Raw genomic sequence first — 63,486 nt, 5'->3', positions numbered from 1 at the left:
TGTTTTGCCTCCCCATGATCATTTTCTTCACCAAGTTTTCTTGTGTGCCACACAATCAGTCCTGGGTATAAATAACCCAGTTTAACTGAGGTTTGGTCTCTCTCTCTCTCTCACACACACCACCTCTGCCATAAACTCCATCTTTAAACTAATCCTTCTTCCGTTTCCTCTTGTGTGTATCTTCTCATTAAGGAAAAGGACAAGTGTGTGTGTGTGTGTGTGTGTGTGTGTGTGTGTGTGTGTGTGTGTGTATGTGAGTGTGACAGTAAGAGAGAGAAAATGAAAGACAGATAGAGAAAAAGTGTGTGTGTGTGTTTTCATGTTACAATGTAAAAAAATCATCCAGTATGCCTGCTTCCCAGACAACAGAACAGCTGTGTGTAATTGTGTTTAACTGGTGTGGTTTCATCCTGATTACACAATACCATTTCAACACTTTGCCTATTGTGCTAAGCGTTGTCTTTTTAAAGGAGGCATTATTATATAAATATACATGTTATAAAAAGTCTATTATTCAGGCTGAAATTATGGCTTGTGAACCCTTGTATTGTTTGTCTAGGTTAACTTTTTCCTGCAGCCTTCCAAATTTCGACAAAGCCCCACCAGTGTTTAGTAGCTTTTATTTTGTGAAGCTTGCCATTATTCTTATCTGTTTATTTTACTACCTGTACAAACATAAATTTGATTACCACCCATTACACCGTCTGGTTTAGCTGCAGGGTAACAAAGTAAATCTTTTCAAAATCAAGATCAAGAACAAAAGCATGCCTCATACATTTGGCATGACTGTGCACCAAAAAGCAATAAATAAACACCGCCATTTTAAGCCTTGAAACAAAGCCAGTCTCTCATAAACATTAACAGGCTCTATCGTGAACGCATACGCAAATAACTACTCGCGGAGCTGTTAAAAGCTGATCTCTCTCACTCCCTTTCAGTGTTCGTATTTATTAATTTGGCTGGGGCTTTCATCCGAGGTTTATGAGTGGTCTCCAACCCACACACGCGGACGAAGCGCGATGTTAAACAGGGTTAGAGCTCCACAGTAAACAATTCCAGCCACACACGCGCACGCCACAGGGAGGAACATCAAAATAGCGGTAATAGGAAAAAGATGAGCGGACTGTGCGCCCGCCCTGGCTCTTGGGCTGGGCGCTGGACATCAGGGAGAACAGTCACCCGCGCAGTCCTTTGCTGGCGGGATTGTAATTTTTGACCTCAGGTTTTCATCTTCGTCTGGTGAGGATACCACTAGCCCAACAGATTTTAGAGCAAGATGAATGTTGTTGTTGATCTTTTTCTGTCCTTTTTAAAACAGCCTTGGCCTAGCCAAAACATTTTTTGAGAACACTGAGACACTAAAATCATAAAATGAATAATTAGAATAATCAACTTCATATTCGTCATTTTTATGTTGAGCTGCGAGTCTCAAGCCAATTGTAAGCATATGCTGACATTTCTTGTTGATTAAAAATAGGCCTATGTGGATATATTGAGTGGTTTAGATTAATCTAAAATTATTAAATCACATTTGTATTTGTAACTCGTTGTGGCATCCACTAACTCCGTTGTCAGTTCCTAACAGCTGACAAGGACGAAAAGAGGGTGACTGCAGTCTAATCAGTGACGCCAAGGAGATGGGTCAGCTGTGATTAATTGATGTGGTTTTGGTCTTGTGTGCTTTACGAACACACACCAAAATGTACGTGTTTTGTCAACCCGACTAGACAAGTTCGTTGTGAACTCTTCGAGAAACTCTCTATTAGAGGGATGTGATGCTGGATAAGGATTTCACCCTCGTAGAGATTAGTAAAAGTTCCAAGCATGTTTTCTTTCTTACTGTTTTTTCCCTTCTTATTTTCCATCCACTTTTCATCCCTCTCCTCTCTGTCTTTTAGGTTCACTCCCTCGCTCAGTCATTCCTCACTCTCTCTTCTCCCCAAAGCATGTCCAATAGGACAGACTAATATTTGGACAGGTGTTCCCTTTTTATACACACTATCTTCAGAGAGAGCGCGCTGCGGAGAATACTACATCTTTTCTTCCGTATGTTAACAGAGGGCATTTAAAAGGTTACAACCAGACCCACAGATAGCCTGCACCCATGCATAATCCATTTTGTATATTAGTAATCCCCAACAATAAAAAAACTGTTTAGCGCCAATTTTCTTTTTTGCACTTTTTAGACTTTCGTTTTTTCCTCGTTTCAAATAACGGAGGAGGCCACATCTGGAGGACAGATGTGGGTCCCTGCGCGTATTCCCTCTTTCCTTCTTTCTTTCACTCTCGGTGCAGTTCTTCTCTCTTTCATACACACACATACGCACAAGCACACACACAGCTATCTCTTCTATTCTTTTTCTGCTCTATAGAAACACGAGAGCAAGGCTGATCCTCTTGGTCTCGCTCTCTCTCGTTGGAGGACCACCCAGACAGGGAAACGCTTCGCTGTACAGTACTGACGGCTAGAAATACAGAGGTGGGATTTTTTTCCCTTGTTTGACTGATGGTTTTAGCAGACTATCATTCACTTCAATGTCAAAACCATAACCTGCCCTTTTGCACAAGAGTGACAGGGAGAAGGAGCGCCGATCTATTTAGATGACGGCGGAGCCTTACGCCTTATATATCTTTATCTGTCTGTCTGGTCACCGCATAGGTTCTATCTCTCAGCCTCCCACACAGGGATTCCCCGGCTAGGCCATGTGAGCAATCCCGGAGTGGGGGTGATGTTCCATCGTAAGTCTTTCCCTGTCAGTCATAGATCACGGCCATTATGAGGTTATTTACCAACTCACCACCAGATAGATTTAACAAAACTTCATGAGACAAAACTTCATGTTTTATAATAATCGTATTGGTTATTAAGTTTAATACATTTACATTCAAGGGTTAAGCAAATACATAAACCAGATATTAAGATCAGTGTTTTTACCTCAGTAATCAGTTAGCTCAGAGAACCATCTATTGTCCAGAGTGCAACTGAATTATAGCCTTATATTATAGGTAGTGTGCACTAAATTGAAGCCTTGAAATCAGTAGTCAGAGGCCCTGGAGAACCACAGTGAGAGCTGAGCTGACTCATTAAAGTAATTACATGTTTTTTAAAATTGCAAATCATACTACTCATATCCAGATGGAAAGTGGTTCATTGATTTGTGACTCTTTAATTTATTGTCAGGCCTACATTACAAAGCTGATCATGCCAGATCATGTTTATGTCTACATGATGTTCATGTGACATATCTTGTTAGATGTTATTTCTGATCTTATTTAAAAGATGCTAAAATAAGCGAGGGTAATCTATAATACAGATCTGTAGCTTATCAGACTTGTTCCCTAAACCTGGTGATATTACAGGTTTCTAATACAATGTAATTTTTTTTTTTAAATATGTTGGTGCATTGCTTAATGAGTGCACCTTCAGTTGGGCACGGATGCTTATCTGCCTTATCGCATATACCTAGAACACCAGGTGGAGGAAAACTTGTAGATTAATGCTTGGATTTGCCATGTTAAAGTAAAAATTGAGTTGGCAGTAACACAAATATTTATATTGGTATAGACTTATTATATGGATATTTGTTGATATTCTATCCCATTGATTACATTTTTATTTCTGGTTCCTCATCTAAACACTACACAGCCAATTGAATGCCTCAGTTGCAGATAATGTTTTAATTAGATATCTAGCATTCTGTACATGGATCTTATTTTATTTTTATTTCCAGTTTTATTTCGCAGTAATTTTAAACACAGTTTAATGGGGGTTGTTGTCATATGAATTAGCCTTTTTTGTAAACCTGTGTACAGGTTTAGTTCTTTTTTAATAATGTGGCACAGCAGTGATAAAATGTGCCAGTGTGTGTTTTCTCAAGTGTAAATAAAAGTTGACTGATTGATGCAATTGCAATTAAAACAGTAGGAGCCTTAAATGTGATAGAATCAGCCTGTAGGATCAGCCTCACTGTGGCTCCCCAGAAAAAAAGGGCTCTCTCCCAGCCAAACGCCTTTATGTTTCCTTGCTTTGTAGCTGCATACTCTACTGCAAACATTAATGTAAAGCTTCCATGCATTATACAGTGTAAACGCTTGTCTCTGCTTTGTGTGCAATTTCACTGGGTCTTCTTAACACGCCTCCTCCTGCCCACCTCGGAGCCCACCGAGCCCACTGTGACCCCCAGCATCCTCCCTGCTGGCCCCCCCACAAAGAACCCCACCAGGGCCCCCAGCAGGGCCCAGCCCCTCACCAGCCCCGGCACACTGCTCAACCACCCCGTCATTGTATCCCACAATCCCCAGAGGAATGAGGGAGGGGGCACGTCGGGAGCGAGCGAGGGGTCATCACCTTCTGTGAAGTCGTCATCGTCTTCCGTGTCTGTTTCCGTTGCCTGTGCGGGCCCCTCAGCATCTTCCTCCTGCTCTGGATGTGACGGCGAGGAGGGCAAGACAGAGACGGGCTGTCTCTCTGCCCCCTGCCCCTCTTCCCTGTCTCTCCTCAGCTTCTTAGGCTCCTGGGGGGCAGGCCAGGTGTGGAAGTCCGCCCCGCTCTCCCTCACTACATGCTCCACCTTCTCCAGCAGCTCCTCCACACTCCTTCTCTCCTTCTCCTCCTGTTCTCCTTCTCCTCCTTCTCCTCTTCCTCTCTCAAGGGCATGGTAGTGGTTCCCACACCTCTCCACCAGCTTTAGCAAGTCCTGGCGCTCCCTGCTGGTCACATACTCCTCCAGGGTGACTCCCTCGGGCAGGCGGTCCATGTGGGTGAAGAGGACTAGGGTGTGCCTGCTGACGGCCCCAGGGCCAAACACCTTCTCAAGGGCCTCCAGCCCCAGGAGCTCCATGGAGGCTGGCTGGTCCACGGGGACACACAGCAGGAAGGCATGGGGCCCGGGGGCCACGAGGGCCAGGCAGGAGCGGATCTGACGATGCACCTCCTCTGGGGAGAGCTCTGAGCTGAACCAGTCTGGAGTGTCCACCACTGTCAGCTGAGGAGACGTCAGGTAGATAAGAGGAAGGCAAGTTTAACGGAACATAATAAAATCAGTTTGAAGTATTTCGGTATGTGGATAGTCTGTTGAAAATTAAGTCCTTGATTTGTTAAAGGTCACTGCTGAGAATTAATTTAGAACTGCATAAAAGGGTGCACATGTAGTAGTGGGAAGATATTTGTGGTATTAGGACAAATCATAATACCAATCTATGTTACTTTCTACCTGCCTGTATAAGTAAGGATTTCAGCAGTGGCAATTATGTCCGAACACAGGACACTAAAGGCAGCCGTTAAGAGTGAGGTGCCTGTAAGGAATTTTCAAGGTCAAGGTAGTTAATCAGCTCAGGAAACATCCTACCTGTCTCCCAGCAACTGCTGCAGCTCTACTCTCACATTCACTCGTCCCAGCGGCTCCCTCTGAAGCCTTCGTCTCAAACGCCCCACGTCCCAAGATGCAGTTCCCAGCAGCGCTCTTGCCTGCGCCCGTCTGCCCAAGCAGAACCAGCCTCAGCGCCGGGGCAGCAGCCAGGGATGGGGGCAGAGTGTCGGGATCCAAGGAGGAGGACGACACAGAGGCTGCACAGAACGGCAGAGGACAAAGCTCACTGCCTCAAATAACATTTCAGAAAACTTAAAGTAGTGTAGTCAGTACCAGGTATGCCGTGTTTGTGTAGAGTTTGTATGGAATTGATGACATAACAATAGGACTGTTTTAGGAAGAGTACACACAGTGAAAGGGCATGCTTAAATGGTTATATTTCATTTTCTAGGGGGGGGGGGGGGGGGATACAAAAAGGTTCCTTGTATTTAGGTCCACTACTTTTTCGACATGTACATAAACATGTACATAAAAATAGTTTCAGTGTGATGTTTCGCATATGCCATTCTTTAAAGAATCTTAAATTACCTTAATAGGAGAGGCTATGTGATTATAATTACCGCACACAAATAATTTCTACTTTAAAGCTGACTTAAAAAAGAAAAAATTATGTTTGCTGAAAACATTACATTTCTGAACATCTACATTACTCATACTAATGCAAAAAGATCATGCAAATAGAAAATCTCTCTTCTAAGTAGATGTCAAATAGAAGTCATATTTTAGAAATGATTAAACTACATGCTGTGATTACATGTGTTCGATTACTAACACTTCTTATTAGGTCTGTGTGTTGTGTGTGCCATATTTTCATAACAGAACTGTAGTAAAAAAACATAACAGAACTGTAGTAAAAAAAGTTCTGGGACTAAACTACTTATGTCGATTTACTGTATACCCTGTTCAATCATGAAACAACGGCGCCATCTACTGGGCAGCCAAAGACATTCTGTAACCCCATTAGAAGGGAAGCAGACTGTCTGCAGAGTGGGACATCAAATATTGATGCAGAAACCAATAATTGTGAAGGATTGAAAGGAAGAATGTGCTTGTCTTCATCCTCAGAGGTGGATAAAAATGGCTTGAAATCTCAAGGGGAAATATGTAAAAAAAAAACAATGGGCTACCTCCCATTTTCATTGACTTTTCAGAACTTTTCCACGACCTTTCAAAGACCCTTTATTAAATTGACCTTTCACAACCTACAAGGTACCCAAAATCGCATATTTTTTCCACAGGATTGGAACTAATTCTGGACTAAAAAGAACATTAACCAACAACCTTTTTCATTAATTTTCTAAGAGGCTAGGCTATGTCAATTGAAGTGGAAACTGTATCATGTTGCAGAAATTTGCACAACAAAACATTATCCATGGAAGAGTACAATTAAATAATTCATTTGAATAGACCTAAATATGACAAAAAATAAAAGAAACCAAATTCATGAATTTACTGAAGTTAGTGACCTCTCCAGGCCTGGAAAATGTTTTTTTTTTTTTTTTTGTAAATTGATGCATATTCTACAAATGACCAACCATGGGACTTACTGACAGGCCAACACAACCCTAAGCTCTGTAGCTTCTTCATTATCGGAGGATAGATGTTCTGAATTTCAACATTCCTTGCAGATTGATGATCTCCTTACCTCCATACTGGATTTCCTGCTCCTCTTCCTTTTCTCCTCCTCTCTGCAATACTGCATCCATGACCTCATCATTCGCTCCTTCATCCTGATGCCCTCTTTGCGTTCTCCACCCCTCTGTGTCTGGAGTTACTCCATCCTCTAGATGTTCATCACTCTGTAGCTCTTTCTCGGGTTCCATTGTTGAATGTTTCAGCTAAATTAGAGGTCAATGCATCGCTATTACGCACAAGTATACATTTTGACCATCACCTAAAAGGCTCATTTATCCATTCATTAGTATATTGGTCAATGGGGCACTGGCTAAAATTCAGCACTGTTTCACTGATTACCTGAACTGAGAACTTTAGTTTCATTGACTATCCAGTTTGACTAGAACATTTACAAAAATTCCAACAGATACAGACTATGGTCAGTGTTTGAACTGAAGAATCAGTAAACAAACCGGTCTTCCTCACCTCGTCCAATAAGGGGGCAGCTTTTGAGAGCCTTCTGTTGAAGTCTTTAATGCCTGTGTCTACAGTTCACACCTCCAGGCTATGAGCAAGACAGCAAGAGCAACAGAGCCCATTCTACAGGAGTCATCACTCAGGAATGTTTTCTTTTGAGGCAGAATTTAACTCTCATTTTATATTTAACTTTCATATTTATTATGGCTTTTCACCCAAGCACACAGATTATTGTTACTCTGTTACCATAGTTAACAGTGACACACCCATCAACTATGTACAGCATAATTATGCCAAACATCAGTCATTTTTGACAGTTATAACTAGTTGAAAGGCACACAAGGCAGAAACATGTGGAAAGGCAAAGACTGTGAACAGGCAGTTTCCAAAGTATCTTTAAATGTCATTTTACCTTTTCAAAGGCCTGCTATCAAACGGCCTCTTGTTTCAGAGTGTGCTGTTCACTTCCTCAGCTCTCAGTCCGCTACCATTACAAAGGGCATGAGCTGGGGTTCCTCCCTTCCTCACATGACTGTATACGGGCACGCTGTCTTTTGCGGTGCTCAGAGGAGTGTCTCAAAAACCTCTCAGGGCTGAAAACAGTGAGCTCCAACGGCAGCCTGGTTCCAATGACTCACACAGGAAGCTACTGTATATACACGTTTTCTCTCATCTTCCTCTTTGAAGACACTCCCTAAGACACACTGTGTACCCAAACACTAGATTAACCCATTACCTTCCTGTTTTGTACTGCATCTATTATTTTTCTTTCTTTAACAAAAAATAAAGAGAGGAAACCTCTACTGGGTCTTTTGGCAGTTTCAAGATTATGTTAGGCTAGGCTAGGCTAGGCTATGCTGTGGTAACAGAACTAAAGGAGAGGGAATGTGTCAAGCATCGGCATTCTGCTGCAGGCTGACAGTGCTGACACGCTGGCTATGCAGCAGGATCCTGAGGGATACACTCTGTCTGTCTGTGAATTCATGCTGACTGCATCTGAGGCACATGGATGGGCTGCCAGACATCTTACTCACTTACCTTTTCATTACAACAATTACAAGATGATACAAAAAAATGCATGCATGAAAAAAAGCAGAGTGATGTCCTTAACACTTTCTGTTTTTACTGCAAAACTAGAAATCACCACAATGTGCTTGATTGCACTTTCAGGACTTTTTTTTTAACCCAAGCTTTTTTCTCCTTTTACATTTTTTTTGCATGATTTTTAAGATTATATACATACAAAATACGATGAGAAACTACAGTTGAAAAAGTGCTATATATTATCTTCATGGTACATTAATGAAAACATAAAACTAGGTTGGGCCTAGGTTGTAGTCCACATTTGAGTAAAAAAAGAAGTTTGGACCAGACGGATGCTTAAAAATGACACAGTAACAAATACACCCACACACACACACTCAAACACATTCAAATGTACACACACACTCAAACACATTCAAATGTACATACACACTCAAACATACAAATGAAAATACCCACACAAACACTCAAATAATGCATTTCACACTCAGAGACTTAAGTGCTCGCCCACTCACAACCACACACTAACACCTTATGACACAAAACAGACTTAAAACAGAATTAAAAGCGCTCTCTAAAATAGAATTTCTGTTTTCCTTACAAAATAACAATAGAAAATAACTAAGAATTTTAAAAATGCAATAAAAACATGTCCATTTTTGGTGGCACACTACGAGTCCACCACTTAAAAAATTCCCGGGATGCTTTTGATGTCTTTTGAAAGAGTCCTTTGACTGACTTCCTGTTACGTAGCAAAAGGAGAGACGATCCTCATAGTCCAGGCATGATATAAGCAATGTTGTCCAGCGTCTTCGACTGTAACATTAGAGCACAGAAAAACTCACATATCATCAATCGCTCAAACACACCGCTTCAGAAACAAACACTTAAGGCAGATTTATGGTCTGTCTTTTACACAGCCACGTAAGACACGCAAGACACGCAAGACACGCAAGAGCCCCTTGCATAGTTACGTACCCCTCTTGCGTGCGTCTCCCAAATTGTGTTAGTATCCGACAAGGCTACTACTTTTAAATCGCTGTTTACCTTGTGGGTTGTAGCATGCTAACATTAGATAGTTGGCTCAGAAAACCTCGCAAATCCCCTCAGACGTATTTTTCAGTTACAATAACGGGGTTTTTACATTGCACGGTGTCTATTTCTCAGTAACTTATACAAAATCTAAGCAAAAAAAAAAGTCAAACAAACAACTTTTCTTTGCTGTTTACCTTTTGGCTAGTAGCATGCTAACATTAGATAGCTGGCTCAGACACCTTGCAAACCCTCAGACGTATTTTATACAGACTATAAATGTTCACGAGTCCGTCAATGCAACTGTATTTCAACCTTTAGAGACACCTACCTCCTCACACTCTCCAAAAGTATCTCAGGGTTACAAAAGTAGGAGAACCTTACCAGGACATTGCGCGGACAACCATTGAGCTGCGGGATCTGAGCCGTTAGACAGGTGAGTGGACCGAGAGCACACAAGATGGAGTCCAGCAGCACAGAGAGGCTTCCAGAAACTGCCACCATACCCTGGGCACAAACAAAACAAACAAACACAAATAAATCAAATAAATCCCTGAAACAGAATTGAAATGTTGACAGTGTTTTAAAAGGACAACAACCCAGGTGAGAGTTGAGTTTAAGGCCTCAGGTCCCACCCACCTTTCTGTTCCTAACTAACATCTAGGTGTTGAGTTTAAGGTCCCAGCCACCCTTCTGTTCCTAACTAACAGCTAGGTGTTGAGTTTAAGGTCCCAGCCACCCTTCTCTTCCTAACTAACATCTAGATGTTGCTGACTACAACACGACACAATGCACAGCAAGATATGTTCATCGTGATTTCATCAGGTGACTGAAGACTATGGTGCATTCAACTAAAAAAGCAATGCAAGGACAAAAATTAGATCTTTGAGGACCCTGCAAATGAATGGACTTGTTAACATTGCTGCCACACCAGTGTCTCTACCACTATCTAATTAAAGGTAAAGATGACAATATTGGCAGACATCTGCTGGCCTGAAACTCAACAACCAAACCCACACACACTTTTTATGAATTGCTCCCCTTAAAGCCCCTTCCCCCAAGCATATACAAATATGCAGCCTTAAAGAGGACACGACTGACAGGCGGGTCCATGTCCTGGTTGGTTGCACGCCCTAATTATCTGATTGATTGGAAGTGGAGTGTCATTTATTTTCACCGATCAGTCCAGCCACATCGACAAAATGTTCACTCAGAACATGCAATGTACTCATAGCTGACAAAAGTCTACTGAACTTGTCTTCAATTACAGCTCATCCAAAACCATTGCACGAGGCATCGTTATTATCAGAGCAAAATGTTTACAGCAATATTAAACACTATCATCACCCTGGTCTACAAGCTGTGTATAATATGCTCTCTAATGCCATTACTCACGCCTGGCTGAAACCCTGAACAATAGTGTGTGCGAGTGCAGTGTCCCGAGTCTCACCTCAGTCTCCTGGAGCCGGTGGCCTATGAGGGACAATGACTCTCCCAGAAGTTGCAGGTGTGCTGCTGCGTCGATAGGATCCACCTCAGGCACACGTGCTGGGGACAGTGACGTTCCCATGGAGGCTCTCCCAGGAGACAACCCCCCAGCCAGTCCCTTACTGGAACCTATCAAAGTCATATCAGAAATGTTGCAGAAAAGCACTTGATACATTAAACACATTTGTAGACAGAAGATGGCTGCTCCACTATACAGCTATACACTGCTTATTAGCACTTCTGTCTTATTTGTATTACATTTGTATTATAGTCGTACACACAGTACTGTCTACTTCTATCTGTGGACATGTTGCTACAGTGTTTGTATACGCAAAATACCACATAATGCGTTGTTATCAACTGGCATTGCCGACATCTGGTTACAATTGCTAACAACAAACGATTGCTAATAAGTGATATTCCATCTAAGTTTTCCAATTTCTTGGACTGGGAAACGGTCAACTCTGGTGTGACGTCATTCTCAGCTAAAACTTCTGAGGTAAACGCAATGCAACATGAGGTTAGTACTACACAACACAATGTTTCCAACAACACCGATTGGGAATACAGTGCCACTTGAAAACACAGCTCTACATGGAATAACATCGCAAGTTAGTCATGCAGTTGTTCGTCATGTTGTTGTATAGATGAAGCCAGGTTACCTTTACTCTTGCTGCCATCGGTGGCTGAACTCTTCCGTTTAACAGTGGTGGCCTCCGCTTTGTTCTGCTTATGCTGCAAGTATTGAGCTTTCTGCTTCCACACCTGCAGAGGGACACGGGTATTTATGTACACAGGCACACAAATAGAGAGAATTTATACAGATGTGTGCAAACTCAGAAAATTATATTTCTTTCCTGTACACATAAGATGCTATATCGATCACAAATGTCAGGAATCAAAATTGCACTATGAAACATACAGTATTTCACAAATTTCATATAGTTCCGAGATTTACAATTTTCCTCTGAGATACAACACTATGAAGTAAAGACAAGAGACTCAGGAAACAGATTTCTGTGAACATGCAGTCATGTCACTCCCACAGAGGCAGTGGCCACTGCATTTCATGCAAGGGATCAAGAGGAAAAAGGGTTAGAGAAAGAAGTAGAACAGGGGGAGGAAAAGAGAAGTGGAACAGGAGGGTCCTGTAGAGTGAGACTCACCAATTTATCCTTCTCTGGAAGTTGTTTCCACACCTCTGCAAGCTTTTTGCTCAGCTCACCGAACACTATTGAGGCAAGAACAGTAACGAGACTTTTATTTTGCCATCCCCTCACTGAGCCTCAGAGGTAGCAATTAATCATTCACATATCAAAGATGTAGTCCAACATTTTCCGTCAATCGTATGGATTTACTATGTCATTTTCCAAAAAGATCTAGCATGTATGATGATCATATTCAAACAGATATAAAAAGAATAAAGTGCTTACCCAGTCCAGGCTGCTCAGCGTTGATGTTTACCCTGTATTCCTTACAAAAAACCTGATATGCAGTCGTGTTTTTCTTCTTGGGCTGGCAGATAGAGAGATATAAGGAAAGACAGAGATGGGTGCATGTCGTTCTCTCCAGATCCATGAGCACATGCATAAGGGGAAATGCCTTACCTTATCTTTGTCGTGCTTGTCCCGGTCTTTCTCTTCTTTTTTCTTCTTCTTCTCACTCGTTGTCTCACTGCTGGTGTGGTGATGTGAGGAGACCGGGGTGGCTATGGGATACATCCCACCTGAAGTGCTGTGATTGGCTGAACTGTGAGAATGGGAGTAGCCTCGGGAGGGATCTGAGACCAGTAATTGATCATAGTTAGATACAAATAAGCATAGCGAAGCATTTTTAACTTGTCTTCAACAAATATACTCATCTACTGTCAATGTTCTAGATATTCTCTCCTTCATAGTTTCTACTCAACGTGTCACTGTGTCTTTCCAACAGAGACCCAACAACCCTGACAAAGTAAAACATACCCTACAATGATGTCAGATTCATCACATCAATCATATAGTTCAAATAGTTTTTCAGCTCACCCGAGAACCCCTTCTTCCCACTGCTGCTTCCTTTAGTATGCTTCTTCTCCTTTGAGCTTTTGTCCTTCTCCCTCTCTCTGTCTTTCTCCTTCTCCTTCTTTTTCTTGCTCTTTTTGCTCTTCTTCTTTTTCTTGGAGAGGTGGGTGTATGTGTCGTCGATGACCAGCTCTCCCGCCTCCAGTTCTCCCCCTGAAGAGGAGCTGTCTCCTCCCAACGAGCCAAGAGAGCTCCCATAATGCCCTGCTGAGACGATTGTGCAGAGAACATGGCAGAGGTGTAACATACATAAGATTGCATACCAATCATGGAATATGAAAAAATACTACACATTTCATGGAATAAATAGATGTAAAAAGACAAACAAAATAAAACTAAAATAGTACACACAGAAAGGATTACTAACGGTACTCATAGTTATCATCTTTAAAAAGAAATGATACACAGGGAACGGGAAAAAAACGGGAACAAGCAGAAGTAAAGCGAAAACTATTACTCGCCGAAAACTAAACTGAATCTAGAAACTTAAAGACAAATCAAGCCTGTTCATGTCTTATATTTTCAGAAAGATTTATAAACTCTACACCAGAGCTCCAAAGAACATCCTAAAAGGCTCACCCTCCACCTCCACCTCCTTGCCCACAACAGGTAGGGGCTCTGGGTTGTGCTGTTTTTTCTTTATGGATTTGGGCTGCAACCCCCTGTCCCGCTCCTTCTCCTTCTTTCCACTACTTTTCTTCGCGGTGGATGAGGAGAGCAAGGGTGATGTGAGGCTTGAGGAGGTGGGGGTCGTGGAGGACGAGTGCGAGCCAGGGAAGGAGGGGAAGCTTTCATCCCCACCACCCCCAGCCTTTTCTTTGGGTGAGAGGATGAGCTTCATCTTAAGACCCTCTGCCTCCCGGAGCGTGAGGGGCTCCCCTCTCCCCGCGCCGCTGTGGAACAGCGACGACCGCGAGGAAGAGGAAGACGAGGAGTGTGAGTGCTTCTTGGAGGATGACCCGGAGGATGCCGGTGTGCCGCCGCTGGAGCGCTGTTGAGAGGGGAAGGAGTGTCCTCCTGCCTTGGAGGAGCCAGAGCTCCCTCCGCCACCGCCGCCCCCGTCACGCTTGCGCTCCTTGGACGAATGGGAGGACGACGAGTGGGAGGAGGACAAGATGGGGTAGGAGGGCTTCTTATGCAGGTGGGGGCTGGGGTCAGACCCGGTGGCCAAAGGGGAGGTGATGGCCTGGAGGAGGCCCATGGCCGTGTCCGTAGGGAGGGAGGAGTGATGCTGCGAGGAGGAAAGGGACGGTGAGCGATCCGATGACTTGCGCTTCTTCTTATGGGCAGGTGGGCCTAAGCCATGGTGATCTGGAAAGCAAGAATGGGCAGGATGACTGAACAGTACTTTTGGGGTTAGATTAGGCAGATGTTTATTTAGAAAGAGACATTGATTCAGTTACATTCAGTTACAATGAGAGTCAGAGGATTAGTACAAACTACCTCTGTAATAGAACTCTTCACTTTTATGTTTTTTCTTCTTCTTGTGTAAGTCTCCACCCAACAGGAACAGCTCAGAGTCCTACAGGAGAAACGATTTTAGTGAATGAAAACGTTTAATATGCAAAACAGAAGTAGGCCTATCGGTGGAAAAAATCATGCAGAAACACAAGTAAGTCTCTAACTACACTACGCAGAGAACCGGTATACCACACTAGTGTAACAGGGTTGGGGGATGGTATTGTGGAGATGTGCTTAGTTTACCCCATGTCTTTAACACACCAACTGCAAAATGTTACCTTAGGCCGTTTCTTTGAGGATTTGCGCACCTGCGCAGCGATTTCCTCTTCCTCCCGTAGAAGGTCCTTATAGGAGCGCCTCTTCTCCCGCTGGCTACGTCCCGCCACCAAGCCAATATCTCCTTCCATCACTGACATGTCTACACAGGAGCAAACATCTCGGTCAGAAGCCTCTTCGTTAACACTTTGTCTGTCGTATGCTGGTATGAAATGTTTTATATTCTTATTCATAGATAAAGTCATCAATAGCCTACTTGCCCATAACTCCTTTCTTCTTGACTTCCTCGAAAGCCATGGCTGCCCCACTCTTGCCGCAGACTACGAGACCAGTCAGACTAGGGGAATCGTGTTTCCCTTATGTCACATGAAGGGACCGGTATAGTTAATCAGAATATGCCATAGTCAATAATTCAATGATCTTATACCTAGTTATAATTGTTATTTAACTAGCATGTAAACATGGGTGAATATACCCTGGGTGAATATACCTTGGGCTGACCTGGGGAGTGAGGTGTGATATTAGACTCTCACCTTCCCCCCAGGTCGACACAGGGAGCCCTGCACCCATGGCCCATTTGAATAGACGGGAACACCCCTTAAATATCAGTGTATTTAACAGACTGTCCCTGAAGGGATAATCAGACGAGTCTGAGGTGAAGCTATGAGTGGACGTTCAGGCTTTGTCTCCCTTGGTGGCCACCACGGTATAAGATTAAAACCTGGATCATAACTGACTAAAATCCAAGACTGGTCTCCAATATATGGTATAAATTATATCCCATCACACACAGATGTTAAAAACGGTACGTTTTAGTTTATGATGCTCTATAGAATACAGATACGACCTATTGTATATTTCCCCCTGTCAATAGTGACATTTCTCAAAAAAGATGACAGCTGACACTTTGCGAGTACTTAAAGTGCACCACAGCTAAATAAAACTTTTGTCACATCTGTACTGACATCTGCGGCACTCAAAATGAAATCCTCCAACGCACTGTTTACTGGCCCACTTCTTGTTGCACTTAAGTAATTTGAACCTTCCTTAATTGTCATGTAGAATATCGATAAGGTGACGTTATCCTAATGTCTGTGGCTGGTTAGTTACATTCAACATTGGGCTACAGTTGGCAAGACTCTTAATTGCCGGCGCCAACGAGCTCCGAAACCTTAAATCAATAACCTTTGTTTGTTACAATAATAAGATAAGGTCTGTGATGTTACTGTCAAAATTAGGGCTTCAATTTGATAGGGTATTTCCCGCCTACTTTCGAAAAGATACACAAACACACCCCCTTCACTTCAGCAGTATCCCATTCTCCCATCCTTCACCAAAGCAACTCTTCTGGCTGGCTCTGAGCGATAATAGCACGGGCAATTCTGCCAAGACAGCCCCTGGCTCCTGCGTATGCAGGCCCGATTCAGGATAATTTTAATGTTTAGTTATGGTATGGACGTAATTTTATCTCTGTACTTTCCTTTCTACAAGAGACGGAAAAAATGCATTCACTTTGTAGGCGGCCCAAACAGAAAAACAACGAAAATAGCCTCCATAGTTACCTCCACTGGTCCCCGAAAATCAAGCGGCGCCAGTCGCCATCTTTGAATTCTGTCAACAACAATGCAACAACCAGAAGAGGGGAGGGACCACGGGGCTCCTGAGCTTTACGAGCACAATGAGAACGGTCTTTTTGAGTGTATAATTAATATCGGCAGTTAGACAAAACGGGTAAATATGACATTACACACATCCTGTTAAACAGGATGCATGCAATGCAAAGCGAAGCAATGCAAAAGACACTGAAGAAGAGAATTGCAACATCATAGCTTCAGTCAAAGGACAACACAAAACCCTTTTCTCTCAGTATTTTATTCATTGTTCACTTGATACACATCCATGTACAAAACACACATTTTAAAAATGTTTTACTATAAACAACTTGAATACATAAAAGGCAACAGAAAAAAGGCAACACAGATGTTGAGACAGCAAATCAGGGTGTTGAGCTAACAGGGAAGATGGTACTATGCCAAAACGAAATGGACAGAATGTGAATCCATCCTGTAAAAACGGTTTCACTTTAAAGTGGTCAACAATGTCAAAGTCACATATGCGCGCGCACGCGCGCACACACACACACACACACACACACACACACACACACACACACACATCACATCACATCGTACCAATGTCTTCCACAGGTGACCTGTTCTACCTATCACCTAAGTTCTGTAGGCTGAGAGATGTGAAGTTTGCCAACAGGTCTGTCACCTCATCCACCTTAGAGAGAAAAAAACATTTGTATGAATACTTAATGAGTAATTCACTGATTTTGTGTTCCAATAAGAAATGACTGGCAATGACATATGACAGTAACACGTATATATACATAAATGTTTGTGTGTGTGTATATATTTATATATTCTTATATTATAAACACACACACACAAAATAGCCAGGGACCACTAACACAAAAATAGCAAATTATTATCCTGTTGTGAAGTCACAAAGAAACTGGGATATTTAAGCGACGTTTTTTTGTTAATCTTTTCTGCGAATGTCATGAGAGTGGGAAGAGGGGTGCACAAGAATGGATTTAATTTCATTTGATGAGCATGTCTGTCTGTGCAAGACAGCAAGACAGACACAACAGCCAGCTAGCGGGGAGAGAGATACCTGTTGCTTAGTGCGAGTATGCTGCAGCTGTGTGGAGATGTGTTCCAGTCTCTCACTGTCCTCACTTTGCCCCATCACGTTCAAGTACTCCCGCAGCATCTGAATGATCTGCACAGAGGTGGAACGTTATGTTGATATTAATGGTGGTTACAATCAAGCTGGAAGCTCCATCCTGGGTCAGGGAAGAGGCTGAACAGGAGGGTTTTGTCAACAACTGATATTTGTCCTGTCTTTTTTTAATGCAAAATCCAGTTTGCTTGAAAACTTAAATAAGAAAGACAATTTTATAGATTGATGCCTTTATATGCAATGATTTAGCTGACACTTTCGTGCAAAGGGACTTACAGGTAAAGACACACACTTTTTAATCAGCTCCCTAGGAAAGAAACCAGTGAGCCTGGTATAGTAACTGACTCTACCAGTTGGGGAACAAGAACATTTATTATATTATTATAATAAACTCATATAATAGACCTCAGAAGAGATGGCTCCAGACCAGTGGATGGTTCAAAGTCTGCAAATTCAATTCAATTGTATTTATATAGCGCCAGAACAATAAAATTGTCTCAAGGCGCTTTAAATGTAATTCACCTGGGTCACCTCCCCTCGTAGTGTCTCCAAACTTCTTGAGTCTCCATCCTGTAAGATGTTGAGTTTAGAGCGAGCTAAATGCAGAGGGGTCCTTCCAGCACGGTCCAGGGCATCCACGCGAGCACCTGAAAAACGCAACTTTTTACATTTACTTGATTAAGTATCCCCCTAGATGATAACTGCCTGCCATCCAACATATCACAATACAATTATTGATGAGGTGGTCTTAACTCTGATCTCAAACAGTACCCCTTCATTTCTAACAACGCTGCTTCACTCTGCACTTCACTGTCCCTCACCAAAACTCAGACATTAAACTTATTTCTGATATAAGATTGTTCACCTAGCAAGAAATAGGAATGAATGATAAAAGTGACTATTTTAATGCTCTTGTTAACTCACCTCCTCTCAACAGAGTTGTGATAACAGGCACATGATTGGTACAGGCGGCTGTGAAGACAGTTACATTCAAGTAAGTTCTGATCAGTATTTGAGTACAACCTCACCCCCCTCTAAATTACACCAGTGTCTTAGTGTCTTACTAACAAATATTATTGCAGCATACATCATGTGAGTGAGTAAACATTTACCACGAAGGCTCTAAAATCTCTGCAAGCATTATATTACAACACACACATGCTTGCGACTTTTCAAATGTCTGTTTAACTTACCCAGGTGTAGTGGGGTGTTTCCAAGGCTATCCCTCTGGTTTGGGTCAGCTCCCCAGCTCAACAGCAGCGCGACTGAACAGACAGGCAAATAAAGAGAAAAGTGTATGGATTAATGGTCTTTGATATATTGGCTGTTGTCATCCAAGTGTACAGTAAATTCACAGCGTTTTGACACAACAAACCAGATCCTTAAAATGTTTGTGTAAATAACAAGACATCTTAAGTTTTTTGGAATACCACTCTTTTCCCTCTCTCCATAGTTCCTGGCAAATACATTGAAAACACGTTAACAGTGTTGCTTTAAGCCAATTATAGTGGAACAGACCATTCTGACATGACAGTCAAAAACACAATACTCCAATAAGTAATGTATACTGTGAAACTCACCAATGGTCTCATTTCCATTGCAGGAAGAGAAATGTAAGGCTGTTCTACCCTTGTCATCCGCTGCACAGGGGTCAATGTCTTCCTCCAGAAGCCGACGCACTGTTGGGCATATGGAAACAAACAAGTGGGTGTTACAGAATATATTACTGGTATTTTATACGCACATATTTATTGTTAATAACGTTACTCATACATCAACAATGTTGGTGTCTCACCTGTGTCTATGTCATTTCCATTTGCAGCTTCTCGTAGTCTCCTCACAGCTGAGGAAAGAAATAGTAGAGACTGGATTAGACAGGTGCAGTTGCCAAACCGCTCTGCGGACTACGATTATGACGGGACATGCTTTGCATAAACCACTGCCTGTTCTTTATTTGGTGCTCATAGGTGTTACTTGTCCTCTGGTTGCTCGGAAGCCATGAAAAGTGTTTAGCATTAACCCTGTTAATAAACGCCCGAATTGAAGAGTTTTAAAAGGCTTGATCACGAGTCTGTGTGCACACGTCAAATATGATTGTGTCTTCCTCCCTCCACTTTATGACATATATGTAAAAATGCAGCTTCCATCAGCTGTGAGTCCTTACTTACCGTATAAATCTTTCCCTGTCGGCCCCACATTCCGCCGGACTCTGATATGGCGTCTGGCTCGGCTCCCTGACACTTTCCCCGGTTTGCTTCCGACTCCCGCCCCGGCGCCAGCTCGACCTGGTTCCCAGAGCAACTGCAAATATCGGAGTTCCTGCTCGGCTGTCTGTCCAGTCCGATTCAGCCTCAGTGCTGTGTCCCCAAAACCAGTCATCTCAAATCCGGCTGTAGACCCCCCGTCCAGCCCCTTTTCATCCTGTCCTTTCTCAGTGTCTTTAGATTGTCCATTTCCGATTGTATACTCGCCTTCGGAGCTTGACCGCTCATCATCGGAAAAGGTTGCAACAATTGGGCTCCACCCGTCCATCTTTAGGGCATTTGCTGAACCTAAGGTCCTTTCTCTACAATAACAAACGCCAATTGTAGATGATCTCACGTTAAATGCATCTAGTGACAGCTATTTTCAACACGCTCTGACAAGTATCTCTCGTTTGGCTGCACACATTAGCATATGCCAACAGTTGCGAATGAGGAAACCACTACAGTTGTTTTGCCATTTCGGCTCACTGATTTCAATGCAATCAAATGGGTCGCTCTTCGCATTACGATCCAACATGTCGCCTGTTTCACACCAACGTTTCCGCCCAATCCGAAACTTCACTGTAACTCAGGCCGAAAGACATTGCACGGGAGGGACCAATGAAATTTAACGATACTCATATGCCGCCTTCCAATGACATGGTAGATCGACACATGCGACTCGGTAGGCTGCTTGAAACCGAAACATTTGTTGTTGTTATTAGGCACTACAAGCCACATTCTGTCTATTAGACTAAGGCAGTCAAACGGAAAAACAACACGAAGCATAATGTTACACCTGAGAATAACATAGACTTCTTTATCTTTAATCTGTTTAATTAGGTATGATGGAAGGCTTCGGCGATTTTGATAAGGCGATCTGATCATTGATATTGATATTGATACTGATATTAGGCCTATGGGCTAAAATGATAGTACAATTTCTTTCGTGAGTTGTACAATCCAGAAAGCTCACAGCAGATTTATGCCTATGCAAGCAAACTGGTTTCCCCATATTAAATTACATGAAATCATTCTGCACCAATTCTCTGAATGATAAATGCTTATTCAGACTTCAGACTATATTGTCCCGTTGTTTATGCTGCTAGGTGGACTGTAACTTCTGTCATCTTAACTAGACTTTTAATGACACTTCGTAATTACTTAAAGTTAAAGGCTTCTGTTGAGCCACAAATAAAATTTCACATGCGACTGATGCTAAAGGAGCTTTGCATTATGATGAAAATATTGGACATGACCAAAAGCATCATTTTAAATACAAAAAGTACTTCCACTTAAACACACATTTTAGGCACATACAACAGCCATAACAGTCATCATATAATATAGTGTAACATACACACCCTTGCCACCATAGGAAAATGCATCTTACAATGTAAACATTCGACCTCTTTGGAAAAAAAGGGAAAGAGAGGAGGTAGAGGAGGTCCAGACTTGCCCCAGATCTTTGGTTCTATTTGGACATAAATCAAAGTCCATCAAAGTTCATGGCCGATGTGACTGCAGCTCCAGTGTGGGGTAAGTACTGAGGAAGCTGGGTGTTCTTTCTGAGAACCTGAGGGTCCTGGAGGTCAGGCATGAGTCCAGCATCACGTGCATGTTTCCATAATTTCTGATTGCCCACAATCCCCTGCCTTTTGAGGTAACCCTGACGACAGAACACAGGTGGCTTCTGACTGGTCAGAGATAATCGGAAACAGGATTCTGTGGAGGAGAAAATATAGTGTGATATGCGCAACAGAATCACATGGTGAACAACACAACTTCACTTAAGAACATAGATGGTGAGCACAATGTATATTACGCTTAATGAAACTGAGTTTAACTTCCATAGTGTTAAGAATGGCATTAGGTTGCTATCACGGTCAGACCTGCATAGAATGTCCTTAGGTCCCTTTCGAAACAGTGTTCCAGGAAGCGCCGCAGTGGCTGGCTGTGAGAGATGGGCTGGTCCCACTCTGTCAGGAAGTCTTCGATCATGTGGTGTATTGCCTTGGGGCGTGGTAGTGGCCAGCCGACAGGGCGCAGACGCATGTCCTTTTCTGTGAATGGTGTAAAGGAATGGAAATAGTTCAGTTTATTCATTCATAGTCTGAACAAAATGGATTATTCAGTAATTTCTAAATGGTACAATGTTTCTAAAAATGCCTACAGTTGCCTACAGTGTGGGTTCTGTTAGTCTTCCCAATGTAAGTGTCTGCCTACAGATCTCCAACATGGAAAAACAGTTAATTTGGCAAGGAACTATGACTAAGCATGGGCATACCTCAAGGTAATGGATGCATAAGCCTTAAACATGCAGTCCGCAATTTGGTTTCGGCTTCATGAAAGCCGCCAACATAATCAATAGCCAACCAAATGAAACCCCTCCCTTCCGTGGTCCTAAAGGACCGTGTTGATTGGCTGGGATTGTTTATGGCTCAGTCTGAGTCACTGTGTTTGTTTCCCATTTACAATTGCCAGGATTGTGTACGGACACCTGATGTTTTCTGAGCGGAAACACCGAATGGCCTTTATTTCAATTTTTTTCTACATTGCAGATTAATATTGAAGACATCACAACTATGAAGGAACACATATGGAGTTATGTGGTAAACAAAAAAAGTGTTAAATAAACTAGAATATGGTTTATATTTTAGATTATTCAAAGTAGCCACCTTTTGCTGTGATGACAATTTTGCACATTTGGCATTCTTTCAAGCAGCTTCACGAGGTAGTCACCTGGAATGGTTTTCAATTAACAGGTGTGCCTTGTCAACAGTTAATTTGTGGAATTTTTTGCCTTCTTAATGTGTTTGAGGCCATCAGTTGTGTTGTGCAGAGGCAGGGTTGGTGCACAGTTCTATAAAGTGAATAGGCCTATTCGACTACAGTTCTAATCCATATTATGGCAAGAACCACTCAACTAAGTAAAGAGAAACAACAGTCCATCATTACTTTAAGACAGGAAGGTCAGTCAAGCCGGAAGATTTCAAGAACTTTGAATGTATCCAGTGCAGTAGCAAAAACCATCAAACGCTATGATGAAACTGGCTCTCATGAGGACCGCCCCAGGACAGGAAGACCAAGAGTTACCTCTGCTGCAGAAGATACGTTCATTAGAGTTACCAGCCTCAGAAACCGCCAATTAACTGCACCTCAGATTAGAGCCCACATAAATGCTCAACATCAACTGTTCGGAGGAGACTGCGTGACTCAGGCCTTCATGGTGGAATTGCTGCAAAGAAACCACTACTGAGGAAGAACAACAAGAAGAAGAGACTTGCTTGGGCCAAGAAACACAAGGAATGGACATTAAACCAGTGGAAATCTACTTTGGTCTGATGAGTCCAAATTTGAGATTTTTGGTTCCACCTGCCGTGTCTTTGTAAGACGCAGAAGAGGTGAGCGGATGGTTTCTACATGTGTGGTTCCCACCGTGAAGCATTGAGGAGGAGGTGTGATGGTGTGGGGCTGCTTTGCTGGTGACACTGTTTTGTGATTTATTCAAAATTCAAGGCATACTAAACCAGCATGGCTACCAAAGCATTCTGCAGCGACATGCCATCCCATCTGGTTTGCGCTTAGTGGGACCATCATTTGTATTTCAACAGGGCAATGACTCCAAACACACCTCCAGGCTATGTAAGGGCTATATGACCAAGAAGGAGAGTGATGGAGTGCTGGGTCAGATGACCTGGCCTCCACAATCACCCAACCTAAACCCAGTTGAGATGGTCTGGGATGAGTTGGACCACAGAGTGAAGGCAAAGCAGCCACAAGTGCTCAGCACCTCTGGGAACTCCTTCAAGACTGTTGGAAAACCATTCCAGGTGACTACCTCATGAAGCTGATTGAAAGAATGCCAAGAGTGTGCAAAGCTGTCATCAAAGCAAAAGGTGGCTACTTCTAAAAAGATCTAAGAATCTAAAATCTAAAATATATTCTGGTTTGTTTTTTAGTTTACCACATAATTCCATATGTGTTCCTTCATAGTTTGGATGTCTTCAATATTAATCTACAATGTAGAACAAATTAAAAATAAAGAAAAACCATTGAATGAGAAGGTGTGTCCAAACTTTTGACTGGTACTGTATGTTTAAGAAACAATAGTAAATTGACCAATTTAAGCCTGAATCCCTGTGATACTAGCCTAAAACAGGTTTGATAAATATCTTTTCCTCCTTCGCTTCAGCTCACCAGTAGGTAGAGTGTCATAGTAATACAGAACTGGGTGAAGGAAGCTGGACTTCCAGGCCTGGGTCCACTCAGACTCTGCCCGGCCTGGCCCCAGACTGTCTGTGCGGTTCAGACCATACTGCAGGACCAGGACCAACAGGCCCTTCTCTGGAACCCGATGACCAGAGAGAACAGGCAGCTGGGGCAGTGCCTGAACAGGGAACTCCTCCAGATACTCACAGTAGGATCTTAGCAGAGAGAAAGAAACCAAAGACATATCACTATTACGTGAATATTGAATGAAAGCAGCATGTCCATGACAAATCATTTAATTGAAGACTGAAAGACTTGTTGCTTCCATCTGAATATAAGATCGGTGATCCTATGTTACTGAAAGACAGGAAGTCTAAAAGAAAATGCCTTTATAGCCTCTTCTTACCCATGCAGTAAAACTACATCCCCCAGCACCCCGAACATTTGGTATGGTCCAGATGCTTCGTTAACCCTTTTCAGCAGCCAGGAGAGCAGCTGACTGGTTTGGAGCTTGGTGGCAGGCCAAGCATTGCCATGGTAACGTTGCTCTAGAACTCTGTGGACTGCACGCACTGAAACACAATAAGACCAAGAGGGATGTATAGTACAGTTAACCATCTCTATATAAAGAGGCTGTGATGTAGTTCCACTCCAGTTAGAACAGTGAAAGCTCTACACCATGCCCTGATCTTATTGGAGTAATGCCTCAGTTAACCAAGCAACAGCATTAAGAGACCTATTATCTTAAGCAGCTGTTTTTTAATAATGGAAAAAAAAGTTGAGCAACTTAGTGAGAATTCTTTTGTTTGAAAAGTACCTGTGTAACGGAAGCCATGCACAAATCCTCCAGCAGACATGCGGTAGTCACGGGAGTGAGCAGCTGTCCCCAGCACAAACATGTTCAGGGTTCCCCGACCCTCGTACCAAGCCGTGAGTTCCGGTAACCGCCCTCTGGCACTTCTACTGTGGACAGGGCAAGCAGAGCTAAAAATGAAATAAAGAGGTCAGAGGTTATTCAGAAGTATGTGTTTTGTTATTAAAGCATGTGATGAATTATTTATGTTTTGCTACATTTAAATGATGTAGCCAGTGATACCTTTGCGTTTTTTATATTTGAAAAAGAAACCTCACCCATCAAAGACGGAGAAATTGAAGCGGAACCCAAGGCAGCGGATCACCCGATCATAAGGCTGGCGAAGGGAGAAGTTGTCGTTGTGGTAACCCGGCAGGTTTTCTGCTTTGACCTTGGCGCTGTGGTTCCTGGAGCTGTCATCCAGAAGTTCGGCCAGCGTCAGGAACAGCTGACCCCTCCCCTGGCCCTCCTTAGCCCTGCTCTTCTTCCTCTTACCTCCCCCTCTTCTTCCTCTACTCCCTCTTTCTCTCGTCACGATTGCAATATCCTCCAGGCTTCCCTCCACAAGGCCATCCAGGGACTTGAGCTGATACGTGTCCAGTAGCTCATTGTTCACGGCCCTAAAGAGAATATGGGTCACATGACACACACAAAGCTTCAGTGCTCAGCAAAACAGCTACAGGCCTGACAGGAAGATATAAATATACCAAAAAACAAAAGAATGAAAGGAAGATGTGAGCATTTAAAACACAAAAGAAAGTGCTTCAAATATGAAAAATGTGACTTGTGAATCAAATCCAGCTCAGGAAGGTAATTTGTTGTATTATTCTTTTCAATGCTGCATAATGTAACTACATATGTACCGATGTACAGTATATGTCCTGTATGTTAATAAATGCTCTGTAATAATGTGCTAATAGCACAATAGCTAAGGGCTAAGCAATGCAGCGTGTTCAATATAACAAAATAGAGAGCAGAACACAATACAAATAAATCTGCCAGTTCACACCTCAGGTCTCCAACATAATGCGTCTGCCAGGCTAGTCTCACAGGGTTTGGGCTGTACAGGTGCACGCGACTTGCTCTACCCATGATGCTCTGGGCCGTCTCAAAGGCAGCGTTTCCCTTGCCCAGAATCAGGACAGCTTGGTCCCTATACTCCTCAGGATCCACAGGAATGGACTCATAACCCTCCACTAGATCTGACCCCACAAAATCCACCTGCTGAGGTACCCACAAACCAGTGGACACCAACAGAACACTGCGGGTAAGAGAGAGAAGAAGACATGGAACAAAAACATCTCTCATTGCATCTCTCAAATGGGAGGTAAATAGGATGCTACATCCCCACTGATAAAGCATGGTTTAACTGGGGAAAAAACTATTTAATAATTCCTTTAATAATTCATAATGTAATATATAAAATGTGCTTTTTGCACATTGCACAACAACTCTGAGTAGATGATGCACAACTATCAAACATGTCATCTTTTAAGAACATGGCACCTACTCAGTAACCTGTCAGGATCTATGTGATGAACTCCATTTCCATCCGTTGGTCATGGTCTTGGGTTCACTATATATGCAGCTCAATTACTGAGAACATTTATGTTTTCCCTGTGTCAAACACCATTTGTGTTCAAAAGCCTCAGTTAAATAACTACATACAAGTATAAGTAAGGAAAGTCTCATAAACCAAAGCACCGCCGCACACACACACACCTGCATTTGTAGATAGATCCATACTGATCAGTCAGGATGTACCCTCTTTTACTGCTCAGGTCAGTGGCCCGGATCTTCCCAATGTCCACTCCATACCGCACCTTAAGTCCTAATTCTTTCACATACATGGAGAGATAGCGGGGAAAGTCATCTGCTTCTGGGTACAGTTGACGACTGATTCGCTGAAACAGCAAGTCTGGCCTGTCACTCAACAGAGAGTTCCAATCATGGCGCAGATTGAACTCCCCGTTCTTCCTCCCAGTGTAGATCTTGTTGATGCTGATGAGTTTTCGGTGTCGTGGATAGCTACAGAGATAATGAAATTGGAAGTGTTGACAGCGCAGTGCACAACAAAGTAAAAAGCTAATATAAATCTTGTGACAGACCACAAATCCCCCAATCAGGTTCTTTCAAACCTTAAATGAACTAGAACTAACAAATTAAGTATTTGCAAGAGCATTTCCCCCAAATTGAAGGGAATACACTCACACATTGAAAAAGCTCCCAGGGCCAGTGTTCCTCTCCAAAATGATATAGTCCCTCCCACTTTTCTCCAGGAAGTGGCCCATCTGAAGGCCTGCAGGTCCAGCCCCCAGAACACAGTAGTCATGGTGATGGGTGCTGTTGGGACCCAGCTGCTCCTCAGGGTGACAGCTGATGAGTGTGTAGAGAAGAGGCAGGAGAGGAAAGAAGTCCATTTGATCTAAGGAGATACGTAGGAGACAGGAGACAGAAATGCTCATGCAAGTAATGGTTATGCAGACTGTTCCCTGCCACAGTCACCACACCTAGTTCAATAGTGTTTTCAACATAGCAGACATCAGATATTCCCACTCTTTCACAAATTAGACATTAGACTACACGACTTCTATTATTTTACAAAATAAACGTCTGCGCTGCAGTGGCGAATTAACTGGTGATGTTACAGAGGCATTATGGTCTCTCTATAAACAGACGAAAGTATAGCCTACTGAACAAACAGCCGCTAACAGTTTACTTTTTAACCAAGAGATGCTTGGGAAAGGGCCCTGAGGATATGGATCCACGCGGTGTGCTTCAAGCAGCACCCAACTCCGATGCTGGACTCCGGGGAGCCGTCTCATCACTACTACCGCGAATTTTCCGCAGCACAGCGACATCCCCAGAGAAAATACAGTTCTTATGTTGTTTACCTTTCGATGGAACCGATCCCAATCCAGTGCAAAAGCAAAAACGAATATGATAAAGCTCCACAAGCCCTACATTTTTGCGTTGCTATTCTGGTTTTGTAACACTGCATGAAACAGCTGGAAGAACCTCTCAAATCACAGAACTCCGCTTGCCGTCAGCCCTGTTGTCCAATAGAGGGTCTCATACACAATATGGGGCGTGGTTAAATCCGATTACTTTTTCCCACAGCAGGGCAAATCTTTTGATACAAAATGAAACGTGTTTGATGTGTCATGGTGATATTCGCACAGTCGTGTGGATATTCTTTCAATTGTACAATTATTTGTGTTGTTCTGCTGTCACCTGCAGGATCTTTATAAGAGACAGTGCTGTGTTGCGCAACACAAACTTGACCAATTGAGAATGATGACCTTTATGTTTGTAGGCTGTATGTCGTTAAAAGTTAAATGAATGCAATACAATACAGTGTAGCGAAGGGAAAGAGCAGTTCACCCTGATTCTTTGGCTTTGTGGTCAGGGTGCAGGTTTGGTACCCCATATACCTGGGTTCAAAGCCAGGTGGGCTGACTGCTTTGCTACACACGGTAGCTATAATAAGAATTGTGTGAGGAGTAGGTCCCCTGTATCAGAAGTCAGATTCTATAACAATTGTGGCTGAACACTGAGGAGTTGTAGGATACTGGCAAAGCACAAATAATGTGCTGACATAGTAATGTGGAATTAATGTATCTCTGAGTCACGATCCAGTACACTTTTGCACTAGTCACCAAAACCAAAAACATGCCTGGTCATGGTAAGCTGCGGCAAATGGGAAATGAGTCAACAATCTCAGTTCCTCTTGCTTCCCAACAGTGGGGCAGGATATAAAAAGAGCACTGAAAGCCAAACAGTTTATAACTCTAAACTCAAAGAAGACAGAGAAGAGGCTGTTGGCTACTTTATTTTACAGATACACCGAAGGACTCAAGGTACAGAAGAAAATACTGGTATTCATGAATTTGAATACAAACAGCTGCCTTTTGGTGAGGCCTACTTTTAATTATAAAATTTGAATCTGTTGCAGACATGGAAGTTACTAAGAGCAGTCGCAGAGATGACACCAAAATCACTGACAGGTATTGGAGCTTTAAAATTTTGCTATTGTTCTTTCATCCACATACTGGGTGTCTCAGCCCTGCTAAAGTATTATTTTTCCCCTGGGAAAGATAAAGGACACTGTCTATGTAAATATTTTCAAAGAATTGTAACGTCGATTTGTTTGTGTAAACACCTATTTCCTCCACTTCTTTTTTGATTTTCTTATTACTGTGTTTATTTCTTGTCATAGGGTCTTAATTCATCTTTCTTCTAAATTTCTGATTTTCTAATTGATCAAAATGCGTTTTCTACTCTACTCCTTCGTGTTGTCCTCACCATCTCAATGTAATGCTGACCCTTGACTGGTGGTGATGTTGATGCAAATGCGTTTTTATTCCTCTGTAGTGACCTGTCAGAGCAGATCAAGGCAGTGACCAAAGACAGCCATGTTAGGGCGGAGAACACACAGCTGATGTTGAACTACCAGAAAGGAGAGATCACACTCAGCCAGTATAAGGTGACTGCTGCTGTGCGACTCTTACATGACAATTTCCTTCATTTCCCATATGCTCTTTGCTCAAAATAGGGCAGCACGCTCACAACAATTCAACAAGTTGGGTTAATGCCCAGTCATGACATCAGCTATTAAAGCATTTATCTGGTCATTAAAACTTTAAATGTGACTTTAAATGTGATCTAATATGATTTTGGATTATCGCAAGACCAGAGGATCAAAGACAATGATTTACATTTCATCTATAATTAAAACATTTTTTTTTGTCTGCAGCTCCTACTCTGCTCCTTGTATGAGGTCTATCGTGCACTGGAGGATGAGCTGGACAGGAGTGCTTCACATCCGAGTGTGGTCCCCATATACTTTCCCCAGGAGCTGGCCCGAGTGGAGACCCTGGAGGAAGACCTGGAGCACTTCCTTGGTCCTCACTGGCGCAAAAGAATCACTGTGCCTGCTGCAACACAAAGATATGTCCAGAGGCTCAGAGAGGTATGCAGACAGTATAAGAATTTAAAAATACTATTGGATACAAATATTATTTACCCACCTATTACTATTACCGGAAACAAGTATCAGCAAAACTCTGTCTCTTAAATATTGTTTTGCCAAAACAGATTGGAAAACAGAATCCAAGACTCCTGGTGGCTCATGCATACACCCGTTACCTGGGCGACCTGTCTGGGGGTCAGGTCCTGGGTCGCATCACCCAGAAGTCTCTGGGGCTAAGCAGTAAGGAAGGGCTGTCCTTCTTCTCCTTCCCGGGCGTACCGAGCCCTAACCGCTTCAAGCAGCTCTACCGCAGCCGCATGAACAGCATCGACCTGACCAAAGAGGAGCGCAAGGAGCTGCTGGATGAAGCCGTCGCGGCCTTTGAGGCCAACATCGAGGTAAGCGGAACAGATGCCAGTTGCTGTTTCGGTTCCCCCCTGTTGAGTTCTCACCATAGGGCCCCAGTTCTCTGGAGGTGATGCTTATGGGAGTGGGAAGAGCCTGTGTTAGTAACTCTAGACTAGAGGAAGGCATGCTGCATACACTTTCTCCATAGCAGCTCAACCCAGGGGGCATGTGAACAGGACAGCTGACAACAACAGCATAACAATTTCAGTAAAGATGTAAGGGCTGACAGGCAGAAACTTCTGATATATAATAATGTCACATGGGAAGGGAAAAGAGGAATCGTGAAAGTCTATGTAAGCACTTTCCAGAATAGTTGACCCAAAGGGGCATTCATTGGGGAGGAATCTGAGTTTGCTGATCTAATAAATCTGTTTTCCCCTCATCAGATGTTTGATGACCTTCAGAAAATATTGAGTCTCACTGAGGACACAGGTAGGATTCCTATTTTTCTCCATATTGCTCCCTATAAAAATAATATTCCAAAAGCATTATGGAATTTAACAACATTAAAGTTGGTGCCCTTTTTAAATCACCCACATCTCAGAAAGTATCTAATATCAAGATAGTATTTCTTAATGGAGAATTTCACACGGACTGATCCCTTGGTAACTCTTGCTTGTGCAGATGTGTTGAAAAAGGATGAGACTACAGCCACCAATCAGAAGACCATCCTATATCAGTACCATCCTATATTTCAGTTCACCGTGGGTGTATGTGTCGCCTTGGCAACAGTTGGCATGGGGATATATGCCTTTTAATTTTTTGTGTATCCGCAAGTTTCTGTACTGGCCGTACTTTAGTTATTTCTTGCACGTTTTCAAGATGAGATAAAATACTTTTACTTTGGCATTAACTAAATTGCACATATTGACCGCTGCTAACCTCTATTGCTGGTGTCTGAAGTGTGCATACATTACCTGTAAAAATGGAACTGTAAATAAACTTGTAAATTCTAAATATTGTCAATACATTACCACATGATTAAATCAATAAAATTGAGAAAGCATTCTGATGCATCTCTATCATAATTTATATAGCCAAATGATAAAGCACAAAGAATTAACAATAATTTTCTTTATTTAGATAACACAAAATACAACATACAAAATACAAAGCACAAAGTCCTCCTTATTAATTCATACAGTTTAATATCTAGTGCTGTGCTTTCTCCATCATCATTTTACATGACTAGAACTGTCACCACAACATCACAAAGCGTAGTTGTCATGGAGAAACATGAGTTCGCATTCAAACGCCACAATTTGCATGTTTGAGCTTGGCAAGTTTTTTTCCCATCCACCATGAGGGTCAAATATTTGTTTCAGAAGCTTATTCCATTCAGGATATCAAGTATCTAAACAAAAACAACACCCCTTCTGTCTATTAACAAATACATGTGAAGTAATACATGATGCCTTTACATGTACTCCCTCACAACCTATGGTCCAACATAAGCCACAACTGGGAAACACAAGACTGCTATTTCGATCTGCCTCAAAGAAACCTCAGAATAGCAGACCTATATAGACCAGAGACATACAGCAGCTCTACTTGACTCTGTAGAGAACCTTCCTCTGCATACGGTGCTGAAGCTCTCCCCTCCTCAGCATGAGGTGAAGCACCTTTAAGATGGCATGATCCGGGTACTTCTGCAGAGGCGAAACCGAAGAGGAAGAGACAAAGGGTTCTGTTAAAAGAAGCTGGGCAAGGGCACCTTGTGTTTTCTGAAATACCAATACTACATATTGCCCAAAGATCACTTTGCTGTCTGGGACAAGCCATTCATTCCTGACGATGTGCGTGCTGGTGTGTATAATATACAATGCCACCTGTCCCACACCTGTTTGGAGAAGTCCTGGATGATGCTGTGCTCAGACACCTGGGAGCCAATGGCGAAGCGCCTCTTCATCTGCTTCTCGATGCGGGAGAGCATCTCCTGGTCCTCCTGAGAGGTGAAGCCCTCCACGCCTGCCAACCCAGCAGCAAACACACTTAACACCACAGACCAATGATGTACATTTATGTGAAAACATTAACTAGCATTTCTAAATTTGTGTAATCCAATATGACAAAAGAAGTGTTTAAAAAACACACACACACACACACACACACACACCTGATAGGCTGCCAGAGTTGGCAGCGTCAAGTGTGGACACCTGGAACAGGCGGAGGGCCTCGTCCACCTCCTCCTCTCCAGCCACAGGCTGCAGTTTCATTTTGGCCAGAGACTCAGCGATGCGCACCACGGCCTCCAACTGCCTGCAGGGAGGAGACAGAACACCACGCTCATTACAGTGTCAACCCCCAACCGCACTTGGGCCAACACCGGTTTACAGTGACATGGATCGAGACAGTAACATTTGCATTTGAGATGACGTTTAACTACACTACACAACAGTATAAAATATGGGGCAGCCTCTTTTGCTAGTTTGTAAAAGTGGCAATGACCTTAACTGTGTAAGACTGGCTGAGAGGCCAGGTGTGGCTTACCTGACAGTGATGGGGATGGACGCCCTCTTGTCGCTCTCTCGCTCGTGCTCCCTGGCTCCACTCCTCATCACCACGTAGCGGTTCTTCAGTTTCTCTGCCGCTGCTGCAGACAGACGTGGACCGCACTTCCTGTTTGGGAGAGAAGACGAAAGAATACAAAATAAAATAATGACGCCTTCCCCCTTCCTGTGCGATGACAGATCACTGAATCAACACAATCAGAAACGAGATACTAAACCTTTACTTTTAGCTTAATGCTGCATGGTTTGGGAACGCAACGAAGAGATCAAGTAACTGGTGATGTTTCAGTGACTTAAGGATGAAGCTGATGAAAAGGGGCTGTTACTCACGCTCTGGCGTAGCCAATGAACTTCTTCAGCATGGCCAGCGGGATCTCCCCCTCCACACCATCCGCCTGGGTCTGGGCACTCAGGTGGACATTCATCACGTGGCGGGCCAGAGTCTGAGCACAGAGCAGCAAACACACTTAGCGTTCTGAACACAAACACACTTAGCGTACTGAACACAAACACACTTAGCGTACTGAACACAATGTACGGTCACCTACACTGACAATTAATATGATCGCCGTTTGACACAAACCTTTGGGTTTTAAAGCAAAAGGTGTAGATTTCAAAGTTTTAGGGGGGAAAAAGATATCAAGGACCGCTTGAGATCCCTTCCATCTAAAGATCAGGGAAATGGCAATCAAGCTCACTGACCATGTCCCTTTCCTGGTCGTGATGGTCTTTGACGATGAAGATCATGTCGAAACGGGACAGAATGGTGGGCATGAAGTCAATGTTGTCTTCGCCCTTGGTGTCGTCCCAGCGGCCAAACACGGAGTTGGCAGCCGCCAGCACAGAGCAGCGAGAGTTCAGAGTGGTGGTGATGCCAGCCTAGAATGGGCAGAGTAGACAAATGTTACACAATGACAATCATCGGTTGTACTATATTCCCAGGGTAATGGTGTTGCACATAGTAGCATAACATACCTTTGCAATGGAGATGGTCTGCTGTTCCATAGCCTCATGGATTGCAACTCTATCGTCTTCCCTCATCTAGAAGAAAGGATGCATTGCATTGCTTAGAAATCATGAACCGAATCATTCAAAGGAGAGAGCCCTCACAATATCTTTCAGCATTCTTTACTAAACAAATGTAACACATTTTATAGCCTTCAGGAAAGGGCATCAACTTCAACATTGACTGTTCCTGATCCTCTGTGCAACAGACCACACGAAGGCACACAAGGGAAAGCCAGGGTACGGGCAGCACCATCCTCACCTTGTCAAACTCATCAATGCACACCACACCGCCATCTGCCAGCACCATGGCTCCTCCCTCCATGATGAACCCACGTGTGTGGGGGTCACGCAGGACTGAAGCAGTCAGACCAGCAGCACTGCTGCCCTTCCCTGAGGTGTACACCTGAGAAGAGCAGAGAGAGGGACATTACAAACACAACACCTGCAGAACACATAACAAGACCACAACCATAGAACTAATAGGTAGTTAAAACGGCAGCCATTAACTATCGGCTGCCATTCAAAATATTGAAATAGCTACACACATAAAAACAGTTTGTTCACTATGCAACTTCGCTGCTACCATTCAGCACAATCCAGACTAGAGCTGCAATCGCTGTAGGAATCACTGGTATTAGTAACAATACTCTGGACACAAATAATGCCAAACATACCAGTATTCTGTGTGGCCCTCTTTAGAGTCACTAAACTATTTGCCAGTCTTAGTTCAGATTTTAAATATGTCAGAACATCCAGTTTAAGCTTACCTGAGAGAGAGAAAAAAAAAAAACCTCTCATCTCATTCATAGACCGCTCCCCTACATCCGGGGTTCTACTGAACTGCCAATTCTTTTTAAATCCCCTGACCCAAAGTCTCCCGATATTTACTTAAAATTCTCAGTACAAAACATTGTGTGTTCTTCTTTGAATTGTTCATATCAAATAAGACAAAAGACTGTTTGCAGTGGTATATTTTCACTGGCCTGTGTATATTTTTTAATTATTATTTGATTAAAGTTCAAATGTAAACTGAATACTGTTCACTTCCTATAGTTCCTAAAACAAATGTTGCCTCACCGCAATAGGAGAGCACCTCTCCACAAACTTCAGCAGCTGAGACTTGGCTGTTCCTGGATCTCCCAGCATCAACATGTTGATGTCACCTCTGCGAGTGAGTCCATCTGGAAGCCTACGTTAAAAAACATTCAAAGATACAACTTTGAAATTACAATTACACTAGGACATCGTAAGTGAACTGGACAATTACAATTTGATTGTGACCAGATTAGGGTTATGTGCATCCATGTCCCCATCTCCCCACTCACCTCTTCCTGGACCCTCCGAACAGCAGGCAGGCGATGGCTCTCTTCATGTCATCACTCCCATAGATAGAGGGAGCTATGGAGCGGGAGAAGGAGGAATAGATGTCGGGGGAGGCAGCCAGGGAGCGAAGCTCCTCTTCCTCCTGAGGGCTGACTGAGCTAGTGGCTCCACGACCTATTAGGAATGAGTTCAGAGAGTGATTTCAGTGCCTTTGGTCCCACGTACAGGTGATTGCAATATTAATGATTGCTATGCAGAACCAGTGCAGGAGTAGTTCTCAACCAGCAGTGCCACTCACCACCTGCTCCATCCATGTCCACGTGGATGCCCACCACACGCAGGTAGGCAGCGCGGATGCCCACCCCCGCTCCCTTGTCACGCCCCCTGGCCTTTGTGGCTGCACCCTTCTTGATGGAGTAGATGCCCATGATGGTCACCCTGTTCCCTGGCACCACACGGTCACAGAGATACCTGGGGACAGAAAGGGCAACATTGGGTCAAATTTATATTCGTAATTCATAACTTTTCATAAAACTTCATAACTGAAGTACTTCTTTCATTCCGCTCTTCCATTTCAGCTACAGAGTCCAAAGAACTTCTCACACTGTTCCTTCTCCATCTTCAGTAACAAAGCAGAGTGTGGAACTTCAGAGTGGCCTTCAGTGTTCATAAATCATTTATTTCTATGCTGTGTGACACTGAGGCCCTACCTGTCACAGTACAGCTGCATGTGTCGGGGCATCTCTCCGTGAGGGACGGCGTCCGGTGACTCCTGCAGCCGCTGCGTCTGGAAGTCCACGCATACGCATCGGTCTGGAATGATGAAGTACGGATCCATTGGACACTTTGCACGGCCTGCTTGGTCCCTGTGGGACAGAGGAAGAGGTTTAAAATGTGTTACATTCAGATAAAGCTAGATTATCTTGATTCTCTAAAAAAAAATGAAATGCAGACACTTATTTTGGGTGCCTTTTCTATAACTCTACACACACAGGGATACTAACGTGGGGGGCACTGTGGCGCAAGCAGTAGCCACGACCATATACGGGGATCAACGCCCACGGGGACACAGGTTCGAATCTGACCCGCTGTCATTTCCCGACCCCACTCCCCACCTCTTCTCGCCATCTCATTTCCTGTCCAAACATTCACTGTCCTATCTCATTAAAGGCAAAAAGCCCCAAAACAAATCTTAAAAAAATAAAAGCGATACTAACGTGTTGCATTTGCGGGGGAGTGCGTAACCCTGCAGGCCGGGGGGGATGGCGATGTTGCTGAGGACCGAGCGGCAGCCACGGCACTGCAGACACACACGGGTGGCCTTGGCCCGCACCGGCGTGGAGGAGATGATGATGCCAGGGATCTTCACCAGACGGGACACCTGCTCCGACTGAAGAGAACATGACATTCAACTAAAGTGGTAACTTTTGCCAGTCACGCCTATACTTTCTGAGTAGTTATCATCTATTTTCCTACTAAGCATCAATTGCAGGCATGCATCACAGTCAACAATATGTAACAATCTGAAACATTGGAATAATACACTGAAAAAGTGGAGGCAGCAGTGGACTCCACACTGATGCGCATTGTTGAAGTTTGAATTTTACCTTCAGACTGCGAATGTTGATAGGGTGGGCATCACTCTTCAGCATGACCTGGATGTCCTGCACAGCCTCATCTTCTACAGGACGAGGACGAGTCACCTCATCAGCGACTTCTTTGGCAGCTTCCTCCAGCTGTGACATAAAGCAAACATTTACACATACAGACAAACAAAAGACAGAATATGTATAATCAATTGCACAATATTGTCCAAAACACTGAATCCAAAATTGTGAACTCATTAATTGGATTATTTCACATTACCAGTGGCAGATTATCTGTGGGCAGTTTGTACAGGCAGTCAGCGAGATCTTCATCAAAGCTGGCCAGATCCTCCATTTCAACATCTACCCAGTACTCCCCTAGAGTGTAGTGTCTCTTCAACTCATCTCTAAGGAACAGAGAAAGACGGATTAAAAAAAGTCATCTAACAGCCACACATACAACAGAAATATATGTGTGAGGCAAGTTGTGCGACTACCGTTATGTTACTGGTTTAATTTCGAATATGGATTCTGGCTAACTAGCTGGCATAGCATACCTAACTTTAACCGTAGTCAGCTAATGTTAGCAATGAGTTCGGTGAGGCCATCTAAATATTGGAGGCAAGTTATGCTAGTACGAATGTATATAGCCTTACCTGTATTTGTATGTGAATCCAGTGCGATCGGTACCAACTCGAAACTGCCTAAGAAATTCGCGAAATCTTTTCTTTATGTGACTCCTTTTCAAGGATCCCTCATCTCCAATTGATTCTCCACCGCCGAAACTATCGCTGAAGTAGATTCCTGGGTTATCAAAACCGGACATTCTGTTCAGATTGCTTTAGGATGTATCCTACAGTCAAACACTGTTGATAATCGTAATGGTAACAAAACACTTAAACGTGTTCTTGCGAAAAAAAAGCTGTTTATTCCCACTTCGTCACACGTTTGCGTACCCCTCTGCAAACAATACACACCACACCACACTCTGTAACTTTCGCGGCAAAACTTTGCGTCACTTTTCATTAGGAACCCGCCCCCTGTTCTTCTTGATGTTCTCATTGGCTGCTATAGTGAGTCAAGTTCGCGGGAATAGCGACATGTGACTGGAAGGAGGCGCTTGGTGGGATTGTTGGCGCGAAATCTCTACAGGTTAGATCAGATACATTACAAATGCTTGAAAAATAAAGCTATAATTCGTTTGGTGAAAGCAGAATCCCAGCAATTCACCCACGCAGTTCACAAGCCAAATATAACGTCAAAGTGAGTGAACAAAGTCCGAATTTTCTTGGTTGGGGTTACACAGAGTAGCTCTATCTCACTGCCTTTGTCCTAGTAAAATCGGTCTAATGGAAGATAGAAAGTTTGCATTAGCCAGTACCCTCTGCTAAAAAACATCCATCTCCTTTTAATGACTGTGTGAAATATATCCCATGATGTTGAAATAAAACAGTAAAAATGGCCGTCCACTAATAATTGGTTTAATGTTTAACATCATGTTGAATTAAGATGAAATATTGCCTATTTCGTACCAAAAGTATGCTTAACAAAAAAAAAACTCCTGCAGCCAGATGTAATAGTCCTGTAAGGTAATTATCTTATCTTGATTCAGTATCTAGCAGCGAAGGTTGCCCTGCATGTGTTCACTGTTTAACAGCATACTGAAACTGAATCAACATGAAAGATTAGATGGCCGCTCCAGCCGGTCATAATACCACTTTTTACCTCAAGGGGTGTAGTGAGTCACTGTAGTGAAACAGCAAGACAACGCAAGAGTGCCGTCATAAATGGTCAGGAATGGTGTTTTTAACAGCAAAAATCCCATATGAGAGGCTAGCATAATTACAGCTTGATGGAGACAGGCATCTTAGATAGCTTTTAAATACACTTTCATGCTACAAGGCCTTCAGCCTCCCCCACCTTGGGCAAACTTTTAGTTTTCTTCTGCAAAGGGAGCAGAGGTAGGGGTATACAAACATAGTAATACACTGCCCCAATTTGCTTGGGATGGGGATAAATAAATAATTTAGTTTGCTAGCCCGACAAACCCTTTAGCCAAGTGCTGCAAGATGGTTTTTTTATGCTAGTTTAAAATGGTACAGGTCACGTGATTTGTAAAAATTGAAGAATAGTAGACATAATTTCTTAACAAAGTTATTTATTGGGCACTTATAAAGCAAATGCAACTCACGACTGGCCTTTCATTTTTGTAAACGCTATCAGCTTTCTTGACGCCAACCCTCGCCATCTATAAGATCAGCATTTTAAATCTGTCTGTAACAGTAGTTTCTGTGCAAGCCCCCTTCCCTGATTCCCGTAGCTGTAACAGTTGATGCTGTTCTCTTGTTGCTCTGGTTAGGAAATTACACCATGCTTGCGGCCTGTCTGAATGAAGGAGTCTACGGTGCGGTCAATGTCCTCATCAGTGTGTGCCGCTGAGATCTGCACACGAATACGGGCTTTCCCTTTGGGTACCACAGGGAAGGAAAATCCAATCACATACACACCTAAGGACATAGAGAGAAGGAAAGAGCGACAGAGAGAGAATATTATTTTTCTGATGTTCAAGGCACCCAGATGTTCTTATGTTTAATATTCAGGTTCAATTGGATTTGTTTTACAAAGCAAATGACAGACTTTGATTGAATTTGCATCCATACTCAACAGGTTACATACAGGGCCGTTGATCCAAATCAAAACAGGAATATTTCAATCATTTCAGATCACATCAGCAGTTGACTCCTCACCTAACTTTAGCATGTCATCGGCCATCAATGAAGCTAGCCGTGCATCGCCTAGCATCACAGGGCAAATGGGATGGGCGGTTCCAGAAATGGTGAAGCCAGCTTGGGTCATAGCATTTCTGAACCTGTGGAAATCAGTGGTTCAACAAGTTAATGAAGCACACTGAAATCATGCCCTGATGGCATTTTCTAATGTTCCTCTGTGATGTGTTTGTTTGACTTGTTTAACCTGTCTGGCTACTGGAAAAGATCAGATGGTATTCTAGTTATGTTTAAGTAGAGAAAGTAGTCTTTTAGCCAGCCACCTCACATAATGAATCACAGACTACTACCAACCATGCAGAGCCCCTGCTATTAGTTTGTCCATGCTGTTTTACAGATACAAAAGTAATACAGAGAGGTGCATAGTGTACGGACATTCATAATAGAATAGAATAGAATATATTTATTTGTCATTGCACAAGTACAACGAAATTGAGGTAGCAGCTCTCAGACACAAAAACAATAAAAATATAGATTGAACATATATATATACATATTTACACTATAAAAACACAAGACATATAACACAACAGAGAGACAAATACAGGTCAGTTTTGTGCATTGTTAAGTGCTATGATGGCTCTGGGATAGAAGCTGTTTCTCAGCCTGTCTGTTTTTGCTATGATGGTCCTAAAGCGTCTCCCTGAGGGCAACAGTTCAAATAGGTGGTAACCAGGGTGTGTTGAGTCTCTGAGGATACTGTGGGCTTTTCTGAGGCAGCGTGTTTTATAAATGTCCTCAAGAGGTGGAAGAGAGCAGCCAATAATGTCTGATACTGTAGTCTCATGGGTACAGCACCTTGAGAATGACCTCTAGGATATGTTTGCTACTATCTTGAAGTAGTTAGCAAATAACATGACATGGATCCAATATCAACAAAGAACCTGGTGACTGCTTTAACAAACCAAATCGTTTAAGTTCGTGTAGATCCAGTGTAACTTTTTACAAAAATAACAAAGTGATAAGTATGTGTGAATTCTGCTACATATTCCATAAACAAATCCTGCCTTCTTTGAACAAGACAAAGACAAACACTGGGGTCTTATCCTCTTACTGCAGGGAGATCAGGTCACTGTCAAACGGTTGCATACGCAATAGTAGAGGCAGCCTTGGACACTTGCCACAGCAGTTATATTCCACCCCTGGAATCCTACCTCATGGTTTTAGCGGCCATGCTCTGAGCGATTTCATTGGACGCCAGGAGCAGCTCCACAGCTCGGGTGGCACAGGCCACCACGGGCGGGGGAAGAGAGTTTGAGAAAAGGTATGGGCGTGATCGTTGCCTCAGAAGGTCAATTAAAGGCTTGGGCCCCACTGTGTACCCACCTACAGAGAAGAGAAACATCGAGCATAACATTTTAAAATTCAGAGTGAAAGAACATCTTTGCCAGAAGAAGAATTATACAGTATTGGAGAGATAAATTCGTATAGCGTTCATGATGTCCCCTGTTGTAAAACATGTCGGTGTAACACACCAGCTTTAATGGGTTATCTGATTCACTCACCAGCTGCTCCACCCAGGGCTTTCCCCAGAGTTGAGTTGACAATGTGGACGCGGTCCATGACGCCCAGCATCTCATCTGTACCTCTGAAAAATCATTCAACAGTGAGACCTAAAACCCCATTAATACACCTGCAAACAAAAAGGTTTATAGCAGGTGTAGTCTTTACCATATCAACTACATGGCTTTGTTCAAAATACAAATCTCAGCAGCAATTCTTCTGCAATTCACGTCCCTGTCATGTTGTTAAGTGCTTAAACACCGACTCTGTGCAACTCACCTGCCCCTAGGGCCCAGGAAACCAGTAGCATGGCACTCGTCGATGAAGACCATGGCTCCATACTGCTCAGCCAGGTCACAAATTCCCTTCAGTGGTGCCACATCACCGTCCATTGAGAACACACCATCGGTGACGACCAGACGCAGGCGTGACGACTAGGGATTCAAGACACGTGTTGATGTGTGAAATGTTCATGCAGAGGAACACCCTAGCTTGTATCGCCCTGTTTCGATTGTAAACAAATTTCACGGACTAAAAAAACCTACACATTCCCAATCATTTGGGCCTCGTTCGTCGTAAGTGCTTAAGTTGTCCCATCAATTTGTCCCATTATCAATTGTCCCATTAGCCAGTTTGAATTACCGAGATGATTGAGGACAGGATATATCGCTTCGTCCAAGGCTGATCCGCGGTCAAATCATGTCGTTAATTTGAACCAGACTAAACTTATCAGGCAATTGCACGTGCTCGTCCTACTTCAAAAGGGGGAAGGGTCGATCAACAAAACCGTGATTTTTTTTTTACGGTACAATGGCTACTAAACTCAAAGAGCCTATTTTTTTTCTCCACTGGCGAGCAGGAGATGATCATGAATGCTTATGAAGAATACAAGACCATAATCATGGCAGAATCCAACATCGCCACCGCTGCGAGAGCAAGACAAGAAGCTGTGTATCGGGCTGTGTATGTATATATCACGACAAGTGTAAGAGTGGTTAGGTGGGTAGAGGAGACGCTTAGTAATCATAAGGTTAGAAGTTCGATTCCCCTCACCTCCTTATCAAGTGTAGTTTTACATTTCCTTCCAAAAAAGCGCAAGACAGTCAATGCTCGGCTGTTGCGTGTGGTGTTTGCAATAAATCGCTCGAGAAGGTCTTGTACATAAATTATTCCTTGTCGGCTGAATCGGTAGCGCTCATACAAGAACTCATCATGATGGAATAATGGATCTTGGCAATTGCGAAGAACTCTCTCCCTATGAAGCGCCAATCTAACTAATATCGCTCCTTGGTCAATGGGATCTCTCCTTTTTCCGGGGGTGTGGCAAGCTTATCCAGCTTCACTTAAATTAGCCTGCGCTGGAGCAGGTTGGAACTAATTGATGTTGCTATGGTGATTTATCCAAAGTTGCTTCCACGAACCGAAAGGAGGGACTTCTATTATCTCATCCTGAAAATGATCTCGGTAACTCGCTAAACGAGCTACGACGAACAGGCCCCTGGTCTTCAAAGACATGGAGAACAGAGGGCAAAAGCTTTTCACTTGGATCATATTGCTGTCTTTTGAAATCAGTGCATATATTATTTACCATTATTAGTAACTATTGTGGTCTACATTCTTAAATGATGCGGTGAAGTACTGCATATACCTGGGCCTCTTTCAGTCGTTCCTCCAAGTCATTCAGATCCATGTGTTTGTAGCGCATTCTCTTGGCTCGGCACAGTCTGATGCCATCGATGATGGACGCATGATTGAGCTCATCTGAGAGCACCACATCATCAGGTCCTAACAGCACCTGAAAAGAAACCGCATTTGAGCACACTGCCCTGGCGGCTTGAGGCCAATAACACAAACACAGAGAGAATGCTGTATAATGGAGGAAACAAAAGAATTCACAATGAAGCGGTGAGTCAACAAGCAATAGAGACAGAGAAGAGGTCAGGGGTCAAAAAGAATATAGGCCAAACCTCAAAAAGTCCAGCGTTGGCGTCGAAACAGCTAGCATACAGGATACAGTCCTCCCGTTCATGAAACTGGGCGAGCTTCTTCTCCAGGTCCTTGTGAATATTCTGAGGGAAAGGGTCAGAATTAAGCTTGCTTTGGTCTGGTCTTTGACATCACATTCTCATTCAAGTTGTGAATTAAGCCTTATTATTCCCATCTTGAACATTAACAAATACAATAAACAAATTAGAGGTGGGAGAAAAAAATATATACAGGGTAGTATAACAATATTATTCAGCACAATATTATATCAACACAGCGACGCCAAGTATTGTCTTATGAAGTCCCCAATATGGTGCAAGACCTTTTTCTTCTCTTGCGTCACAGTGAAAATCGGAAAGAAAGTCAAGAAAAAATGTACAAGGCCAAGATGGCTGCAGAGTTTACCGAATGTAATATATGGGAGAAATACATTTTAATCTATTAAAGAATCGAATTACAGTACTTGCTGTATCATAAAATGTAAAGAATCGCAATATGTATCGTGGCCCAAATATCGTGATAGTATTTGAATCGTTGCCTCTGGCAATTAACACCCCTGAAAGACATTGAGAAGTATCTACTGACACAAACTGTTGGTTCTGCTGTGCAGAGGGCAGTGTTAATGTACTTATAAATGTATATAAATGATATGCCGTTTGTATACATCGAACTGAAATGCAATTGTTCGTCATTACTTGCAAGACAAACTATAGGTCAGGCTCTTTTCAGTGAATGAGAGACGTCATGAATGAGATTACCTGTGTGCCACAGATGAATCTGACAGAACTCAGTCCGGCGCCATAATTCTGTAAGGCTTCAATGCCCGCCTTGACAACCTCTGGGTGACTGGACAAACCCAGATAGTTGTTTGCGCAGAAGTTCAATATATCTGCAAATACAGGGAGACATTGAGGGCTCCTTTAGAATAGGTGAATAGTGGTGCGTCACTGGCCTGTCACTGTAGAGGTCATCAACAATAAACAGCTGAAGTTGTCTGGTTTAAGAGAGAAAGATACATATGTATAGTTAACAATTTTCTATAACATTTGTGTGACTACTGTGACAATGGACTGACACTAAGCAAAGGGAGAATATTGACAGAAGTCTGGGCCTTTTCCATGCCAGGCTACAGACGAAACAAATTATGACCAACAGCCAAAATAAGGAAATGTTACCACACACCTATAATTAAGTTGATTCTTTGTAGCACTTAAATGCACGCACTTGCTGAACAGCGAATCTGCATTCCCCAACTTTTAGATAAAGCCGACTTCGTTAGATAAAGCTAGTTAGAAAGAGCTAGAGATATGCTCATACACAGCAAACACCCGAACGTTGTTAACACAGTTTAACATTCATGCATGGTCCAGTTATGTATAGCAAGTTCGTGTCTTTCGAGGTTACTCCACACGTTGTGTGGACACTTGTTAGCAAGGCGCTGTTGCTCACCACCACGACTGCCGTCCACGTTGATATGTGGTCCCTGTTTAGAAGTGATCACTCGCTCTCCCTTCCAAGTGCCTGCCGCTCGGATTGTGTCAAGTTCATGTTCCAACACAGAACGGGCTTGTGCAACAGCAGAATATCCTCGGCTGGGGTTTGCAGCTGAGGGTCGAAGAACAGCCCTCAAAGGGGTACTAATAACACGGACAGCTGATCGTAGCGGCATGCTTTCACCTCTGTCAGAAATCCACCACGACAGACAACGTACAGGCAGCGTAGCTGAGGCGTGGTTTAACGTGAAAACATGACGTCAAATAGGATATGTAACATTCGTGGGCGTAACAAAATCAACCAATGAAATCCGTCGGGTGTATCTGACTTTGTGCTTATACCCAACAATGAGTAAAGTAAACATGACTTCAGAGTCTCACACTGAAATGGAATGTGACTTAAAAAGACGATATCATACAACAAGACACTCGTGGCCTTCAATAACCTTCGAGACATTAATGAGGAAGTTGCGCCACTGAGGAATGAAATGTTGAAACAATTTACAGTAACAGGCTGCAAAAAGGCGCACGGAGTATAATTTCATTTCCCTTGGCGGTGGAGATTTCGCAGAATTTGTGCCAACCATCTGCCTAGCCCCCTCTCCGCAGAGGACCTTGACTACTCAGTGTAACCTTTTCAACTAAACCACCACCCATACTTTTCATGGCATGCCACCCTTCGACAATGAGAAAACCAAAACCTTGTCGCAAAGACTGAGATGCTCATAGCCTATTAGGTTACCTGTTTTTATTATTATTATATAAAAACATTTTACATTTGAACAGCAAACATTTTCTATTTCATTTTATCCATCAGTTGAACTTGTAATAAAAACACAGATGTCCATCAGCATTGTATATATATTTGAACAGTTTATTAAACATTTTTCAATTTTATTTGATCAGAGCTCTTGTTTAAAACAGATGGAATCTGGCCGGAGCACTGCCATACTTAATTTGACCAGTAGAAAGTTGTTTAGGGTTCTCGTTCAGTTTTCTAGCCCATAAGCCTGCTCCCCCCCTTTGGGAACCACTGACCTAAGCCATAGGTGATGCCACTGCTGACTGGCTCCTGGACGAATAAACAATAGCCTACTGTGACAGATGACAAGAGCCAGACACTACTACAGAATAGCCCAAAGACCCACAATGGCCAATGTTAACATAATAGCAGCCGAATGGCAATACTAGTCTCCAAGCTCAACACAATGCTTCTGTAAAATAAGGCCTATACTCATAGTATTCATACCATCATCATCATCAGTATTCATTCATGATGCTTTAAGATAGCTTAATTAGCAATTGATCCTTCTTGCATTTCTTTTCTTACATTTTATTCTTTAGGACTTTATCTTTTAACCCTGATGAATACCAAGACTCACCTGTGTGAGTGAAGATTAAAGTTCTCCCATCTGTAAGTGTTGAACAGTGTATTGCTCATCCGTATTAGCATTCCTTTCACTGGTAAACCTCCATAGTGCCTTGTGAGATTACCAATGCTTCACAAATCTGAAGAACTAAAAGCAAGTAACTGCAACAGATTTCATCAGAATTTTAATATTTCATCTTACCATAACATATACATACACATAGTACATGTGAAAAAGACAGTGTTCTGTCATTTATAACAGTTATCAGCTACATTGCATCAGTGCAGTAAAGAAGTCAGTGACACAACAGTTTTTCTGTGGTTAAAAATAAGCTGACCTAATGCAGGTTGAGCTAAGTATGTCCCCTTAATAAGCCTGACGTGTTCATGTCTAAAGGTGAGAATGCCATGATTAATGTCTTCATTTTACACAACCTAAAATGTGATTCAGGAATGTATTTACTCTTACTTGCAATGGTCGCTCATAAAATACATGTTTTCACTTTAATTTACAGGTGTAGTGTTTCCATTGAATTAAGTCTGAAAAATATTCACTTCCTTTATATTATCACATCAATAGAGTGCAAGTGCATGAGAAATATGTACAATTCAAGGAGTAAACGCAGTACACAGTTTGTGCTTTTGTAACCTGTAAAACTAATAAAAGAAATGCTGGCTAACACTTGTTTTCTATAAAATGTTAATATACAAAAATATTAAAAGACTAAAACTGTGATTTCAAAGTAATACAGTTCACACCTGAATGTATCTGGAATAGTATAGTTAGGTAAGGGCAGGGGGGTGCGTTCAGAATGTAAAAGCATGCCCAAGACAACCACCTCATTATGCTAATTAGCATACTTAGCCTAACCTGGAGGTAGAGGTAAGGGTTAATATCTAAAGGGTTTAAGCCTTCAGTAACGGGTTAGAGCCAAGAGACAATACTCAGTGTTAATGGAGCAATGCAAATGAATGCAACTGGAAACCAAATTTAATAAATAATCAGCTGATACGAAGGTGGGGCATGGCTAGAGATATCTAGTTGTTAAACCTGAAATTTTCCTCCACGCAGTTCTGAAATGACTGCCTGTGGGTGTTTGAAGTTACTTGGCTGCTCACTGTTTGCTATGGGTGAGGGTTATGTTAAGTAACTGTTCTCAAAGCAGCAGTTTGGCCTTGAAGGGTTGTATCTAATGATACACTGTGGAAAAGTACTTCGTAGATCAGCAATTAGGCTGTGAATTGCTTGGGTCTTGTGATGCACTCACAGAAGGAAGGCGGTCTGCTGCTTTCGCCCTTTCTGCCAGAAACCTGTCAAACTCTGAAGGAGATAGACGGAATTAATAGAAATGCAGACAATAACACAGTCTGATATAATGTGAAACACACAGCCCAGTGTCTGACACAAATAGAAATGTATAAACTCTTTCACAAACCTTCACTGGTTACTCCTTCAGTGTCTCCCATGTCCTCTTCCTGCAACATTTCACATACGACGAAACAAGGACAAATATTCCTGTTTTAGATTTTACCTTAAGAACACTTTGGCAAAATATATTTCCTCAGATATGAGATCAGTAAATAAAAGGAATGAATTGATGAATTTCCACACAATCAAAAACATCGGATCATAGAGAAAGAGAACATATAAAATACAAAAGGAAAATACAGAGAGAAATGTTGTCAAGGTGATGATAAAGAGATGGACAGACTGACTTACGTCCTCAAACTCAAGCCATTGCTCAATGTCATCCATTGCTGAGGCCTGATTGAGAGGAATCTATCAGAGATAGAGGAACACAAATATGTCATTGGGTAGCAATTAGTCAATGCTGACTGTATGACCACCAGATAATCTCTTTCCAGAAAACCATGTGATTTTGAGAAAAGTCCTCAATCCCATTCCACACCCGCAACAACCTCCCATAGATCAAAGAACAGCCTCCCATAGATCATAGAACAGCCTCCCATAGACCATAGAACAGGCTGTCATAGATCATATTATCTTTAAGAGATGGAAGAGAGTCTTAACCACCAAAACCTATTGAGAACATGCAGAAGCCTGAGGTTATCCACACACCAGTTCCCAGGTGAACCAGAGAAGCGTGCATGGAAAAGAAAGACATGTCCCTTGAAAAGAGCTTGCTTTGATTCCAACAGAGATGTCTGCCAATGAGCCCCAAAGCAAAGGGTTCAGTGGGTTGGCAGAGGGTAGCAGGAAGCACACAAGCATGGCCTCCTAGGCCAGAAGCACACGAGCATGGCCTCATAGGCCAGAAGCACACGAGCATTGCCTCATAGGCCAGAAGCACACGAGCATTGCCTCATAGGCCAGTCAGACCCACCATTCCCTTTTCCATCATCCAGGCAAACTGTGGAGAGGAGCTGAGGGGGGTGGAGTCTGGGCTGTCATTCTTCACATGCCGGCAATGAGAGCATTTTCACACAGACAAATAATGTAGTAGGGTAAAGCAAACATGTTTGTATGGATCCAAAAGGATCAGGTGAAACAAAGCTTTTAAATAATACTGTAATGGAATATTGACACATTCAGCATATTCACAACAAGACCGAGATTAGCTGCGAGTATATCTCTACTCGGTATAACACAAATGCCAATATCGACTAATTGAGGGTGTTTCAGGGTGTTGTACTAATTAAGAACAGAGTATGCTTGTGTTGTATGCAGGTTCAAGGTTAGGGTGAGATATCAAGTCCAAGTAGTAAAGCTCCTTTCAAAAAGGTGAGCAGGTGGAAGAGGGATGACAAATACTGACCGTTCCACTGTTTTGCCGTACACTGTTAGAAGCCCCAACTGCAGAGTTGACAAGGTGGTCACTGAAACACATGCAAGAGTTCCCCAACTTATGTATGAATGTTTTAACTATTCAATTATGGAAAAAAGTCATTCTTAATGAGTCTACACACTATTTATTCTCCTACCACTTTTGTGCTGATAACACTTGGTTATATCTTAAAGACTCTACCTGTTTATCTGTTGGATTGCAGAGTGATTCTGCTTCTGAGCTGATTTCGTGTCTTCTGTGTCTACAGAGGAGGCCCAAAACACCAATATTGTATAAGGCCTTAATGCTGACACTGAACACAAGGTCATAGTGTATGAAATTATTTATTAAAGGGCACTTACGAAGACCTGCCATTTGGCTGGAAAGACTGCTGATTGGGGGCTGTCTGCATGGCTTGAGTTCAGATGTAGCAACTGACTGGTTAGAGGATGGGCTGATGTCTTTGAGGTTAGCATAGGTGGGGCACTAAGGGTTTTAAAAGAAACATGAATAAAGCTTTTAACAGCAGGCAAAACACGAGTTACATCACACACGCAGACTATGATATGGAGTGTGTGGATTCTCTCCTTACCTGCCGAGGGGAGTCTGATTGTGTGTAAAGTCTCTCAAACCTAAACAGAAAACATAAATGAATAAATTAATGAACTATTGTCCCCTCTACCCACTGGCACTATATTACCGTAAAGCTTGATTTATACTTATTGGAAAGTTTCGCCGACATAAGTATAAATCAAGCTTTGATTTGTAATCTCTTGAAAGGACTAAAACCCTGTGGGAGACCTCTTGTATCGTGTGAAGGTGGTGTTGATTTCATCGTTGGTGACCAGAAGCTCCTCGATCAACTTTTCCTCTGAGATCCGGGGGATCAGCTCCACAAGCTTGTCCTGCATATCTTTACATGTCCCATACAACTGCTGGAGATGGGGAAACACAGACAGGAAGGTCAGAGATGCTTCACCACATATAGTTTCAGGAAAACATGAGACATAACTTAACTTATCACACAATGTGAATCAAATGATAATATTAAACATAAGGAGATAATACACATCTCTTAGTATAAAATGTGTGTAAATTGTAAATGTAAATGATTTGGTCTGGTGAAGCTTGCCGGAAAGGAGGTCTCACCTGCAGCAACTCTTTGTCGGACAGCTGAGCACAGCCTGGGTGCATCTGAGTCATCATGTCAGCCATGATAGTCAGGTTCCCCCTCACCACCTGGACATCTGACCTCAACCTCTTTAGCTGAAAGATGAGAAATAAAATACTAAACATCCACAACAGATTTGACAACTGCCAGTCTACTATATAATATTTCTTCAATTACTTCATAGAGAAATAATTACAATTACAAATAGATACTCTCAAAAGTTAACGCTTAATTCATTGCAAAACAACAGCTAGCGTCAGTCTGCATGTTACTTCATGTAGTCATTCTCTGGTGCTGACGCACAACTCCTTTAAGTGTCCAGCAAACTATTTTAGGATGTAAACACGGCAAGCAGAGGTGTCACCCTTGAAACAGGGTGGAATGCTGTTTGCTCCTTTGTAATCACAGGACTCAGCTTAACAGCCATCAGCTGCCACAGCAAGGAACATACATGTGCAGCCATGGGTCACCTAACTGTATTTCTATGTCTGTTGTCATCACCACAGAGCCAGTTTTGCATCATGACAGCTAAAAGGAAGTGTGTGTGTGTGTGTGTGTGTGTGTGTCAGTACAATGAATGACTGAAATACTGTCCTGTGCAGATGCAAAGGAAAACAACTGTTCATTACAGAAGGCCAAACAAGAGACATTGAAAAATTAGGATATAAAGGAACAAAATAATGGATGATAATATTGACAAGGGTCTGATTCCTTCATTTCATTAGTCCCATCTAGCCAGTCTACTCATCAATATATATAATAATTAAGACCTTTGTCAGGTTTTTAATGGCACACACGACACACTGGAACACACACGTGCAGATATGGAGGCGACACAGGACACACACACACACACGCAGGTAAGCCTGAGGTCGCGGTGAATTTATTTTCTGCTTTTTCCCATCCTGGACTGTCCTTCCTCAAGGACCCCCCAGGAGCAGTGGGCAGCTTGTAGCTGTAGCTTGTAGCTTGTAACCAAGTGAAGTGAACTGTCCATCTTTGGTCAGGGATGGACATGTGTTCTGTTATTTTGCATGTTTTTTCTGTTGGGGTCCTTAGTGGAGGAAACCCCTTGTGAACACGGGGAGAACATGCAAACTCCACACAGAAAGGCCCGGGAGATAGCCCACTTGAGCACTGTGCACTCTGGGGAGGACCTGCCCAACTGCCCAACTGCCCAACTGCCCAACTGCGTACAACAAGGAAGTTCATTACAAAAATACAAACCAGGAACAAAAAGACCCATAATACGCATTTTACAAACCTGCTGAGGTGAGAGTACGAGGGGATCATCTGGGTTTTGGTTCTGTGGAGGCTGAGGCTGGGGGGGCTGAGGATGGTTTCGTGACTGGGATGACGGCTTTGGAGACTGGGGTACAGAACACACGGTGACAGGAGAGAGGGGATCTGCCATACTCTGGTGGTAGAGGGGGAGAAAAAGTGTTTGAAAGCAGTGGTGCATATAGACTGCTGAAAAGTATGAGCTCAGAATGCCCTGGATAACATAATTCATGTGTGCCATGTAGTAGCCTACCCTACTGGGGGTGAGGATAGGGGGGAGAGCATCCAGGTCACTGTTGGGGAACTCCAGGCCTTTCCTCCTGAGGTCTTCATAAACAGAAACCACACCCGTCAAGTCGGGGGAGCTGCGGAATGCATCCGCCCACGCCTGTGGCACAGAGAGACATACAGTAAGGCCACAGTTCAGACACACACCCTTAAACAGACTCACACCCTGAAGAGAATCAAACCCTGAAGAGACACACACACCCATAAATGCATGCCTGATGAAAATATATTGCAGACTTTTAAAAACACCACAGGGACCCAACAAACACGAGAGCACCTGCTGAATGACTGAAAGTATACTTGCCTGTATGAGGCTGAGTACACGGTCCTGCATCACCAAAGGAGGATTGTTCCTGGGCAAAATGGCTCGGACCAGAACCCCTTCTATAAACTCTCGGGTCGACACCAGAACATGGAATCTGTGGCCACAGTTCTTCACACATGCCTCCAGCACCTGTCACCCAACAAAGGACACTAAAGCATTAGCTCTATTCATTCTCAATGGGCATACAGAATAGATATTGTAAAAAGGCACATCATTTAAAACACAAAATGAGGTGTTGAAATAGGGGAACTAAAAAAAGAGAGGACACAGAGAGAAGTGTGATGATGCACTTACTGTTAAAGCCAACGTGACTTCTTTGAAGTTCTTATTTCCCACAATCCTCTTTTTTATTGCTCTAACCGCGTCTCTGGGTCTTAAGTAAAAAAGGCAAAATATATAATGATGATAACATAAGCATCAATTGCTTTAAAGTAAATATGTGCGAACAGTGCTGTTAGCTAATAATATATCTATAATATATTTGTAGTCACAACAACACAAAACACCAATAGTGCATGGTTATTGTGAGGCGTCTGACACTAACTGGTGACATACCCCTCTTCTGTTTCATTGACGATGTCACAGATCTCCATATTGAGGGCCCAATCTTCTGATGGTAATGTTGGGCTGGTAGCATGCTCTATGGAGAAAACATTAGCACACAGAGGAAGAACACACTTTGAATTTGGTCCTTTATACTTGGATCAAGCATTTATAAAATACAGGCTTGCACACAACTGTGGCATTACTGTTTATATGGACTGTGGCAGGGGGACTGCAGTTTTGTGAATATGAGCTTCAGTCAACATCATTGTGTTATGAAGTTACCATGAGATACAAACAACCTTTGGAAAGTTCTGGAGCCTTCTGTTCTGACATAATAAGAGTAGATTAAAATTAAATTCAACTGTGACTATGCCAAGGCTACACCTACTTTGTACACAGAACACAACAGGGCTCTAACTGACCATATTCGGTGCCCAAATCAGGCTTTTGGATAGTGCTTATCTGTCTGCAGTTTAAATCCCTCTTTGTTAGCCTAACCTCGTCTCTCATTTTATCCCACGTTCATGTGACAGTCAGCTGCTTTTGCCATTTTGGCACACATTAATTCTGGTAAATTAAATGTAATTCCATTCATTCATATGGTGAAGAGGGGTGTGAAAATATGGAACGTCGATAGAATGCACTAGTTTGACCATCCTGCTTCTTCAATCTTCTTCAGAACACCCCAAAACAACCTATTTCTCAACTACGTATTCACCGAAATATTCAGTGAGTATACTAAATCAATGCAATCAGATTGACAGAAGACATATCTCAGACCATTATCAACCCATTGGCTTATCTCTTATCTTTCTTCTTCTTGAATTACCAGCGTAGCATCATTCTTCTAGCATAGCATACAACTCTACAACTAGGTCACAGCTGACACTTTGTATACATGGGCTATAGGAAGTTCATGCAAGTTTTAGCCTCATCTCCCACCTATCACCAGCCGAGAGAATACCCATTTCACCAATCGAGTCGAAGATTAAGAAAAGTTAGACCCGCCTCCGTATTTAGATAGCATACAGAAGGTGTCAGTCCAACCGTAATCATATGTTGTACTGTCAATCTTGATCAATTAATTAGGTACATTTCACACGGTTCAAGAAGTGCATATTTCTAACGATCTACACGTTTCTTTTTTCGTATCAACCAAGGATGTATTTGGAGTTTCTCGTCAGCACTAGCATCCTAAAAAAATCATTCGAATGTAACAATGGTAAACTGGTTACTTAGCTATGCTGGGATCAGTGTAGTTGCCGACTTAGGTTTAGCTCGTTAGTTTAATAGTTTTTCAAATATCATAGTTACCTATTTGCTGACCCACTGGTGTGGAAAAAGGATTACCGGTTAAAAACTCCATAACTTCGCCGGTCCGGACACCAGTGTCCTCGCTTCGTTCTGCGATGCACAGTCTTTATTCAGGAGGGAGTTCAGGCGGCGTTGAAGAACGCCAACTTAACCCGGTTACGTCACCTGTTAAAGGGAAAGTTTCTCGTACGATGGAATGAAAATTATTCGTGAACCTTTGCTATTCACACTCACGAAAGGAGATAAATGCCTATTTTAAACGTTTCGATCGAAGACTACTTATTTGTGACAATAAAAGTATGCTGGAATTCTCGTGAGGGGATTATCCTTGTATACACTTGTTGAACGAAACCCCTAAAATGAGCATCATTGGAAAACCATGCAGCAGCATCATTCATTAAACGTGTTGTCCACACAGTGACGCTGTTTCATAACAAGTGTGAAGACATCATCCTTGCATCACTTTCATGCATTTGCATTTATGTTCACAATCATGAGTAACGAGAAAAATGTACATAAAATACAACGGAGATAATACCATGTTCACTCTACAGGATCATACAATGTGCATTAGCAAGACATACGAGTCAACAGAGATAGCTCACATTTTTGTTCCATGTGCAAAACTTATGGCTTACTTCATGATGCCCAACTTCATTTGGGGCGCACTATAACTTTTTGGTCTTTAGAATGAAACTGATTAAATATGGAGTGGCACCATGCTTGATCTGTACAGCATCCTCCTAAGCCTCTAAGGCCAGTTTGCATGCTGTCTTCCTGGCCTCCCTTGGGAAGTTCAGGGGTGTAGGCCTGCTGTCTTACGAGGGCAGTCTTTCACAGCTTACACCACAATCGTTATCATCTCTAATATTATACTGCTAATTCATATGATGTACAGTCAGCATCATTATAACAGGTGTGCTGAAACTAAATATTCCTCACATGTCAAAGCACTACCAAGATCTAGGGATGACATACTCCTGGTCAGTTCCAGCTTTCTGTCTTAAGGAGGACGGCACCTCAAAATAGCCTCCACAGGTGTCATTATTTGGGGAAAGGCTCAGGAAATCAATTCCTTGGAAGATTTGTTAAGGACATATAATCCTTCTCTTCATCTATTGAGGGACTGCTCTGTCTGACTCATTCTTTTCTGATGTCTGGAGCAGTTGCTCAGACATAAAAATAATAAAACACCTCTGCTGACTAATAACTCACAAGCCACATCTGGTGCTTTCAGGGCGTGATTTAATTACCGAAGCCTATAACGAGCCAAAAATGAGCATGGACAAAAAAAATCAACTGTTAAAAAGAAGTATCATGAAAGCGAATATTACTATGTACCTTTGAGTTATCCTTTCAAACAGAGGGAAATTAAACTTTTGACACTACCTGTAGCTGGTGACAAAGTAAAGACAATGCCTAGTTTTGTCTTATTTACTGAGCAAGGATCAAGGGCTTATGCTCCACTTGGAAATAGCCTCGCTACAAAGTTGCAGTCCTCAAATTATGAGACTGATGAAGAATATGGTGGCATAAGGGCAAAATCAATAGAATCAGAATTCATCATTCAATATGTAATCTACTGATAGGGTTTCCATGCCTTTACCATTTCAAGGAGAACAACTAATGTGCCTGTATACTTCGCATCATACCCCATTTTTATCATGCTTAGACTACACAACAAGCATTCAAAGAAAACTGCAGACCATTTTATTTCTTCCCTAATACCATTCTTCCTGTTTTAGCTTTGCTTTTGCAGTGCCATGGTATCTACCACTCAAAGTTGAAACTCCAAAAGGAATATGAGAAGTGAGTAAGCAGTACCCTTTACAATCAGTCAATATCAACATTATGCTCAGGCTCACCTTCTGACAGGTTGCTAGGGAACTAAACTCAGAAGCGTGACTGCCTGTAGTTCTAGAACATGTATGCCATTAAGGCGTGCTGTGATCTTTTTGTGTCTTTGGAGCTGTGGCATGAGAAATCTCACTGTTAAATCAAAACTCAAGGTCTCCCTGTGTATGGCTTTTTGTCCTTTTTTGAACCTGTACACTGATTCCCTCTTCTGCTTTTGGTTTGACTGGTTGGTCCTGCAGATGGAAGTAAAAAAAATCCTTAGTGCCATTAACACAGACTTCCCTAATGTGGAAAATAGCTCTTGTGTGGAGGATGGCAAAGGGACAAAATGATTGTATCTGTGGTTTGAAGAGAAGCAACCAAGATGGCACCTGAACCTTCTGTTTTGCTTGCAGATACGCCTGTTGAGAATTGACTGTGTGCTGCTTGAGCCTCAAATGGAAGCGTAGGGATGCATGGTATTCATTCCCAGTGGGACCTGCCACTAATTGCTATGATTTTGGTATCTAAAATCTTGGGAATTGGCATTCTCAGCATTCGCTCATTTTCAGTCCAGCAGTTTTGGTTTGCAACAGCTGGAGCACTGGAGGATTATCAAATCATTTTTGCAGCACCAGTGGACAAATGATTGTGTCCTTTTTCTACATTCTAAGAACACAATGTTTGCTGATGGATGTACTGATTTTTTAGTTTGAAGGTGACATGTAATAGGCTGTGTGTCTGACTGACAGTGCTGACTTTAAATAAAATTGTGGCATTTTACTCATCACCAGAGATGTGTCGTGAAAGATATGAGTCGGTGAATCTGTTCTAACCATAATGAAGAGGCTAGATGTGATATATTACAGTTGTTTGACTTAGCATAGTGAACTCTCCCGACGTACCTCTATAATTGCAGTGATTAGGGTAAGGGGAAGTCATGATGACTAATCCAGGAGCCCAGAGGGGGAGCGTGACTGGAATGTGTGATTAAGGTTGTCAGATCTCCTCCATCAAAGCCTTACTCTCTGCCAGTGGATGGGTCCCTGTACAGATGTTCTTCAGATAGGCAACTCTACATCCCTCACATCACAATGCGTCACAGCATCCACCACCCCACCCCCACATGCCCTGTATGAGTCATGCAGCTGGATAGAGTGTGTGGGTGGGTTGGAGGGAGAGAGGGGGTGGTGTTGCTATTAGAAAGAGCTCTGACCTTTTTTTATGGGGAGAACAGGGGAAAAAAATCTCAGCATGAAAACAATAATGATGTCATGGCTGTTGACATGACAATAGCTATTGGTTATTATCCTCGTTAGCAAGGTCAGAGGCTAAGTTCAATCAAGCTTTGCCAAGACATGCTTATGATGTAATGAGCAGAGGTGTCTCTGTGTGAAGACCCCCCCCCCACACACACACACACACTATGACAGAGGAAAACCTCTCTCTAATAAATCAGCCACCTACCATGCACAACACTATCATCCCCATGCGTATGTCCCACACACCATCACATTTCCAGATGGTGTGAAACTTTGGAAAGCATAAAGCTGACTAACACAAGCAACACTATTTCAGGAATCCATACTGTGCATGTGTGTGTGTGTGTGTGTGTGTATTTGATGATGAGGATTAGAATTTAGCATCATAAATGAGAAGCTTTTTATCATATGTCATTCTTATGATTGAGCATGGTCAAATATTTTGTATGAATGTGTTTCAAGATCAGGCTAGGGTGGGCCAGTTTGCTAAAAGGAAGTTGAAAACCACAACATGCCCCAGGAACACAGACATCACAAAACATTAAGACGTCATGTATGGTGATATAAAAAAAACTTTAAATTGATTTATTTAATTGAAATGACCAGATATAACCAAAAACATGCGAAAACATCACTTCACAAAACCACCTGGATTAACAGAGCATGAGCGCTACTTGAGAACACCCATCTGCAATGATGCAAAGTCCTATACAGACATCAATATCACACTGTATAGGTCTCCCCACACTGCAGTTGTGTATGGGAATTCTCTGAAAAGAATTTCATATACATTACACACACAACCGTGTAACATCTTTGCATGGAGTTCTGCTACATTTAACATAGAGTTGAAATAGCCATTTAAGTTGCAATACATAAAATAAATAAAAATGATGAAAAAATACATTAGCTAAAATTAGTCTTTTGTTGAGTGGACAGCACTTGAGACCGATGTCCTACATCAAAAGCATAGCTGGGAAGTAACATGCACAGGTCAAACAGCAGTCTTTGTGACATGTACTTCTTCATACTGCATTTATGGCGTTTTCCATATCCTCCTCTTGTGGTATGGTTTGGCATGATTTGGCAAACAGAATAAATACAGAGTGATCACAAGTAGTTGAGGGGAAGCTTTGACACCTTTCATGTGGTCTTAGTTCTTCACCGTCTTTTCCAATAAATTCTCAAAAAATGGTTTAATTCTGTGCTGAACTTCTTTGTCTGTCATACGCCAGTTACAAGGTAATAATTACATCACATTATAGGCATTCAATATATCTCCTTAACAAAACCTTAACTTTTTGTGAAAGGAGAAAGCTCTTCAACATTAAAAAGATGTGACCACTTAATTACTCTTGGAGACCTGTGGCTCAGTTGGCATCAGCTAAAGTGAACACTCAAGTTTCAGAACACTGCTTTTAGATTTCCCTTGAGAACTGAACGTGACTGAATCCTGCAGGACCACTTTAAATGATGAAACTATTGTTCTCAGCAACTTGCTACACAGACAGCCAGACAGATCACACATTGTGCGCGGTTGTCTGCTTGCTGCTAGTCAACCCACTGTGCCTTTGCATAATGAGCTTTGCATTCATGTGATGGCTACACAGCTGTCCAGCAACTACTGAGTATTCAAGAGTGTTGACACATTACTTCAGAATAACCCTAATATATGTGTTGAATAATGATGTTAGAGGTAAAAAATAAATATCACTCATATTAACTTCAGACAAAACTGCACACACACACAGGCACACACACACAGACACACCCACACACCCACACACACACACACACACACACACACACACACCCACACACCCACACACCCACACACCCACACACACACACTACCCAGGTCAACAGAACTCCCAGCAGAACCCCACAGAAGTATTTCACATACTTAAGGACTCTCCCTAAACTAAGTCGTTAGTAATGTCGCCTGAACAACTATTAGTGTTCCTATCTCTCTCTCTCTCTCTCTCTCTCTCTCTCTCACACACACACACACTCCCTCTTGCTCTATGCGTCTTTCTTGCTCTACATGATAGAGCAGGTGAACCCACAGCACTCTTTAAAGAGCGTCAGCCCTGTTTTTGTGAAGAACGGAGAGGAGGCCTGCTGAGACAGAGCACTGGGGGTCAGTTTTTGGTCTTTGGGAGCATCTGGAGAGGAGAGAGAAAGCAGAAGAGAAAGCATAAATATTTATCATGGCACTTGTGACGATACATTCATACTGAATAACAGATCTCTGTCAAAGGTTGATGGAAATCGTATGTGTTCACGTATGAAATAGTGTTTCGTAGAGCAGAGAAAGCACTGAGGTCTCAGGAGTTCACTGTTAAGCTCCATGGAAACAATGCTAATGTGTTCTTACTGCTCTTCCTGTAGCTCATGGGAAATTTAGCCTTCAAGAAGTCAGCCATTTCTTTGTCTTCCTCTCTCTCCCTGTGGACACAGAAACAGAGGTCTGCTTACATGAGGTGCCATAATGCAACCCTGCATTTGGGTCTGCTTACATGAGGTGCCGTAATGCAACCCTGCATTTGGGTGTTGATCACATTTGCATTTCAAAAGAAGAGGGCAGCTGCATCAGTTAGACAGAATGCGTATGCATGCAGGTAGCCCCGACATAGAGACACAAGTGAATAAATATGTAAAAATGTATTAATTTTGACCTGAGGTCATAGACAGAGACAGAGAGAGAGAGCGTTATACAGCAGATGTCAGCCTTCTGGTACAGTGTCAACATACAGCACATCAAAAAGATAAAAAACATCAAATGTAAGGTGAAACTTTTGGAGGCAACCATTACATTTCAGTTGCACATGCATATGTGTCTCTGTGTAATACAACTTGACTTTCTGGCCTACGTCCTCATTTTCAGGAGGTGTTTGAATTATTGAGCACTTTACAAAACGCCTCTTTCTGTCACCTGCCACTGAAAGCTGTCAGCCAAGCCACTCTCACTGGCACATTCCCATGACAGCTGTGTGATGTGGAGGATGGACAAATCCATATTGTGCATCTGTGTGTGTGTTTGTGTGTGTGTGTGTGTGTGTGTGTGTGTGTGTGTGTGTGTGTGTGTGTGAGTGTTTGTGTGTGTGTGTGTGTAAATATGAGCTTTAGTCAACATCGCTGTGCTATGAAGTTACCATGACAGATACAAACAACCTTTGGAAAGTCCTGGAGCCTTCTGAGCTGATATAATAAGAGTAGATTAAAATTAAATTAAACCGTGACTAGGCCTATAGGCTTCGCCTACTTTGCACAGAGAACACAACAGGGCTCCGACTGCCCACATTCTGTGCCCCAGTCAGTGTTTGAATTATTGAGCACTTCACAAAACGCCTCTTTCTGTCACCTGCCACTGAAAGCTGTCTGCTAAGCCACTCTCACTGGCATATTCCCATGACAGCTGTGTGATGTGGAGGATAGGTGAATCCATACTGTGCATCTCTGTGTGTGTGTGTGTGTGTGTGTGTGTGTGTGTGCGTGCGTTGTCATTCTATGTCTATAAAATACAGAATATAGGGGAGTTCATCGTGACAGTGTCCTAAACTATGAACTGGAAAGGTGTTGAAAATGCGATCCTTTTCGCTGGTGTTTTGAAAACACATTTACTCCTTTTAACACACCATCCATTTGGTGTTAAGATGTTTGTGTGAGAAGGGTGAGATGGGGATATGAGAGAAAGATTAAATGATTAAAGCATCTTTTAGTCGATGCACTCCCAACAGTGTAAAAGTAATCCACCACACTGCCCAAAATTCCATGAGCACACAGACTGTCATTATCTAAGGCTGGGGGTCTGCTTTTTTAAGTGTGAGTCGATGTCACACCCAGCCACTCCCGCTAAATGCACACTCGGATGCACATCAATGGTCTCAAATTTCAAATGTCTTTGGAGCCTGAAGTCTGCCAAGTCTAGAGCTGTGAGAAACCCTTCCAATTTCTACACTGCCAGTGAATGAATCGATTGTCTTACTCCATACAATTAAGGTGGGACTGTAATTTAGAGAAAACAGGTGGGGGGGGGGGGGGGTGCAGTCTCGCTCAATAGTGAGAGAGAGTAGGATGAGAAGATAGCAGAGGAGGTGGGTGCTTCAAAGGGTTTGGAGGTACCTCAGTCGCTCAAACTCCACGTCATCCACCAAGAAGTCTCGCGTCTCCACCAGCTTGTGAATCTGCTGCAGCAGCTTCTCTTCTTTCTGCCGGTCCTCATTAGTTTTGTCCTTGTCTGTTTAACAGGAGACCATAGAGGACTCACCTCACCCTCATTTGGTACATGTTACAGAGGGCGATACCAAAGGAATAGAATCTATACCTCTGTGCTTTGTTTTATTATTTATATATACTATTTATACATTGTTGGTATATTATGCTGAAACAAAAGACCAAGCAATCACTTAACAAAAACTGAAACTGAGCTGTCACAATCTCAGATGATGGAGCAAATATATTTTAGTGCCGAAAAGAAGTTCAGATGCATACCAGGGATAGGGATTAATTTCTGCAGCTCCTTCTTGAGTCTGGTGATCTCCTTACAGAGCTGAATGTCGTCCATCCTGAGAGAGAAGCAAACTTGTTATTTACTGATAGGTGATGTCTTCTCTTTTGTCATCCCAAACTACCTGAATTCATCCGGTTCAGTTCTTGTCACCTTTCCCACTGTGGTATTATGACATACCTTTTATAGTGTTTGATATCACATTTACCGGGCAACATTGCAGAGACAGAACTATGTGAAAAAAGTACTAAGGTACTGAAGTACTAAGACAATGATGAATGATATTCCATTTCATACTATGCTTAGTGTGATTATATCCAAGGATATCAGCAACGCTATTTTTGTTGAAAGATAAGTACTTACACGTGTATACATATTCATTCAAGGCTGATTTCCCTACAGAGCTATACTCTTCAAACAGGGAATGGAAGCTGTGTAATTAAATCAGCAAGCGCTCAGTTGACATCAGATATAAAAAGCCTCCATGATGACTAGTGATACAGATGATTGGGAGTGTAAAGGAAGGGTGTGGTGGTCAAGGTGAAGGAAGAATGATTTTTCACATCGGATCCTTCCAAACAAATCCAGATACATGATTCTCAGGCGCTGATAGCATGGTGGCTTTAACATGGGCTAACATGGGTCAGGCATGCTGTTGAGAAAACAGTAACAAAGGGACTATGACTCATTCTGCTTCCATATGAAATTCTTCTTGTTCAGCATATTTGCAGCATCGTCAGTCTCATCTTAACTCCAAAAGATCCCTTCTCACAAACCCAACATGCATGAAATACCTGTGAATATTAGAATTTCCTGGCATTTTCATTGTTGGACAACAAAAACTTGACCTTGAGCCCTCAGTTTTCAACTTCTTATGTTAGACAGATCTATGTTTTTTCTATGAAACAGTTGCAAGCAATGCAATGAAAGTCAACACTACGTTTCATATCCTTTGTCCACACAGCTCGCAGAGGGTAATAACTTTGATGTGGATGGATTTGTTTGTCAAAACATTCTATTGGGCAGAGATAAACGAGCATATCTCCTGGGAGGTTTACCACAGATGGCTACGAGTCATACCAGTTAACACTTTGCAGAAGCCTACGTCTGTGTGCTCTTTCTGACCCTATTTGTGTCGGAGCTGAAAATACCATTGTAGTGTAAAGCAATTAAATGTTGAACCTGTTTACTTCAGCTATGGATCGAAAGGTGTGAACATAACTTGAACAACATAATGTGAAACATGGTTCACAGCTTCAAAAAGGTTGTTTTCCAAATCTATTGCTTAACCCATCTGCATTTTATCAACAAATCCTGTGATTCAAAGAAAAAGAGATTACCAAATTGATGGAAATTAAATTTGAAATAGCAATGTATAGACATATTTCAGTTGATGTGGACAAAGTAGCCAAAGTGTATTCCAGACCTAGTTTTGTCCTCAAGGTCTCCCTTTCATGTTACTTCCTCTTTCATCCCACCTCACTGGCCTTTTCCTTTTTTCACTTGCTCACACACACCCACACACCCACCCACACACCCACCCACCCACACACACACACCCACACACACACACACACACACACACACACACACACACACACACACACACACACACACACACACACACACACACACACACAGGCACACACACACACACACACGCACATGTGTTCTCAATCTGTACACAGATTATGCTGCTTGCAGTCTAGGCTAACACCTATTGTACCCTTTCACCGACCAGAGGTCCTGAGGTCATTTTGAGGTTTATTGAGAAGCCCAGGCTTACTCATTTATACCTGTGGAGAGAAGAAGAAAATGAATAAGCCTAACCTGTTACAGGTTTCAGTCAGATTGCCCTTCCCTTGTTTGCTACTGGTGTATCTGTAAGTGTGGTTTTAAACTGAAAGAAATGGTCAACGTTATGATGGTCACCGACAACACCTGTTTTATGTGCAATTGAATACAAAAAAAACGCTGGCATCAAATGATGCGACACAAAATCGACATGGAAATATATGAAATCTGTCAGTTACACTTTTAGAGTCCTTGGCAAAGTCATTTTGGCAATGGGGGCAAACTGGAACAAATTACCCGCTTAATCACCTGAGTAGTGGCATGACCATCTGCTGAGCCGCAGTGCATGTTAGACCTTTGGCACAGAGTCACACTAGTCACTCAGATAGAATTTCAATAGAAACTATGGATAATTAGAAATCAGTTGATTACAGAATAACCACAGTATGATCTGATGTGTTTTCTCAGGTAGTTAATTGGGATCTCTTCTTTTCTGTTTCCGTTGAGAGCCGAGAAGCACAAGAATGTATTGTAGGCATACGTGTTCTC

The 63,486-nt window shown here is 42.6% G+C and overlaps 9 protein-coding genes across 15 annotated transcripts in view; 1 reads left to right on the top strand and 8 right to left on the bottom strand.

The window, feature by feature from the left end:
* Window positions 1-2,835: 2,835 nt before the first annotated feature.
* Window positions 2,836-8,546, bottom strand: si:dkeyp-69e1.8 (uncharacterized protein LOC100001340 homolog). 2 transcript variants are annotated; one of them, XM_031571660.2, is made up of 5 exons: window positions 7,873-8,465; window positions 7,470-7,548; window positions 7,015-7,207; window positions 5,349-5,566; window positions 2,836-4,985 (listed from the first exon to the last, which is right to left on the bottom strand). In XM_031571660.2, exons 3-5 carry the CDS (start codon window positions 7,190-7,192, stop codon window positions 4,116-4,118), a joined length of 1,266 nt encoding a protein of 421 aa, XP_031427520.1. In that variant the 5' UTR covers window positions 7,193-7,207; window positions 7,470-7,548; window positions 7,873-8,465; the 3' UTR covers window positions 2,836-4,115. The 2 variants fall into 2 exon arrangements, with proteins under 2 accessions (XP_031427520.1, XP_012681043.2); XM_012825589.3 differs by lacking the exon at window positions 7,470-7,548 and having other exon boundaries at window positions 7,873-8,546.
* Window positions 8,547-8,725: 179 nt separating this feature from the next.
* hmgxb4a (HMG box domain containing 4a) lies at window positions 8,726-16,474 on the bottom strand. Of its 5 annotated transcripts, none has more exons than XM_031571625.1 (13): window positions 16,384-16,474; window positions 15,082-15,177; window positions 14,824-14,963; window positions 14,525-14,606; window positions 13,664-14,395; window positions 13,049-13,291; window positions 12,632-12,804; window positions 12,458-12,539; window positions 12,191-12,255; window positions 11,687-11,789; window positions 10,987-11,153; window positions 9,921-10,043; window positions 8,726-9,320 (listed from the first exon to the last, which is right to left on the bottom strand). In XM_031571625.1, exons 2-13 carry the CDS (start codon window positions 15,116-15,118, stop codon window positions 9,276-9,278), a joined length of 1,992 nt encoding a protein of 663 aa, XP_031427485.1. In that variant the 5' UTR covers window positions 15,119-15,177; window positions 16,384-16,474; the 3' UTR covers window positions 8,726-9,275. The 5 variants fall into 5 exon arrangements, with proteins under 5 accessions (XP_031427485.1, XP_031427497.1, XP_012681349.2 ...); XM_031571637.1 differs by having other exon boundaries at window positions 13,049-13,288; XM_012825895.2 differs by having other exon boundaries at window positions 14,528-14,606.
* ankrd54 (ankyrin repeat domain 54) lies at window positions 16,383-20,495 on the bottom strand. Its single transcript, XM_012825897.3, has 8 exons — window positions 19,741-20,495; window positions 19,368-19,415; window positions 19,153-19,251; window positions 18,766-18,837; window positions 18,497-18,544; window positions 18,095-18,219; window positions 17,504-17,611; window positions 16,383-17,107 (listed from the first exon to the last, which is right to left on the bottom strand). Exons 1-8 carry the CDS (start codon window positions 20,102-20,104, stop codon window positions 17,039-17,041), a joined length of 933 nt encoding a protein of 310 aa, XP_012681351.1. The 5' UTR covers window positions 20,105-20,495; the 3' UTR covers window positions 16,383-17,038.
* A 139-nt stretch (window positions 20,496-20,634) lies between these two features.
* On the bottom strand, window positions 20,635-28,072 carry foxred2 (FAD-dependent oxidoreductase domain containing 2). The gene is made up of 10 exons (XM_012825588.3): window positions 27,775-28,072; window positions 27,092-27,305; window positions 26,603-26,908; window positions 25,890-26,141; window positions 25,159-25,500; window positions 24,845-25,011; window positions 24,434-24,599; window positions 24,016-24,242; window positions 21,708-21,878; window positions 20,635-21,540 (listed from the first exon to the last, which is right to left on the bottom strand). The coding sequence occupies exons 2-10, from the start codon at window positions 27,298-27,300 to the stop codon at window positions 21,305-21,307; spliced, it is 2,076 nt and encodes a 691-aa protein (XP_012681042.1). The 5' UTR covers window positions 27,301-27,305; window positions 27,775-28,072; the 3' UTR covers window positions 20,635-21,304.
* Window positions 28,073-28,571: 499 nt separating this feature from the next.
* Window positions 28,572-31,217, top strand: hmox1a (heme oxygenase 1a). Its single transcript, XM_012825742.3, has 7 exons — window positions 28,572-28,740; window positions 28,836-28,887; window positions 29,255-29,366; window positions 29,637-29,852; window positions 29,978-30,250; window positions 30,647-30,692; window positions 30,885-31,217. The coding sequence occupies exons 1-7, from the start codon at window positions 28,587-28,589 to the stop codon at window positions 31,016-31,018; spliced, it is 987 nt and encodes a 328-aa protein (XP_012681196.2). The 5' UTR covers window positions 28,572-28,586; the 3' UTR covers window positions 31,019-31,217.
* Window positions 31,218-31,319: 102 nt separating this feature from the next.
* mcm5 (minichromosome maintenance complex component 5) lies at window positions 31,320-37,670 on the bottom strand. The gene is made up of 16 exons (XM_031571609.2): window positions 37,344-37,670; window positions 36,968-37,094; window positions 36,709-36,837; window positions 36,319-36,491; window positions 35,812-35,967; window positions 35,400-35,572; window positions 35,104-35,275; window positions 34,856-34,967; window positions 34,038-34,181; window positions 33,746-33,811; window positions 33,473-33,649; window positions 33,101-33,213; window positions 32,751-32,879; window positions 32,377-32,519; window positions 32,101-32,228; window positions 31,320-31,909 (listed from the first exon to the last, which is right to left on the bottom strand). The coding sequence occupies exons 1-16, from the start codon at window positions 37,511-37,513 to the stop codon at window positions 31,808-31,810; spliced, it is 2,214 nt and encodes a 737-aa protein (XP_031427469.1). The 5' UTR covers window positions 37,514-37,670; the 3' UTR covers window positions 31,320-31,807.
* A 1,158-nt stretch (window positions 37,671-38,828) lies between these two features.
* Window positions 38,829-44,701, bottom strand: gcat (glycine C-acetyltransferase). The gene is made up of 9 exons (XM_012825830.3): window positions 44,412-44,701; window positions 43,721-43,851; window positions 42,944-43,045; window positions 42,625-42,771; window positions 41,256-41,410; window positions 40,979-41,061; window positions 40,628-40,799; window positions 39,435-39,556; window positions 38,829-39,194 (listed from the first exon to the last, which is right to left on the bottom strand). The coding sequence occupies exons 1-9, from the start codon at window positions 44,629-44,631 to the stop codon at window positions 39,043-39,045; spliced, it is 1,284 nt and encodes a 427-aa protein (XP_012681284.1). The 5' UTR covers window positions 44,632-44,701; the 3' UTR covers window positions 38,829-39,042.
* Window positions 44,702-45,992: 1,291 nt separating this feature from the next.
* Window positions 45,993-53,749, bottom strand: tom1 (target of myb1 membrane trafficking protein). Of its 2 annotated transcripts, none has more exons than XM_031571601.2 (15): window positions 53,536-53,749; window positions 52,231-52,315; window positions 51,970-52,048; window positions 51,655-51,804; window positions 51,316-51,450; window positions 51,046-51,198; window positions 49,760-49,876; window positions 49,412-49,542; window positions 49,203-49,242; window positions 48,973-49,096; window positions 48,812-48,872; window positions 48,602-48,662; window positions 47,545-47,604; window positions 47,261-47,300; window positions 45,993-47,145 (listed from the first exon to the last, which is right to left on the bottom strand). In XM_031571601.2, the coding sequence occupies exons 1-15, from the start codon at window positions 53,585-53,587 to the stop codon at window positions 47,048-47,050; spliced, it is 1,386 nt and encodes a 461-aa protein (XP_031427461.1). In that variant the 5' UTR covers window positions 53,588-53,749; the 3' UTR covers window positions 45,993-47,047. The 2 variants fall into 2 exon arrangements, with proteins under 2 accessions (XP_031427461.1, XP_031427456.1); XM_031571596.2 differs by having other exon boundaries at window positions 49,412-49,545; window positions 53,536-53,743.
* A 4,847-nt stretch (window positions 53,750-58,596) lies between these two features.
* Window positions 58,597-63,486, bottom strand: part of zgc:171844 (uncharacterized protein LOC100151763 homolog) — a 15,237-nt gene continuing 10,347 nt past the window's right edge. Inside the window, exons 3-6 of the mRNA XM_012825775.3 lie at window positions 61,128-61,201; window positions 60,759-60,873; window positions 59,011-59,081; window positions 58,597-58,798 (exon numbers count right to left, since the gene is read on the bottom strand). Coding sequence (XP_012681229.2) covers window positions 58,674-58,798; window positions 59,011-59,081; window positions 60,759-60,873; window positions 61,128-61,201 — 385 coding nt within the window. The 3' untranslated portion in view covers window positions 58,597-58,673. The remainder of the gene's footprint in view (window positions 58,799-59,010; window positions 59,082-60,758; window positions 60,874-61,127; window positions 61,202-63,486) is intronic.

This window comes from Clupea harengus, chromosome 1, assembly GCF_900700415.2.
Source record: "Clupea harengus chromosome 1, Ch_v2.0.2, whole genome shotgun sequence".
Lineage (NCBI taxonomy): Eukaryota > Metazoa > Chordata > Actinopteri > Clupeiformes > Clupeidae > Clupea > Clupea harengus.
Note: the sequence above shows the minus strand (reverse complement) of the source record. Positions and strands in the feature narration are given on the sequence as shown.

Excerpts from the sequence above, each read along its gene's own strand:
- si:dkeyp-69e1.8 (XM_012825589.3), bottom strand. The coding sequence starts at position 7,192 with ATGGAACCCGAGAAAGAGCTACAGAGTGATGAACATCTAGAGGATGGA. Across the intron at positions 5,567-7,014 it reads GCAGGAAATCCAGTATGGAG|CCTCTGTGTCGTCCTCCTCC; the intron begins GTAAGGAGATCA and ends CGTTCTGTGCAG. Across the intron at positions 4,986-5,348 it reads CAGCAGTTGCTGGGAGACAG|CTGACAGTGGTGGACACTCC; the intron begins GTAGGATGTTTC and ends ACGTCTCCTCAG.
- hmgxb4a (XM_031571625.1), bottom strand. The coding sequence starts at position 15,118 with ATGGCTTTCGAGGAAGTCAAGAAGAAAGGAGTTATGG. Across the intron at positions 12,805-13,048 it reads TGGGAAGAAGGGGTTCTCGG|ATCCCTCCCGAGGCTACTCC; the intron begins GTGAGCTGAAAA and ends TACTGGTCTCAG. Across the intron at positions 12,540-12,631 it reads ACAAGCACGACAAAGATAAG|CCCAAGAAGAAAAACACGAC; the intron begins GTAAGGCATTTC and ends TCTATCTGCCAG.
- ankrd54 (XM_012825897.3), bottom strand. The coding sequence starts at position 20,104 with ATGGACGGGTGGAGCCCAATTGTTGCAACCTTTTCCGATGATGAGCGG. Across the intron at positions 19,416-19,740 it reads GACAGGGAAAGATTTATACG|CTGTGAGGAGACTACGAGAA; the intron begins GTAAGTAAGGAC and ends TTCTTTCCTCAG. Across the intron at positions 18,220-18,496 it reads CACAACTCTGTTGAGAGGAG|GTGCTCGCGTGGATGCCCTG; the intron begins GTGAGTTAACAA and ends TGCGTTTTTCAG.
- foxred2 (XM_012825588.3), bottom strand. The coding sequence starts at position 27,300 with ATGGACTTCTTTCCTCTCCTGCCTCTTCTCTACACACTCATCAGCTGT. Across the intron at positions 25,012-25,158 it reads AATTTCTCCGTCTTTGATGG|CTCTGCTTGCCCTGTCCACA; the intron begins GTGAGGTTTCTT and ends TTTCATTTTTAG. Across the intron at positions 24,600-24,844 it reads GCATGGCTTCCGTTACACAG|TGCGTGCAGTCCACAGAGTT; the intron begins GTACTTTTCAAA and ends ATTGTGTTTCAG.
- hmox1a (XM_012825742.3), top strand. The coding sequence starts at position 28,587 with ATGAGTCAACAATCTCAGTTCCTCTTGCTTCCCAACAGTGGGGCAGGA. Across the intron at positions 28,888-29,254 it reads GACACCAAAATCACTGACAG|TGACCTGTCAGAGCAGATCA; the intron begins GTATTGGAGCTT and ends ATTCCTCTGTAG. Across the intron at positions 29,367-29,636 it reads TCACACTCAGCCAGTATAAG|CTCCTACTCTGCTCCTTGTA; the intron begins GTGACTGCTGCT and ends TTTTGTCTGCAG.
- mcm5 (XM_031571609.2), bottom strand. The coding sequence starts at position 37,513 with ATGTCCGGTTTTGATAACCCAGGAATCTACTTCAGCGATAGTTTCGGC. Across the intron at positions 35,276-35,399 it reads GGACATGGATGGAGCAGGTG|GTCGTGGAGCCACTAGCTCA; the intron begins GTGAGTGGCACT and ends CATTCCTAATAG. Across the intron at positions 34,182-34,855 it reads AGAGGTGCTCTCCTATTGCG|GTGTACACCTCAGGGAAGGG; the intron begins GTGAGGCAACAT and ends TGCTCTTCTCAG.
- gcat (XM_012825830.3), bottom strand. The coding sequence starts at position 44,631 with ATGCCGCTACGATCAGCTGTCCGTGTTATTAGTACCCCTTTGAGGGCT. Across the intron at positions 43,046-43,720 it reads GATTCATCTGTGGCACACAG|AATATTCACAAGGACCTGGA; the intron begins GTAATCTCATTC and ends CCTTTCCCTCAG. Across the intron at positions 39,557-40,627 it reads ATGGCCGCTAAAACCATGAG|GTTCAGAAATGCTATGACCC; the intron begins GTAGGATTCCAG and ends TGATTTCCACAG.
- tom1 (XM_031571596.2), bottom strand. The coding sequence starts at position 53,587 with ATGGAGTTTTTAACCGGTAATCCTTTTTCCACACCAGTGGGTCAGCAA. Across the intron at positions 52,316-53,535 it reads ACCAGTGGGTCAGCAAATAG|AGCATGCTACCAGCCCAACA; the intron begins GTAACTATGATA and ends TTTTCTCCATAG. Across the intron at positions 49,243-49,411 it reads ACCTTCACACGATACAAGAG|GTTTGAGAGACTTTACACAC; the intron begins GTCTCCCACAGG and ends TTTTCTGTTTAG.